The sequence below is a fragment of the Zea mays genome, chromosome 9 (genome assembly GCF_902167145.1).
Source record: "Zea mays cultivar B73 chromosome 9, Zm-B73-REFERENCE-NAM-5.0, whole genome shotgun sequence".
Taxonomy (NCBI): domain Eukaryota; kingdom Viridiplantae; phylum Streptophyta; class Magnoliopsida; order Poales; family Poaceae; genus Zea; species Zea mays.
Window position 1 is genome coordinate 19,111,503 of NC_050104.1, and position 60,948 is coordinate 19,172,450.

The 60,948-nt window shown below is 45.3% G+C and overlaps 3 protein-coding genes across 4 annotated transcripts in view; all 3 read right to left on the minus strand.

Annotated features, from left to right (window-relative positions):
- LOC100278185 (uncharacterized) overlaps nucleotides 1-6,265 on the minus strand; it is a 17,843-nt gene extending 11,578 nt beyond the window's left edge. Inside the window, exons 1-2 of one of the 2 annotated variants that reach the window (XM_008660225.1) lie at nucleotides 5,677-6,189; nucleotides 1-109 (exon numbers count right to left, since the gene is read on the minus strand). The exon at nucleotides 1-109 is cut by the window's left edge and continues 159 nt beyond it. In XM_008660225.1, the coding sequence (XP_008658447.1) occupies nucleotides 1-109; nucleotides 5,677-6,189 (622 nt within the window). 2 annotated transcript variants of the gene reach the window in all.
- A 24,008-nt stretch (nucleotides 6,266-30,273) lies between these two features.
- Nucleotides 30,274-35,738, minus strand: LOC103638040 (uncharacterized). Its single transcript, XM_008661043.3, has 3 exons — nucleotides 35,122-35,738; nucleotides 34,609-34,876; nucleotides 30,274-30,544 (listed from the first exon to the last, which is right to left on the minus strand). Exons 1-3 carry the CDS (start codon nucleotides 35,647-35,649, stop codon nucleotides 30,504-30,506), a joined length of 837 nt encoding a protein of 278 aa, XP_008659265.1. The 5' UTR covers nucleotides 35,650-35,738; the 3' UTR covers nucleotides 30,274-30,503.
- Nucleotides 35,739-40,125: 4,387 nt separating this feature from the next.
- Nucleotides 40,126-42,727, minus strand: LOC100278603 (uncharacterized). The gene is given in 3 exon segments (NM_001151827.1): nucleotides 40,126-40,420; nucleotides 41,185-41,464; nucleotides 41,988-42,727. Coding segments are annotated over 3 exon segments (846 nt in total). The 5' UTR covers nucleotides 42,513-42,727; the 3' UTR covers nucleotides 40,126-40,379.
- Nucleotides 42,728-60,948: the final 18,221 nt, after the last annotated feature.

Genomic DNA, 60,948 nt, shown 5'->3' on the forward strand with positions numbered 1-60,948 from the left:
GCAACAATGAATAGCCGAAGAATTTGCATCTGCTCCTGGAGAGCGGGTTGACGTTCCCGTAATCATCTGCTCGTCTGTAGAAGATCATACGAGCAGAAGTGGCACTCTGCTGCAAATGGAACACTAGTTGTTAAAAACCAAAACAAGCAGAAAAACGTGTCGCAACGAGAACAAAATGTTCAGACCTAGATAACCAATCCCAATTGAGTAATTGCTATATTGCAGGGATCTGTAAAAAAAAAGAACTGCACAGTTCGCTCAACTAAGATTCTAAGAAGGATTGCAAGTTTTGGATGTCAGGTACAATATGAGAACCTAGTCAAGAACTACTACTCCCTAAAGCGAACCAAATGAGGAGCAAGAGGTCGACAAAAAAACAGTCCGGCCAACAGAACTTGGACTTCTGAACCGAAGTAGTACTGATCTTGGCACGAAATGCACAAAGAGTTGCATCATCATCAGACAGAACTCAGTAATAACTGACAGCTTCAGTAGCAACGGATGAAAATCTGGCGAAATGTAAAAAGAATTTCGCCAAGGGGAGGAGTCTGGGGAATATGGTCAGCAAGTTTCAGTAGTAACGGTGTAAAGATTTGCGGAATCGACAGATTCCAAGAACTCTACTCAAATCGACGCAAATAATTGCAAAAAGAGGAGATTAGGGGACGGCGAGCTTGACAGAGTCCCGTACGATGAAGACAGACACACGAGATGTATTTTGGTGAAGCAGAGCGACTTGCTTGCTTCTGTTGTTTTGCTATTGCTATTTAAAGAGAACATACGCAGCTATACATGGTTACCCAATCCCGGCATAATCGTGCTCGATGATTGCCATCCCAATCACCTGGGGTATGCCGTAATCTGGGCACACCTTCTTCTAATGGCGCTAAGGGCCTCTGCCTTCTATAGTTAGCAGCTAGGATTTATTCAAACAATCTCCTCCTAAGTCCTAGCCTAATTTCTTCATGCCGATCAGACCACGGAGCTCCTGAAACCGAGTGCGCCCAAGTGCTTTTGTCAGTATGTCACCTAGTTGCAGCTCAGTGCCCACGAACTCGACGTTGATCAGCTTCCTGTCACAGCACTCCCGGATGAAGTGAAACCTTACGTCAATGTGCTTACTCCGGTCGTGGTGCACAGGGTTCTTCATCAAAGCAATGGCGGACTTATTGTCCACCTTGAGATTGGGAGCGAGTACCGCTCCTCCGATGAGCTCAGCCAGCAGCCGTGCCAACCAGACTGCCTCGCACGCGGCCGCAGCGGCTGCGATATACTCCGCCTCACAGGAAGACAGAGCAACAACCTTTTGTTTCGCCGATTGCCAAGCAACCGGCCCTCCAGCGAGGAAGAAGATAAGTCCGCTCGTGCTCTTCCGATCATTGATGTCACCCGCTAAGTCGCTGTCGGAATATCCCACCAGTCTAGGCGGCGTTCCCCTCCTTCCAGCAGGATGATAATGCAGACCCCAGTGCACTGTGCCCGCAACATAGCGGAGCACTCGCTTCACAGCAGCAAGGTGCTCCTGTCTCGGTGCCTCCATGAACCTGCTGAGGTACCCGACTGAATAGGCAAGATCCGGTCTGGAGTTGCACAAGTACCTCAAGCTTCCGATGAGGCTACGGTACTCCGTGGCATCGACGGCCGACGTTGTGCCTTCCTTGTGGAGCTTCAGCTTCATCTCCATGGGTGTGGCGCTGGCATTGCAGTCGGCCAGCCCAGCCTTCTCAAGGATCTTGGTGGCGTAGGCACTTTGCCGCAGTGTGATGCCATGGCCACCTTGAGTGACCTCGAGCCCCAGATAGTAAGACAGGAGGCCGAGATCGCTCATGCGAAATGTGCGCAGCATCTGCGCCTTGAACTTCTTGATGGCGTCGGCATCACCACCTGTGATGATGAGGTCATCGACATACACGCCTACAATTAGGCGCTCAGCTCCGCTTCCCCGGGTGTACATCCCGTGCTCATTCACGCAGCGCGTGAACCCGAGGCCTAATAACTCGGCGTCGAGCTTTTGGTTCCACGCCCTCGGCGCTTGGCGGAGTCCGTAGAGTGCCTTGTGGAGGCGCATCACCCTGTTCTTGTGCTTGTCGTTGATGAAGCCGGGGGGTTGGTGGACGTAGACTTCTTCCTGGAGTTCGCCGTTCAGAAAAGCCGACTTGACGTCCATATGGTGGACGCCCCAGCCGTAGTGTGCTGCAATGGCGAGAAGCAGCCGCACCGACTCCTGTCGTGCGACCGGCGCGAAGACCTCTTCAAAGTCGATGCCCGGCTGCTGCACATAGCCCTTGGCGACGAGGCGGGCCTTGTACTTGACGATGTTGCCGTTCTCATCGCGCTTGACCTTGTACACCCACTTGAGGCCAATGGCGCGGTGACCACGCGGGAGGTCGACCAGCGACCATGTTTCGTTGTCGCGGATTGAGGAAAGCTCCTCCTCCATCGCAGCGACCCAACTTGGATCACTGTTGGCCTCCTTCAGCGTTCTCGGCTCCTCCACGCTCACCGCGTGCAGCTCAGCTTCCACTTGGTCGTAGTGCACCAGTCCGGGCGCTGCACCCACGTTGTGAATATTGTCCATCGTCCGGTACCGAAGCTCCCCCACATCATCGGCGTCGAAGTTGGGGTCGGTGGTGAGCGGCGTCACGAACTCAACATGCGTCCCAGCAGCAGGTGTTGCTGGCGCCGGAGTGTTGATCGGTGGAGACGTAGCAGGTACAGGCGATGTAGCAGGCATAGGCGACGTCGGGCCAGTGGATGGCGTTGAAGGCGCAGGTTATGTCACCGTCGACGGTGGTACAGCCGTAGTACGATGCTGGAGTTCGTACTCCTGTTCGATGGTGAACGGGTCCAGGCTGACATCCGTGGAGGCACCCTCCCAGTCCCAGCGTGCGTGCTCGTCAAACACAGCATCACGGGAGACGATCACACGGGTACGGATGGGATCATAGAAGCGGTATGCCTTGCTTCCTGCTTCATAGCCGATGAAGACCGCCTTGACTCCACGATCATCCAGCTTGCCTTGGTGCGGGCGGAGGTGCTTGACGTAGGCAATGCATCCGAACACCCTGAGGAAATGCACGGGAGGTTTCTTGCCATACCAAGCCTGGAACGGAGTCATGCCGTCAAGTGCATTTGTAGGCGATCGGTTGAGGAGAAACACAGCAGTGTGCACTGCCTCTCCCCAGAAATAGCCTGGCATGCCCCGCGCGCGCAGGATGCTCCTTGCCGTGTTCACGACCATCTGGTTCCGGCGTTCTACAACGCCGTTTTGCTGCGGCGAGTATGGCGCCGAATGATGGCGCTGGATGCCTTCACCTGCACAATATTCTCCAAACTGTACAGAGGTGAATTCTCCTCCATTGTCAGTACGGAGGACCTTCAGTTTCTTGCCGGTTTCGCGTTCGACGCGCGCCTGGAATGTCATAATCGCCGCCGCTGCATCCGCCTTTGAGCGCAGCAGCGTGAGCCACATATATCGACTCATGTCATCGACAAGAAGCAGGAAGTAGAGGTTCCCCGCAGGTGTTGGTGGCGAGATCGGGCCGCACAGATCGCCATGGACCAGTTCGAGCTCCTCCTGAGCCCGGTACTTGGCAGCCTGCGGGAACGGTGTCCGTTTCTGTTTTGCCAGGACGCAGTCCTCACAGACTTGGTCCACATGGTCGATCGGCGGGAGTCCTCGCACCATGTCTGCGCGCCCGAGCTTGCGCAGCGACCGGAAATTGAGGTGGCCATAGCGCTCATGCCAGCGCCACGCCACGTCGCTGACCCGCGCGGTGAAGCACACCGGAGCAGCTATGTTCATGTCGAGGAGGTAGAGTCGGCTAGGTGTTCGGTGCACCTTTGCCAGTAGTTGTCGCTGCAGATCGTACAAGCGTAGGACGCCTGCTTCGATGTCGATCTTGAATCCGTCCTCGTCCATTTGGCCGAGGCTGACAATGCTGGTGGTGAGCCGCGGGATGTAGTAGACGCCGTCGAGCCGACGGTGTTCGCCGGATTTGCAGGCAAACAACACCGTGCCCTTGCCCTGGATATCCACCAGGGACCCATCTCCGAACTTAACGGTGCCCGTTACGCCGGAGTCCAGCTCGGCGAAGACGTTGCGCGAGCCCGTCATGTGGTTCGTCGCCCCGGTGTCAAGTACCCAGCGGTGAAGCATCACAGCCTCCTCCTCCTGCTCCTGGCTGAGGTGAAGGAGTACCTTGGGTTCGATGATGTGGACCTGCTCCTGCGTCTCAGCTGCAAACGCCGGTGAAACAGAGTGGCAGCATGACACGGGTGGCCTGATTACCTCCGTGTCTGCAGCGATGTACATCAGTGCGCGCTCGTCATCTTCTTCGGCCTGCGCAACGTGTGCCGCACCCTTCTTCTTCTTCCCGCGGCAGTCTCGGGCCCAGTGCCCTTCCTTGCCGCAGTTGTGGCAGGCCGTGCCAGGTGGCGGCTTTCCACCGCCCGCGTTCCTGGCACCAGCGTTCTGGCCATCGTGGGCATGCATCGTGGATCTTGCGTCGCCGCGACCACGTCCTCGGCTTTGGCGCTTCCCGCGGCTGCTGGAGCCGCCGCTGCCACCAGAGCTCTTCTGCTCACGTCGGGCCTTGCAGCGTGCCTCCCAGTCTTCCTCACAGAGCATCAGGCGCCCCAAGGCGTCCGTGACCTCCTTCGGCTTGCCACGTTCCTCGAAGACGCGTAGCCTCCCGATGACCTCCTCGATCGACACCTTGTTCAGGTCGAGGAACATTTCGAGGGAGACGGCGGCTTGCGAGAGCCGATCCGGGACAACCTGCAGAAGTTTTTTCACTACCTCGGCGTCCGTGATGTTGTCGCCGAGGGTGCGGAGGTTGGCGGCGAGCGTCGAGATGCGGATGCCGAACTCGGAGACGGTCTCCCCTTCCTTGAAGGCGATTGCGCCGAACTCGCGGCGCAGTTGCTGCGCGCTGTCATCGCGCGCGCGATCGTCACCGATCCGGAGCACCTTGACTGCGTCCCATGCCTCCTTGACGGTCTCCTTGCGGCCGAGTGTTGCCCACATCTCAGATGGTACCGAGCGCAGGAGGCCGGCCATGGCCTGACGGTCCTGCTGGTACTCGTCTTCATCGTCGTTGTCGTCAATGCCGTGCTCGACGACGTCCCAGACACGGAGTGTCTGATAGTTGACTTGCATTACGAGCGCCCACTCGGAGTAATTCGTCCGCGTGAGCATCGGCCACGCGACGTTCGCGGACGGGCGCTCGATGACGCGCTCGACGACGCGTGAGCCGGAGCGGCGGCGGCTGTGTGAGCGGCCACGGCGTCGCGACGGCGATCGCGAGTGCTTGACCTTCTGCTCCCCGTCGAGGTCGTCCGTTGGCTTCACCTTGGATGGTGGTCGGGACGACATGGCGACGGCGGAGAATAGGCTCTGGTACCAAATGACAGAGTCCCGTACGATGAAGACAGACACACGAGATGTATTTTGGTGAAGCAGAGCGACTTGCTTGCTTCTGTTGTTTTGCTATTGCTATTTAAAGAGAACATACGCAGCTATACATGGTTACCCAATCCCGGCATAATCGTGCTCGATGATTGCCATCCCAATCACCTGGGGTATGCCGTAATCTGGGCACACCTTCTTCTAATGGCGCTAAGGGCCTCTGCCTTCTATAGTTAGCAGCTAGGATTTATTCAAACAGAGCTCACGTCAGTTGGGACTGGGATGGGAAAGGCGGATGGACATGGTAGTGGTCTCGCGGGAATGGCCTCGACCGTCCAATGCATCATGGTGCCGTAATAATGGCCGGGGTGATCGACGAAGACGTATCTGAAGAAGGTGGTGTTCTGGGTGCTGGCGCGGAGAAGACGGTGAGAGGCTTGGAGCATGACGACGTGGACGTTGTCCACATAGGCAGCCTCCCAGAGGACGTCGTCCTGCTCCGGGGTCTCGTAGACGCCCTGGACCGTGAGGTTCGCATGGTGACGGGTGTCGACCCACGTCGTGACGCGCGAGACGGCGAGGTACCGGCCGTAGGCGGCGCTGTGGAGGAGGATGTAGATGCGGTCGTGGCGCCATACCCGGTGCACCTGCCACGCCGTTTGCAGGGAGCCGCGCTGCGGCTTCAGGATGACGCCCGCGCCGTCGTCGTCGGCGTAGAGGTACGTGCCGTACGCGCGGTTCCGCAGCCGCACGAACGCCCGGTCGGGGAAGAAGTCCATGGCCCGCGGTGGTGGTGCTTCTCCTGCGGCGGCGGATGCCGACGACGGCGACGGGGGTGGGTTTCTCGCGCGCTGTGGCGAGAGGCGAAGGGAGTTCGAACTTTTGAGTTTTGAAGTTCGAAGCGATGCCAGCTGTCCACTCGTTGGCGTAGGCGTAGTTAGGTCGGTTCTGAATAGCAGCTGTCCACTGGCAGGTGGGGTCAGTCAGCCCCTGCAGCCACTGGCATGTTAGTCCACAAAATCTTGAGATGATTTTCGATGCTTCCTAATCCTATTTCTACACGATGCAGCTCCCGTGAGCACCAGCGTGTTCGCCTCGGTGTCCAGCATAGATTTAGATGGTCCCACTTTCCATCCTCTAGAGCTCCAGCCGGCCGCCTCGTATCTGGGCCTGCTACAGGCTTCATCTTTTTTTTTTGGCAAGCTGTACTGACGTTTATGTGGTATCACATTATCTTCTTTTTATCTGGTTCAGTCATTAGTTCAGTGGTGAGCCCTTCCCAAACCTTTCCCTGGCTACGTAGCTTTCCATACCGGACTCTTGCTCGCTTTCCAGTGAAAAGTGGTGGCATGGATGCTGCAGTTCACGAACACGAAGCGATCGTACGACCACAAGCCCTGCACATTCTGTTCGGAAGAAACATGGCTAACTGTGCATGCGAGTTGCACTACCGGAATCAGCCACTCCGTAAAGATTAAAAAACACTTGATGGAATCAGCCACTCCGCAAAAATTGAAAAATACTTGGCGAAGTCTTTGCTGAGTGACACTCGACAAAAAAAAAACTCGGCAAACTGTACATCGACAATAACTTCTTTGCCGAATACTTTTTATCGGGCACTCGACAAAGACTTTGCCGAGTGTCAGCCGGTACTCGGCAAAGAAAAGTCGTCGCCACGGCGCCAGGTAACGGCGACCAGAAAAAACGTTTGTGTTCTCATAGAGTAATTAAATCCTTGTTGAACCCTCCTTTTCGACGATGAACATAGGGTGTTAGGTGGTGCATTATGATTCTATTTCTCAAATTTGGTGAAATGACCATGTTCTTCATATTAGTACTAACTAACTAATTATGATGAATGAGGTGTTGATAGCTCAACTCATTCCATTCCACAAACCAAACAAAAAAATAAGGAGTGAGAAAATGATGGAGTAGCTTATTCCTCAAACCAAACACCCTATTAATGTTTCGCTCACCTCCTGATATTGTGTCAAATGTCTTCTGGACCTTGTTTTAGCATATGTTCCGCTCACATCCTGATATTGTATCAAATGTCGATTGACATGTGAAAAAAACTAAAACTACTGTTGAGCACCATTTGTGCCACTAGGCATGGTCAGACGGTCCGTCATTGTGGCCTGGACGATCCGTCATTGTGGCCTGGACGGCCATATGCGCGGATGATCAGCGATAGGATTAGATCAGGCGATTAAACTCCTATCTCCTCGCGTATTTACCTCTCTAATCTCGCGGGAGCTGTTGGAGGACGTCTAGGAATGGGTCTAGACCTTTCCCTTATATATTTGAAGGGGTGCGGTCGATTGAGAAACCAACAATCGATTAGACAATCAATTTATCTTCTGTTATTTACTTTTTGTCCTATGAGTAGACAATAACATATATTTCTTCCTCTAATCTTCACCTCTCTCTGGCTCTACGTCGTTTAGAGGCGTTTTGGGTGGCCTGCCGATCCCAAGTCAAACCCTAAGACCTCTCCTCCCCGACGGGGTCCCTCCTGGGAGCGAGATCCAGGTGCTATTGGTGAACTTTGTCGCCTCTGCGCACGTGCAGACCGTCCGGTCACCACGCGCAGACCGTCTGACTTGTCAAGCAGAAACCCTAGCCTCTGCACAGGTCGCGGACCAATCGCGCTTCCACAGAGAGCACCACCTCTGGTACTCATCGCAGTGATTGGCGCCCAGATCGGCACCAACATACTTTTTGGTGACTCCTCTAGGGACAAGGCGTAAAGATCTATCAGATCGGCCCTGATGGCCGGTTCAAAGGATAGTTCCGATGTCTCTACTAGCAACATTATCGAGCCGACTATGGGGATTCTGTCGACTAAGGATTAGTGATAGTTCGAGGAGCACAAGGAGCAACTGATTGTCACACCCGGATTTTAGGGGTCCAAAACCCGGGCGCAAACATAATCACCAGGTGTGCTGGGACCAAGTCTCACACATATGATGAATCATGGCACAAGATCGAATGTCACATCTTTACTATTTAACAGGAGTTCTATACAAAATAAATAAGTAATTACATTATAAGGAGACAACGGTCCAGCAACCCAAAGTTGACTGGAGGACGACGACCTAGACCTCTCACGAACTCATCGCAGCATCCTCCATGCGCCTCATCCTGCGGTACCTGTTCTTGACCTGTGGGGGGTGTGAGACAGCAAGAGTGAGCTCACATACGTTCATCGCTCAACAAGTTGTGGGGAATAATGTGTATAAACTCGCCAAAGGTGGGAGCTCACGTGAAGTGTAAGGCTTACCAAAGAGGATGGTTAGAGCTGAGCATTGCTTTTAAAGTTGGTCAAAATTTTATTAGCAATTACTAAGTATAAGTAAATACCAGCCCAATTAAGTAGTAGAACAAAAGTAACAACCTCACCTGCGATGCAATGCATATGACAAATTGAGTTTAAGTTCCATAATTTAATCATGTGAGTGTCCGAGCCGCTCATGACCGTGAGCACGGCTAGTATACCAGTTTTACACTCTGCAGAGGTTGCGCATCTTTACCCACAAGTCGTGTTACCCATTTGCCACAGAGTTGATCAGACTCCATACACCTCTACCAAGGAAGCGAGGCAGGGTACCACTACGAGGCCTTTACAAAGTTCCACTAGCTTCAGAAAACCCGCTACAGTTTATAGGAAGCTCCAGTGCAGGGTTCTTGCCTGACCGCCATCGCAGCAAAATCAACCAAGGACCTCCCTACACTGACCACTCCCCTACTGCCCTTGCCCTTTTCGGGTAAGGTAGTCCTCCACTAGCTTTCCTAATTAATCAGCCAAGGGCGTCCATAAACCCTTGTGGTAGCACTGTTTTCCCAGCTGGTTCTCCATGTTCCCATTAACATAATGATCTTATCATGAACAGTAAATAACAACTGATAATAAAAGTATAATCATGAATAAAATGTATCTCCATACCCATAACCACATAAAGCAATAGCAGGTACTACCCAAAAAGTGCAGGGGTAATCAAGGTATAAAGATAGTCAAACTGGGGTAACCTATTGGGTCCCATCAAAATTAACCTATGCAGATCATTATGATTAATCAGAACATGACTGAGTAAAAAGAAGTGATCAAGGGCACAACTTGCCTGGCACTTGAGAATCCAGGTACCAACTTGCTTTTCAGATGACACGTGTCCTCGCTCTAGTCGTAGCAATACAAACAAACATTGTATAGGCAAAATTAACATTACACCAAGCATGTAAATAAAATACACAGTAATAATCTAGACATTAAAATAAGATCACAGGAACTGGAATCATTAAATTTGGGGTTATAGATTTTAAGTTATGGATTTTCTAATGTTTTATGTGCTTAATACAAGATTAAGTGCTAGATAAATTTTAAATCATCTTTCATTTTAAAACAGAGGCACTAATGGTTAGGCAATAATATTACAAAAATTTAGGAACTGGAATGGACCAATTTGGAGTTCATATGAATTTTCTACAAATTAAACAAGTTCTATGATTTATTTTCACACTAAAAATCCTTTTTCTAATAATTTTTCTCTGATTTTATAATTCTCTGGCCTGGGCCTCAATTACAGGAAACTGCAGGGACCCACTGGTAAATTATCCTAGACTCGGTGAATAATGCCCCCTGGACGGCGGGTTGGTTTCTGAGCTTCCCGAGGGCTCTTTAGCAAAGTGTACATCACGAAGGGGTATCGAAGGATCTCAACCGCACGATCACGCACTCGCGGTTGAGATTAGATCTTGAACCCGCTCTCCACCACGCCCCTCCGATCTACATCAACGGTCAAGATTTTATTTGGCCGAGATCAGCATGCATCCGTCCGATCTCGCGTCAACGGTTGGGATACAATACGTAAAGGGGTATTTCTACCTCTAATCGTGGTCGTTCGCTACACGATCGACGGCCGAGGACTACTCCGGCGACGGCCACCGAGCTCGATACTACACCATAATGCAATTATGCGGTACTACACGCACACACTGCAAAGGCGATTAGGTTGGAAGCTCATTTACCAGGAATTAGGTGACGGTTGTGGCTGCCCACGCTACGCGCGACCACCCGGCTGGAACCGAACGACGGCGAGGAATTGCCGCCGAACTGATGATCCCCGGAACCACCGGTTGCCACCACGACGAGCGCGAATCCGCGACGAACACCCAGAGCGCGACACCGACGCCCAAGCCTTGCCCAAACCCAGGATGACAGAGAGGGCCCCCTTTCTCTATCGTAAGCGCTGGCGGAGACGAACTTTGGTTTAGCGGCCAGGGCGATTTATATACCCCGGAGCGAGTCTAAAGGGTGAAGAGAGAAGCGCCAAGGATCCCGAGAAGCTAGCATGGAGATTCCGTTCGATCTGCCCCAGATGCGGCGTTGGTTGACGCGAATCCCGCGGATATGGCGCTGGCACCGTTGAGCAACCGAGTCCGAGTCCGTAGCGAGATACGCACGGTAGAAGAGCCCCTGGATGCCAGGACCCACCATCCGTGGCTTGGTGCATCGGCACCAGCAAAACAATCGGAGATCATGCGGCAACAGATTGGGATTTTTGTGCTGCGTGGATCACAGCTGGGGAAGAGATATCCGACGAACTGGACCCACCGTCAGCGACCCAGCACATCGGACCCACGTGGCAGTGACGCGCGATCAAAGGGGCTGCCAGATAGGGCCTGCACGCAGGGCTAAGCGCACATGTGAGGTTGGCTTTGTGGGCTGTGCGGGGAAGCAGGAAATGAGCAGGTGGGCCGAAAATGAGGTCTAGAGCCCAGTTGAGCTTTCCTTCCCTTTTTCTTTTGTTTTTATTTTCTGTTTTTCTTTTATTCATAATTCTGTTGAATTCCAAATTTTGAATTCCAATTCACTGTGGATTTATTATTTCACATAATCTGAGTATACAAGTATCACTTTTATAATATTTATTTTATATATTTTCTCTTTAGTACCTCTCTTCTCCCTTTCCACTTTTCTTTAGAGATTTGTTTTCCAATTAGGGGTTAAATTCCATGGATCCATTAGCACATTGTTAATGAAACATTTATTTTATTATTTGCAAATGCGCAATCAAATAAAACTCGGCATGATGCATGATTTATCTAGGTGTCTTTGGTTATTTAATCCCTTTTTGGATGATGTTTATTCACATGTGATAGCAGGTATAGTCAATACACACAAGGTCATTACCTCTTCTTATGATTTAAAATTCTGGGTATTACAAATCCTACCCCCCTTAAAAATAATCTCGTCCTCGAGATTTGTAAGAAAAGGGATATAATAGGTTTGGTCTAGAATTTTAGTTTCTCATTTGGTTTTGGGAATCAAAGTTTTGTTCAAGTTTTTTGTTTAACAGTTAGTAGATGATATGAATATTGTATGTCTAGATATACATTTGGTCAGGTACAGTTATGGCAAGTAGAGGTTGTGGCAAGGGTATAATAAGGAAAGACTTCATCCTAAACTATGGATCTTGATTCCGCTGGCGATTCAACTTGATCTTTGAAGTCTTGAGTTGATGCTTATCCTTCTTTGACATGGTTGGTCTTCTTTGGCCTTTATTTCTTGGAGTTGTCATCCGAGTTAAGGACATATGGCTAGGACATATGTGAGTAGGATGGATTGTATGGTGTAGGTAGGTTAGAATCTCTTGCTAGGTTAAAATTGTGGGGTTATGCAACTATTGGATGGTTAAGGTAGTTGCATATGGCCAAGTCGATCTGTCATTCTTAATTTAGTGCAGGGTGAACTAAGTTAAGACCCGTTCTATAGGAGTAGAGTCTAATCTATTTCATCAGTATTATCTAACATGTTTGATAAGTCACTTTAGATTAGATCAGATCTAGGTTAGATTGGTGTGACTAGTTTGACTAGATAAGATCTTATTTATTTTAGGCTAGATCATGGTTGTTACACTAGCGTGGGAGAAATATGCTTATGGGGGTAAGGTGAATCCATAAGGATAAGGTAGAATCTTTTGAGGTCAGATAGATCTATTAGGATAAGATAAATCTTTTTAAGATAAGATGAGAATCTATTTTTTTAGGATAAGATGGATCTATGAGTGTAGGATAGACTTTTTCAAGATAAGATGGATTTTGCTAGGCTAGATTCTTTGATGAGGGATAACCTAGTTCATTTAGATATTTTTATAACCGTTTTTTTTCTATATGTATATGCAGATGTGATTGTGGACATTACTCCACAACTAATCACACTCGATCAAAGATCCAAATCAAACAAGTATCATAAGAACAAACATTCAAGCATACAAATACCTATAAAAATAGTTTTGTTTTTGTTCTTAAGAGTAGGTCTCCTATTCCTAAAGTCACTTTAGGCATAGGATTTCAAAGTGTGAAATCCACATTTGTCTTTAGAATGAAAAGGTAAGAATAATCAGAGTAAAGCGGAATTAGATGAGAAAGATTAAGGAAAGTTTAGAAAAAGAATCAGAGTAGCAAAGGTAAGTAGACAATGGTTGTCCAGTTCTATCTAGGTTTCGTCCTACAGTCAACATTCCTCTGATACCACTTCTGTCACACCCGGATTTTAGGGGTCCAAAACCCGGGCGCAAACATAATCACCAGGTGTGCTGGGACCAAGTCTCACACATATGATGAATCATGGCACAAGATCGAATGTCACATCTTTACTATTTAACAGGAGTTCTATACAAAATAATTAAGTAATTACATTATAAGGAGACAACGGTCCAGCAACCCAAAGTTGACTGGGGGACGACGACCTAGACCTCTCACGAACTCATCGCAGCATCCTCCATGCGCCTCATCCTGCGGTACCTGTTCTTGACCTGTGGGGGGGTGTGAGACAGCAAGAGTGAGCTCACATACGTTCATCGCTCAACAAGTTGTGGGGAATAATGTGTATGAACTCGCCAAAGGTGGGAGCTCACGTGAAGTGTAAGGCTTACCAAAGAGGATGGTTAGAGCTGAGCATTGCTTTTAAAGTTGGTCAAAATTTTATTAGCAATTACTAAGTATAAGTAAATACCAGCCCAATTAAGTAGTAGAACAAAAGTAACAACCTCACCTGCGATGCAATGCATATGACAAATTGAGTTTAAGTTCCATAATTTAATCATGTGAGCGTCCGAGCTGCTCATGACCGTGAGCACGGCCAGTATACCAGTTTTACACTCTGCAGAGGTTGCGCATCTTTACCCACAAGTCGTGTTACCCATTTGCCACAGAGTTGATCAGACTCCATACACCTCTACCAAGGAAGCGAGGCAGGGTACTACTACGAGGCCTTTACAAAGTTCCACTAGCTTCAGAAAACCCGCTACAGTTTATAGGAAGCTCCAGTGCAGGGTTCTTGCCTGACCGCCATCGCAGCAAAATCAACCAAGGACCTCCCTACACTGACCACTCCCCTACTGCCCTTTGCCCCTTTCGGGTAAGGTAGTCCTCCACTAGCTTTCCTAATTAATCAGCCAAGGGCGTCCATAAACCCTTGTGGTAGCACTGTTTTCCCGGGTGGTTCTCCATGTTCCCATTAACATAATGATCTTATCATGAACAGTAAATAACAACTGATAATAAAAGTATAATCATGAATAAAATGTATCTCCATACCCATAACCACATAAAGCAATAGCAGGTACTACCCAAAAAGTGCAGGGGTAATCAAGGTTTAAAGATAGTCAAACTGGGGTAACCTATTGGGTCCCATCAAAATTAACCTATGCAGATCATTATGATTAATCAGAACATGACTGGGTAAAAAGAAGTGATCAAGGGCACAACTTGCCTGGCACTTGAGAATCCAGGTACCAACTTGCTTTTCAGATGACACGTGTCCTCGCTCTAGTCGTAGCAATACAAACAAACATTGTATAGGCAAAATTAACATTACACCAAGCATGTAAATAAAATACACAGTAATAATCTAGACATTAAAATAAGATCACAGGAACTGGAATCATTAAATTTGGGGTTATAGATTTTAAGTTATGGATTTTCTAATGTTTTATGTGCTTAATACAAGATTAAGTGCTAGATAAATTTTAAATCATCTTTCATTTTAAAACAGAGGCACTAATGGTTAGGCAATAATATTACAAAAATTTAGGAACTAGAATGGACCAATTTGGAGTTCATATGAATTTTCTACAAATTAAACAAGTTCTATGATTTATTTTCACACTAAAAATCCTTTTTCTAATAATTTTTCTCTGATTTTATAATTCTCTGGTCTGGGCCTCAATTACAGGAAACTGCAGGGACCCACTGGTAAATTATCCTAGACTCAGTGAATAATGCCCCCAGGACGGCGGGTTGGTTTCTGAGCTTCCCGAGGGCTCTTTAGCAAAGTGTACATCACGAAGGGGTATCGAAGGATCTCAACCGCACGATCACGCACTCGCGGTTGAGATTAGATCTTGAACCCGCTCTCCACCACGCCCCTCCGATCTACATCAACGGTCAAGATTTTATTTGGCCGAGATCAGCATGCATCCGTCCGATCTCGCGTCAACGGTTGGGATACAATACGTAAAGGGGTATTTCTACCTCTAATCGTGGTCGTTCGCTACACGATCGACGGCCGAGGGCCGTCCTTCTTCCTTGCTCTGTTCCCCTCTCCCCGACGGCGCATCCCGCTGCCAGAGGACTACTCCGGCGACGGCCACCGAGCTCGATACTACACCATAATGCAATTATGCGGTACTACACGCACACACTGCAAAGGCGATTAGGTTGGAAGCTCATTTACCAGGAATTAGGTGACGGTTGTGGCTGCCCACGCTACGCGCGACCACCCGGCTGGAACCGAACGACGGCGAGGAATTGCCGCCGAACTGATGATCCCCGGAACCACCGGTTGCCACCACGACGAGCGCGAATCCGCGACGAACACCCAGAGCGTGACACCGACGCCCAAGCCTTGCCCAAACCCAGGATGACAGAGAGGGCCCCCTTTCTCTATCGTAAGCGCTGGCGGAGACGAACTTTGGTTTAGCGGCCAGGGCGATTTATATACCCCGGAGCGAGTCTAAAGGGTGAAGAGAGAAGCGCCAAGGATCCCGAGAAGCTAGCATGGAGATTCCGTTCGATCTGCCCCAGATGCGGCGTTGGTTGACGCGAATCCCGCGGATATGGCGCTGGCACCGTTGAGCAACCGAGTCCGAGTCCGTAGCGAGATACGCACGATAGAAGAGCCCCTGGATGCCAGGACCCACCATCCGTGGCTTGGTGCATCGGCACCAGCAAAACAATCGGAGATCATGCGGCAACAGATTGGGATTTTTGTGCTGCGTGGATCACAGCTGGGGAAGAGATATCCGACGAACTGGACCCACCGTCAGCGACCCAGCACATCGGACCCACGTGGCAGTGACGCGCGATCAAAGGGGCTGCCAGATAGGGCCCGCACGCAGGGCTAAGCGCACATGTGAGGTTGGCTTCGTGGGCTGTGCGGGGAAGCAGGAAATGAGCAGGTGGGCCGAAAATGAGGTCTAGAGCCCAGTTGAGCTTTCCTTCCCTTTTTCTTTTGTTTTTATTTTCTGTTTTTCTTTTATTCATAATTCTGTTGAATTCCAAATTTTGAATTCCAATTCACTGTGGATTTATTATTTCACATAATCTGAGTATACAAGTATCACTTTTATAATATTTATTTTATATATTTTCTCTTTAGTACCTCTCTTCTCCCTTTCCACTTTTCTTTAGAGATTTGTTTTCCAATTAGGGGTTAAATTCCATGGATCCATTAGCACATTGTTAATGAAACATTTATTTTATTATTTGCAAATGCGCAATCAAATAAAACTCGGCATGATGCATGATTTATCTAGGTGTCTTTGGTTATTTAATCCCTTTTTGGATGATGTTTATTCACATGTGATAGCAGGTATAGTCAATACACACAAGGTCATTACCTCTTCTTATGATTTAAAATTCTGGGTATTACAAATCCTACCCCCCTTAAAAATAATCTCGTCCTCGAGATTTGTAAGAAAAGGGATATAATAGGTTTGGTCTAGAATTTTAGTTTCTCATTTGGTTTTGGGAATCAAAGTTTTGTTCAAGTTTTTTGTTTAACAGTTAGTAGATGATATGAATATTGTATGTCTAGATATACATTTGGTCAGGTACAGTTATGGCAAGTAGAGGTTGTGGCAAGGGTATAATAAGGAAAGACTTCATCCTAAACTATGGATCTTGATTCCGCTGGCGATTCAACTTGATCTTTGAAGTCTTGAGTTGATGCTTATCCTTCTTTGACATGGTTGGTCTTCTTTGGCCTTTATTTCTTGGAGTTGTCATCCGAGTTAAGGACATATGGCTAGGACATATGTGAGTAGGATGGATTGTATGGTGTAGGTAGGTTAGAATCTCTTGCTAGGTTAAAATTGTGGGGTTATGCAACTATTGGATGGTTAAGGTAGTTGCATATGGCCAAGTCGATCTGTCATTCTTAATTTAGTGCAGGGTGAACTAAGTTAAGACCCGTTCTATAGGAGTAGAGTCTAATCTATTTCATCAGTATTATCTAACATGTTTGATAAGTCACTTTAGATTAGATCAGATCTAGGTTAGATTGGTGTGACTAGTTTGACTAGATAAGATCTTATTTATTTTAGGCTAGATCATGGTTGTTACACTAGCGTGGGAGAAATATGCTTATGGGGGTAAGGTGAATCCATAAGGATAAGGTAGAATCTTTTGAGGTCAGATAGATCTATTAGGATAAGATAAATCTTTTTAAGATAAGATGAGAATCTATTTTTTTAGGATAAGATGGATCTATGAGTGTAGGATAGACTTTTTCAAGATAAGATGGATTTTGCTAGGCTAGATTCTTTGATGAGGGATAACCTAGTTCATTTAGATATTTTTATAACCGTTTTTTTTCTATATGTATATGCAGATGTGATTGTGGACATTACTCCACAACTAATCACACTCGATCAAAGATCCAAATCAAACAAGTATCATAAGAACAAACATTCAAGCATACAAATACCTATAAAAATAGTTTTGTTTTTGTTCTTAAGAGTAGGTCTCCTATTCCTAAAGTCACTTTAGGCATAGGATTTCAAAGTGTGAAATCCACATTTGTCTTTAGAATGAAAAGGTAAGAATAATCAGAGTAAAGCGGAATTAGATGAGAAAGATTAAGGAAAGTTTAGAAAAAGAATCAGAGTAGCAAAGGTAAGTAGACAATGGTTGTCCAGTTCTATCTAGGTTTCGTCCTACAGTCAACATTCCTCTGATACCACTTCTGTCACACCCGGATTTTAGGGGTCCAAAACCCGGGCGCAAACATAATCACCAGGTGTGCTGGGACCAAGTCTCACACATATGATGAATCATGGCACAAGATCGAATGTCACATCTTTACTATTTAACAGGAGTTCTATACAAAATAATTAAGTAATTACATTATAAGGAGACAACGGTCCAGCAACCCAAAGTTGACTGGGGGACGACGACCTAGACCTCTCACGAACTCATCGCAGCATCCTCCATGCGCCTCATCCTGCGGTACCTGTTCTTGACCTGTGGGGGGGTGTGAGACAGCAAGAGTGAGCTCACATACGTTCATCGCTCAACAAGTTGTGGGGAATAATGTGTATGAACTCGCCAAAGGTGGGAGCTCACGTGAAGTGTAAGGCTTACCAAAGAGGATGGTTAGAGCTGAGCATTGCTTTTAAAGTTGGTCAAAATTTTATTAGCAATTACTAAGTATAAGTAAATACCAGCCCAATTAAGTAGTAGAACAAAAGTAACAACCTCACCTGCGATGCAATGCATATGACAAATTGAGTTTAAGTTCCATAATTTAATCATGTGAGCGTCCGAGCTGCTCATGACCGTGAGCACGGCCAGTATACCAGTTTTACACTCTGCAGAGGTTGCGCATCTTTACCCACAAGTCGTGTTACCCATTTGCCACAGAGTTGATCAGACTCCATACACCTCTACCAAGGAAGCGAGGCAGGGTACTACTACGAGGCCTTTACAAAGTTCCACTAGCTTCAGAAAACCCGCTACAGTTTATAGGAAGCTCCAGTGCAGGGTTCTTGCCTGACCGCCATCGCAGCAAAATCAACCAAGGACCTCCCTACACTGACCACTCCCCTACTGCCCTTTGCCCCTTTCGGGTAAGGTAGTCCTCCACTAGCTTTCCTAATTAATCAGCCAAGGGCGTCCATAAACCCTTGTGGTAGCACTGTTTTCCCGGGTGGTTCTCCATGTTCCCATTAACATAATGATCTTATCATGAACAGTAAATAACAACTGATAATAAAAGTATAATCATGAATAAAATGTATCTCCATACCCATAACCACATAAAGCAATAGCAGGTACTACCCAAAAAGTGCAGGGGTAATCAAGGTTTAAAGATAGTCAAACTGGGGTAACCTATTGGGTCCCATCAAAATTAACCTATGCAGATCATTATGATTAATCAGAACATGACTGGGTAAAAAGAAGTGATCAAGGGCACAACTTGCCTGGCACTTGAGAATCCAGGTACCAACTTGCTTTTCAGATGACACGTGTCCTCGCTCTAGTCGTAGCAATACAAACAAACATTGTATAGGCAAAATTAACATTACACCAAGCATGTAAATAAAATACACAGTAATAATCTAGACATTAAAATAAGATCACAGGAACTGGAATCATTAAATTTGGGGTTATAGATTTTAAGTTATGGATTTTCTAATGTTTTATGTGCTTAATACAAGATTAAGTGCTAGATAAATTTTAAATCATCTTTCATTTTAAAACAGAGGCACTAATGGTTAGGCAATAATATTACAAAAATTTAGGAACTAGAATGGACCAATTTGGAGTTCATATGAATTTTCTACAAATTAAACAAGTTCTATGATTTATTTTCACACTAAAAATCCTTTTTCTAATAATTTTTCTCTGATTTTATAATTCTCTGGTCTGGGCCTCAATTACAGGAAACTGCAGGGACCCACTGGTAAATTATCCTAGACTCAGTGAATAATGCCCCCAGGACGGCGGGTTGGTTTCTGAGCTTCCCGAGGGCTCTTTAGCAAAGTGTACATCACGAAGGGGTATCGAAGGATCTCAACCGCACGATCACGCACTCGCGGTTGAGATTAGATCTTGAACCCGCTCTCCACCACGCCCCTCCGATCTACATCAACGGTCAAGATTTTATTTGGCCGAGATCAGCATGCATCCGTCCGATCTCGCGTCAACGGTTGGGATACAATACGTAAAGGGGTATTTCTACCTCTAATCGTGGTCGTTCGCTACACGATCGACGGCCGAGGGCCGTCCTTCTTCCTTGCTCTGTTCCCCTCTCCCCGACGGCGCATCCCGCTGCCAGAGGACTACTCCGGCGACGGCCACCGAGCTCGATACTACACCATAATGCAATTATGCGGTACTACACGCACACACTGCAAAGGCGATTAGGTTGGAAGCTCATTTACCAGGAATTAGGTGACGGTTGTGGCTGCCCACGCTACGCGCGACCACCCGGCTGGAACCGAACGACGGCGAGGAATTGCCGCCGAACTGATGATCCCCGGAACCACCGGTTGCCACCACGACGAGCGCGAATCCGCGACGAACACCCAGAGCGCGACACCGACGCCCAAGCCTTGCCCAAACCCAGGATGACAGAGAGGGCCCCCTTTCTCTATCGTAAGCGCTGGCGGAGACGAACTTTGGTTTAGCGGCCAGGGCGATTTATATACCCCGGAGCGAGTCTAAAGGGTGAAGAGAGAAGCGCCAAGGATCCCGAGAAGCTAGCATGGAGATTCCGTTCGATCTGCCCCAGATGCGGCGTTGGTTGACGCGAATCCCGCGGATATGGCGCTGGCACCGTTGAGCAACCGAGTCCGAGTCCGTAGCGAGATACGCACGATAGAAGAGCCCCTGGATGCCAGGACCCACCATCCGTGGCTTGGTGCATCGGCACCAGCAAAACAATCGGAGATCATGCGGCAACAGATTGGGATTTTTGTGCTGCGTGGATCACAGCTGGGGAAGAGATATCCGACGAACTGGACCCACCGTCAGCGACCCAGCACATCGGACCCACGTGGCAGTGACGCGCGATCAAAGGGGCTGCCAGATAGGGCCCGCACGCAGGGCTAAGCGCACATGTGAGGTTGGCTTCGTGGGCTGTGCGGGGAAGCAGGAAATGAGCAGGTGGGCCGAAAATGAGGTCTAGAGCCCAGTTGAGCTTTCCTTCCCTTTTTCTTTTGTTTTTATTTTCTGTTTTTCTTTTATTCATAATTCTGTTGAATTCCAAATTTTGAATTCCAATTCACTGTGGATTTATTATTTCACATAATCTGAGTATACAAGTATCACTTTTATAATATTTATTTTATATATTTTCTCTTTAGTACCTCTCTTCTCCCTTTCCACTTTTCTTTAGAGATTTGTTTTCCAATTAGGGGTTAAATTCCATGGATCCATTAGCACATTGTTAATGAAACATTTATTTTATTATTTGCAAATGCGCAATCAAATAAAACTCGGCATGATGCATGATTTATCTAGGTGTCTTTGGTTATTTAATCCCTTTTTGGATGATGTTTATTCACATGTGATAGCAGGTATAGTCAATACACACAAGGTCATTACCTCTTCTTATGATTTAAAATTCTGGGTATTACAAATCCTACCCCCCTTAAAAATAATCTCGTCCTCGAGATTTGTAAGAAAAGGGATATAATAGGTTTGGTCTAGAATTTTAGTTTCTCATTTGGTTTTGGGAATCAAAGTTTTGTTCAAGTTTTTTGTTTAACAGTTAGTAGATGATATGAATATTGTATGTCTAGATATACATTTGGTCAGGTACAGTTATGGCAAGTAGAGGTTGTGGCAAGGGTATAATAAGGAAAGACTTCATCCTAAACTATGGATCTTGATTCCGCTGGCGATTCAACTTGATCTTTGAAGTCTTGAGTTGATGCTTATCCTTCTTTGACATGGTTGGTCTTCTTTGGCCTTTATTTCTTGGAGTTGTCATCCGAGTTAAGGACATATGGCTAGGACATATGTGAGTAGGATGGATTGTATGGTGTAGGTAGGTTAGAATCTCTTGCTAGGTTAAAATTGTGGGGTTATGCAACTATTGGATGGTTAAGGTAGTTGCATATGGCCAAGTCGATCTGTCATTCTTAATTTAGTGCAGGGTGAACTAAGTTAAGACTCGTTCTATAGGAGTAGAGTCTAATCTATTTCATCAGTATTATCTAACATGTTTGATAAGTCACTTTAGATTAGATCAGATCTAGGTTAGATTGGTGTGACTAGTTTGACTAGATAAGATCTTATTTATTTTAGGCTAGATCATGGTTGTTACACTAGCGTGGGAGAAATATGCTTATGGGGGTAAGGTGAATCCATAAGGATAAGGTAGAATCTTTTGAGGTCAGATAGATCTATTAGGATAAGATAAATCTTTTTAAGATAAGATGAGAATCTATTTTTTTAGGATAAGATGGATCTATGAGTGTAGGATAGACTTTTTCAAGATAAGATGGATTTTGCTAGGCTAGATTCTTTGATGAGGGATAACCTAGTTCATTTAGATATTTTTATAACCGTTTTTTTTTCTATATGTATATGCAGATGTGATTGTGGACATTACTCCACAACTAATCACACTCGATCAAAGATCCAAATCAAACAAGTATCATAAGAACAAACATTCAAGCATACAAATACCTATAAAAATAGTTTTGTTTTTGTTCTTAAGAGTAGGTCTCCTATTCCTAAAGTCACTTTAGGCATAGGATTTCAAAGTGTGAAATCCACATTTGTCTTTAGAATGAAAAGGTAAGAATAATCAGAGTAAAGCGGAATTAGATGAGAAAGATTAAGGAAAGTTTAGAAAAAGAATCAGAGTAGCAAAGGTAAGTAGACAATGGTTGTCCAGTTCTATCTAGGTTTCGTCCTACAGTCAACATTCCTCTGATACCACTTCTGTCACACCCGGATTTTAGGGGTCCAAAACCCGGGCGCAAACATAATCACCAGGTGTGCTGGGACCAAGTCTCACACATATGATGAATCATGGCACAAGATCGAATGTCACATCTTTACTATTTAACAGGAGTTCTATACAAAATAATTAAGTAATTACATTATAAGGAGACAACGGTCCAGCAACCCAAAGTTGACTGGGGGACGACGACCTAGACCTCTCACGAACTCATCGCAGCATCCTCCATGCGCCTCATCCTGCGGTACCTGTTCTTGACCTGTGGGGGGGTGTGAGACAGCAAGAGTGAGCTCACATACGTTCATCGCTCAACAAGTTGTGGGGAATAATGTGTATGAACTCGCCAAAGGTGGGAGCTCACGTGAAGTGTAAGGCTTACCAAAGAGGATGGTTAGAGCTGAGCATTGCTTTTAAAGTTGGTCAAAATTTTATTAGCAATTACTAAGTATAAGTAAATACCAGCCCAATTAAGTAGTAGAACAAAAGTAACAACCTCACTTGCGATGCAATGCATATGACAAATTGAGTTTAAGTTCCATAATTTAATCATGTGAGCGTCCGAGCTGCTCATGACCGTGAGCACGGCCAGTATACCAGTTTTACACTCTGCAGAGGTTGCGCATCTTTACCCACAAGTCGTGTTACCCATTTGCCACAGAGTTGATCAGACTCCATACACCTCTACCAAGGAAGCGAGGCAGGGTACTACTACGAGGCCTTTACAAAGTTCCACTAGCTTCAGAAAACCCGCTACAGTTTATAGGAAGCTCCAGTGCAGGGTTCTTGCCCGACCGCCATCGCAGCAAAATCAACCAAGGACCTCCCTACACTGACCACTCCCCTACTGCCCTTTGCCCCTTTCGGGTAAGGTAGTCCTCCACTAGCTTTCCTAATTAATCAGCCAAGGGCGTCCATAAACCCTTGTGGTAGCACTGTTTTCCCGGGTGGTTCTCCATGTTCCCATTAACATAATGATCTTATCATGAACAGTAAATAACAACTGATAATAAAAGTATAATCATGAATAAAATGTATCTCCATACCCATAACCACATAAAGCAATAGCAGGTACTACCCAAAAAGTGCAGGGGTAATCAAGGTTTAAAGATAGTCAAACTGGGGTAACCTATTGGGTCCCATCAAAATTAACCTATGCAGATCATTATGATTAATCAGAACATGACTGGGTAAAAAGAAGTGATCAAGGGCACAACTTGCCTGGCACTTGAGAATCCAGGTACCAACTTGCTTTTCAGATGACACGTGTCCTCGCTCTAGTCGTAGCAATACAAACAAACATTGTATAGGCAAAATTAACATTACACCAAGCATGTAAATAAAATACACAGTAATAATCTAGACATTAAAATAAGATCACAGGAACTGGAATCATTAAATTTGGGGTTATAGATTTTAAGTTATGGATTTTCTAATGTTTTATGTGCTTAATACAAGATTAAGTGCTAGATAAATTTTAAATCATCTTTCATGTTAAAAAAGAGGCACTAATGGTTAGGCAATAATATTACAAAAATTTAGGAACTGGAATGGACCAATTTGGAGTTCATATGAATTTTCTACAAATTAAACAAGTTCTATGATTTATTTTCACACTAAAAATCCTTTTTCTAATAAGTTTTCTCTGATTTTATAATTCTCTGGCCTGGGCCTCAATTACAGGAAACTGCAGGGACCCACTGGTAAATTATCCTAGACTCAGTGAATAATGCCCCCAGGACGGCGGGTTGGTTTCTGAGCTTCCCGAGGGCTCTTTAGCAAAGTGTACATCACGAAGGGGTATCGAAGGATCTCAACCGCACGATCACGCACTCGCGGTTGAGATTAGATCTTGAACCCGCTCTCCACCACGCCCCTCCGATCTACATCAACGGTCAAGATTTTATTTGGCCGAGATCAGCACGCATCCGTCCGATCTCGCGTCAACGGTTGGGATACAATACGTAAAGGGGTATTTCTACCTCTAATCGTGGTCGTTCGCTACACGATCGACGGCCGAGGGCCGTCCTTCTTCCTTGCTCTGTTCCCCTCTCCCCGACGGCGCATCCCGCTGCCAGAGGACTACTCCGGCGACGGCCACCGAGCTCGATACTACACCATAATGCAATTACGCGGTACTACACGCACACACTGCAAAGGCGATTAGGTTGGAAGCTCATTTACCAGGAATTAGGTGACGGTTGTGGCTGCCCACGCTACGCGCGACCACCCGGCTGGAACCGAACGACGGCGAGGAATTGCCGCCGAACTGATGATCCCCGGAACCACCGATTGCCACCACGACGAGCGCGAATCCGCGACGAACACCCAGAGCGCGACACCGACGCCCAAGCCTTGCCCAAACCCAGGATAGCAGAGAGGGCCCCCTTTCTCTATCGTAAGCGCTGGCGGCGACGAACTTTGGTTTAGCGGCCAGGGCGATTTATATACCCCGTAGCGAGTCTAAAGGGTGAAGAGAGAAGCGCCAAGGATCCCGAGAAGCTAGCATGGAGATTCCGTTCGATCTGCCCCAGATGCGGCGTTGGTTGACGCGAATCCCGCGGATATGGCGCTGGCACCGTTGAGCAACCGAGTCCGAGTCCGTAGCGAGATACGCACGGTAGAAGAGCCCCTGGATGCCAGGACCCACCATCCGTGGCTTGGTGCATCGGCACCAGCAAAACAATCGGAGATCATGTGGCAACAGATTGGGATTTTTGTGCTGCGTGGATCACAGCTGGGGAAGAGATATCCGACGAACTGGACCCACCGTCAGCGACCCAGCACATCGGACCCACGTGGCAGTGACGCGCGATCAAAGGGGCTGCCAGATAGGGCCCGCACGCAGGGCTAAGCGCACATGTGAGGTTGGCTTCGTGGGCTGTGCGGGGAAGCAGGAAATGAGCAGGTGGGTCGAAAATGAGGTCTAGAGCCCAGTTGAGCTTTCCTTCCCTTTTTCTTTTGTTTTTATTTTCTGTTTTTCTTTTATTCATAATTCTGTTGAATTCCAAATTTTGAATTCCAATTCACTGTGGATTTATTATTTCACATAATCTGAGTATACAAGTATCACTTTTATAATATTTATTTTATATATTTTCTCTTTTGTACCTCTCTTCTCCCTTTCCACTTTTCTTTAGAGATTTGTTTTCCAATTAGGGGTTAAATTCCATGGATCCATTAATACATTGTTAATGAAACATTTATTTTATTATTTGCAAATGCGCAATCAAATAAAACTCGGCATGATGCATGATTTATCTAGGTGTCTTTGGTTATTTAATCCCTTTTTGGATGATGTTTATTCACATGTGATAGCAGGTATAGTCAATACACACAAGGTCATTACCTCTTCTTATGATTTAAAATTCTGGGTATTACACTGATCAAGGAGGGCCAGGCGAAGTTACATACACCTACTAAATCCTTAGATCTTATATCACCATTGTTTCTCACTATGTGTAGTTGTGCATTTTGGGACCCCAATCACTATGCCATAACTGGGTAGTCATAAAAGGAGTCTTCGGGTGTACCATGAAGCATGGAATGGGATATTTGCGGATCAAAATGGGATTTGCCCCTCTTAGTTAACAGGAGAGATATCTCTAGGCCCCTCAAGATAGTTGGATTGGAAAGTGCATGGCTATGCCAATATGATTAATGAGTTAATCACAATGATTAAATGTTAGTCATGAATTGAATCCACTATTTGACCGAGTGAACGGTTAAGCTATAACAAGGATGTCACGTACCTTGCCTTGAGCTTGACTGATATCATGCGGCAAAGGGATTAGTACGTGAATGTATCAAGGTTCAGTCGATATGATTTTAATGTACATTCAGGAGTTAGTATGTCCTGCTTGGTACTGGTACTGACTTGTGGCACATGAACCTAACGGGTCACAGACCTAAGTGGTTGGAACATTGGAACTTGCCTATATGATTGTCTCTAGTGCAAGTGGGAGATTGTTAGTGATATGCCCAAGAGGCAATCATACACAATTCAGATTAGGGCCCAATTGGGGTTAGAGGTTTAACGGGTTGCAACCTATTAACACACTCTATAAATATACGGGAAGGGGCTAGGGTTAGAGCTCTCCACCACATGTGCAAACCCTAGCCATCGCCTTCCTCATACCTAGTTGCGAGACCCTCGCTGCGCACAAGGTGCTAGCACACCAGCACACGGTGTTCCTTCCCCATACGTGTGGACTACGTGGAGGCGCAGCTGCAACTGCTGCGCTGGCAGACTGCGAAGGAGGAGGAGACAAACGTGATCGGCTACTTCCTCTCCATCGACGCGCGCCTACGTTGGATCGCCGCTCCAACTCATCTTCTGTTGCGCTGCACGTCTAGTGGTAACGATCCATGATCTCTTACTTGCAAGTTTCTTGTGTGACGTGGTAGATGTGTCTAGCACGTTTCCTAATCGGCTGAGTTTGGTTCTCGTATGGCTGATCTACACAAAGCCTTTGATAAAATGCATCGGTACGGCCTAAAAATGAACCCGCGTAGATGTGCTTTTGGGGTGTTGGCTGGTAAGTTCTTAGGATTTATTATTCATGAACATGGTATAGACATAGATCCCGATGGCATTAAGTCCATTCAGAATGTGGGAGTTCCAACCTGTAAGCTTGAGATGCAGAAGTTCCTCAGCAAGGTAAATTATTTACGAATGTTTATTTCTAACCTAGCCAGAAAGATTGATGCCTTCACTCATATCCTTCGGCTTAAAAATAATTCCTAATTCACCTAGGGGCAAAACAACATGAAGCATTTGATCTTATTAGAAAGTATCTGTCTTTGGCTCCTATATTAAAGCACCACAAGCAGGAGTGTCAATCAAGTTATACATTATAGCCAAAGATAAAGTTATTGGAGCTATTATGATGCAAGAGACTGAAGGAAAGGAGCACGTGGTAACCTACCTAAGTCGGAGGCTAGTAGATGCTGAAACAAGGTACACTTTCATTGAGAAGTTATGCTTATACCTGTTTTATGCATGCACCAAGTGTAGGTGTTATTTATTATCTAGTCATTGCACCGTTTCTGGTCAAACCGATATGATCAAATACATGTTGCCAAACCCAATCATGAGTGGTAGAATTGGTAAATGGGCTTGTGCACTCATAGAATATGACTTGGCCTATGAACTGTTAAAATCTATGAGGGACCAGGTCGTAGCAGATTTTATTGTAGAACATCGGATTGATGATACTCATAGACTAGGTATGTCATGTCTCACTGTTACTCCCTGGACTCTGTATTTTGATGGATTGGTTTGCAACGAAGGACAAGGAATTGACATCGTGCTTGTGTCGCCAAGTAATGCTTCCTTCGACTTCTCTAGCCGATTAAAAACTTATTGCACTAACAATCGAGCCGAATATGAGGTTCTTTTGTTCGGTTTGGAACTTCTAAACTGTATGGGAGTAAAGCATGTGAGGGCGTTTGGTGATTCTCAGCTGGTTGTCCAGTAGATATTGGAAGAGTATCAATGTTTAGATGGTACTCTAAATAGTTAACTTGAAAAATGTTGGGGCATAATCCATTCTCTTGAAGAATTCAACATTAGGCACATATCCAGGGTTAAGAATTGTGGAGCTAACAATTTAGCACAAGGCACATCAGTTTATCGGATAAAGCGGGGGAAATTTTTACAATACCAAAAATCTGATAACTGGTGTCGCGCCAGATCCTCAGGTCGCGGACCGTTCGGGCTAACAAGCCGGACCATCCGCAGCAGGTTTGGGCCATCCGGGTATGGGGTTTGGACCATCCAACGTTGTCGGGAAGGTTCTCCTGATTGATTTGGCTGATAATGCAGCCGATGCAATTGATTGGAGGACTCCTATAATTAACTACCTACGAAATCCTAGTGTTGGGGCAGACATGAACGTTCATCGTATAAATTTTAAGTATGTTTTAATGGATGATAAACTCTACCGTCGAACTGTCAACAATGTCCTGCTTAAATGACTGGGCCCAGATGATGCTATATTAGCCATGATCGAAGTAGATGAGGAGATTTGTGGTACTCATCAATCGGCTCCGAAGATGAAATGGTTAGTAAGAAGATCTGGCTTCTATTGGCCTAACATGATAGCTGATTGTTTTAAATACTACAAAGGATGTCAAGTGTGTCAGAAATTTGGCAACTTACAATTGGTCCCTACAGCCGAATTACATCCTATCATCAAACCTTGGCCTTTTAGGGGATGGGGATTTGATGGGTATTGGACTTTATAGGAGAGATACACCCTTCATCATTAAAAGGGCATCGGTTCGTGTTAGTCGCCACAAACTACTTTACCAAATGGACTGAAGTCGTTGCTCTGAAGAACATGACACACAGAGAGGTAATTGAGTTTATAACTAAACATATTATTCATAGATTTGGCATTCCTCAAACTTTGACCACAAACCAAGGGACTTCTTTTATTTCAAAGGAGGTGTGTGAGTTTGTTGAATCATATAGAATTAAGTTGCTCAATTCTTCTCCAAATTATGCTCAGGCCGAGTCTAGCAATAGGACATTGATTAGCCTGTAAAAAAGAAGATATTTGATCATCCTAAGCATTGGCATAAAGTCTTGTCTGAAGCTTTGTGAGCTTGTAGAATATCTAAACATCGTGCTACTAAAGTATCTCCATTTAAGCTTGTTTATGGGAAGAAAGCAGTGTTGCCTGTAGAGGTAAGATTAAATGTTGTTAGGTTCGCTAGACAAAATAATCTAACCATAGATGATTATTATAATTCAATAATAGACAATATTGATGAAGTGACCGACAAATGAGTGATAGCTCTAGGAGAAATAGAGAAGGACAAGATCATGGTCGCCAAAGCTTACAACAATAAGGTCAAGGCTAAGTCATTCCAAGTAGGAGACCTGGTATGGAAGACCATCTTGCCACTAAGGAGCAGAGAAGGAAGTTTGGAAAGTGGTCGCCAAGTTGGGAAGGCCCTTACAAAATCACATAGGTAATATATGGTAACGCCTAATTGTGGCAAACATTACAAGGCAAAAGACTTGCCCAAGGCACTAAACGGGTGTTTCCTCAAGCAGTAGCATCATAGTATGTGGCAAGATGCCTAAGAGAACCGATGTGATCACATCGAGTTAGTTCTAACCTGTGTCAGTGCTTTTGGGTCGCTTATCTTCTTCAAAAGGCAGGGGCATGCGTTGAGCACCATTTGTGGCACTGAGCACATCCGGATGGTCTGGCCCTAAGGCTCAGACGGTCCGGCCCTGAGGCTCGGACGGTCCGGCGTGTGGATGGTCTGCCCATTGGCACGGACAGTCCGCGAGTAGATCGAATCAGGCGGTTAAAACTCCTATCTCCTCGCGCGTTTAGCCCTCTAATCCCGCGAGAGCTATTGGAGAACGCCTAGGAACGGGTCGAGACCTCCCCCTTATATATTTGAAGGGATACGATCGATTGAACAACCAACAATCGATCAATCAATCAAATTACCTTCTGTTCTTTACCTTTTGCCATAGGAGTAGACACTAACTTAGATTCTTCTCTCTAATCTTCACCTCTCTCCGGCTCTACGTCGTTTAGAGGCGTCTTAAGTGGTCTGCTGATCCCAAGACACACCCTAGGATCTCTCCTTCCCGACGGGGTCCCTCCCGAGAGCGAGATCCAGACGCCATCAGCGAACTCCGCTGCCCCTACGCACGCGTGGACTATTTGGACCCAGACGCGGACCGTCCGGCTCGTTAGACAGAAACCCTAGCCTCTACGCCAGGTCGCGGACCGTCCAGCCCCTGGCCACGGACCGTTCGCGCTTCCGCAGAGAGCACCGCCGCCGGTTGTCATCGTAGTGATTGGCGCCCGTATCGGCGTCAACTATGGGCAATTACAAACAATGAAACCTTGGAAAATAGTTCAACGCACATAGTGCTTCACTCATTTGTATTTTGTAGTACTTGAACCAAAAGGCTAATTCAAACCACAAGTGGAGTTCATTAGTTTTCTAAAAATATGTCTACGAGAACAAAAGAAACTCAGCCAATTCTCATCCGATCATCCCATAGTATCCGCAACAGCAATAAGTGGATTATGAAGAGATGAACCGTGGTGCTGTTACAAGTCCTGCTTTGGTATTCCTCTACTATGCATCAAAGTCTGGGTGAGCCAATATTATCGACATCGCTGCATTCACATACATGGGAAAATGTAAAAACGGTGTAATTCTGAATAAGGTATCCAGTGACAAGATAAACAGATTAGTTGACAGGTGAAGAACTGAAATTTCTGAACAGTGAATCAAAGTATCGACACAAATGAATTTCTGAATAGTGCTTGGAGAGGATCACGAGCATGAGCTGAGCCTACTTTTGCGAGCCGCGAGCCAGAATACTGATATGGTGTTATTTGTTACACTATTATATTATTATGTTATTGATTTATTTTCTTTTTTTATGGACTCAATGTTAAATATAATTTAAAATATATTACTAGATTTTTAAACATATTTTTTATTTCATATATAATGAAAATATATAATTTATACTTTAAATGGAACTTAGTGTGGCATCTTGCAAGCCTCTAAACGAGCCCGAATCCAACCAAATCTCCCAGCTTATCGCAATGCGGCCAAGCTGAGCCGAACCTCGGCTTGTTCCAGCCCTAATCCCAAGAGAACCTGTAAATACCGACAAAATCTGAAATTGTCTCTATCAATATTGCTCCAGTTATCTATTGCTTGTTTCAGATTAGCTGTAAATCCCAAGAGAACCTGTAAATACCGACAAGGGTCTATTGCTTGTAAATGCCGACAAACAATATAATTTTTTCGAATAGATGTCTTTGCACCCACAAACAATATCATTTTTCCAATAATTTCTATATTCAGAGAAAATACTGAAATCCCAAGAGAAGCTATAAAAGTGTAAATTCAAAAGACCCTAAAATTATTTGCATCAATTAATTTGTTCCCCGTCGTTTCTATAGTGCTTCAAATTAGTCCCAATCGAACAAAGTATACTTTCTTTCTCAAGCACATGTCAACACACAGCACCCACAAGTCTCGAAAGAGAAGCCTAGAACCCAAGAAGACGGTACTATAATTCAGCAGCTAGCTATACATTAAAACTACATAAAGTTTTTGAACATCTCCTTAGCAGACAACAGGCAGGCGGTTACTGTTCTATTGTCATCAGATGTACTGATCGAACAAGTGAGTTAGCAACAAGTTTATTGATCTCTCACAACTAATTCAAAACTACAGAACAGGAACATGCAGGAGTGAGCATATGAGCAATGGTATACGCTATAAGAATTAAGGGACATTTACATTTCACCCACTAGTCTGGACGTCTTGCTCACATCTACCCCCACCCAAATTCTCTACTCAGTTTTGCCCTCCCACCTTCTCAACCCACTCAAAAATCCCCTCACGGCGCTATTCCTTCCGTCAAAAGCCTCTTACAGGTGGACCTGACAGCTTACAAGTGGGACCCGCATAGCTTCATAGTGAGAAAAAAGAGGGCAAAAAATGCCGCATGGGCCAAGATTCGAACCCATTACCCTGACCCACACAGAGCCTTACGACGGAACGCAGTAACCAATGGGACAAATACATAATTCGTGTAACTAATGCAAAAACGACTTTATAACGTGTACGTACTAGTATAAACCATACCAAAAATGTCTTTTCAAGCCGAAAATAAATAAATAAATACCAAATGTTGTCAGAAAATAGTGAAACTTGGCATGGAGTCATAATTTGGTCCTAGCTGCTTGAGATAAATAGAGCATGAGATTATGCAAAAGTGTCAATATAGGTGCTTAACAAATGGAAACATCTCTCACTATGTTACATAACATTCAACTATAACATGAGTGCTTGAGCTATATTTCTTACGTTTGCAATTGTCTTTGCTTCAAAAGTGCACCATTAGATTATCTAATAGTTACAAACTTACTTCATGTAAAGATGCCACTTTTTATTATCTACTAGTTTATATGCTTTAAATGCCTTTTCAAGCTGAAAATAAATAAATAAATACCAAATGTTGTCAAAAAATAGTGAAACTTGGCATGGAGTCATAATTTGGTCCTAGGTACTTGAGATAAATAGATCATGAGGTTATGCAAAAGTGTCAATATAGGTGCTTCACAAATGGACACATCTATCTCTAAGTTTCATGACATTCAACTATAACATGAGTGCTTGAGCTATATTTCTTACGTTTGTCATTGTTTTTGCTTCAAAAGTGCACCATTAGTTCATCTAACTGTTACAAACTTACTTCATGTAAAGATACCACTTTTTTTATTGTTTACTAATTTATATGCTTTAAATGTCTTTTCAAGCCGAAAATAAATAAATAAATATCAAATGTTGTCAGAAAATAGTGAAACTTGGCATGGAGTCATAATTTGGTCCTAGATGCTTGAGATAAATAGAGCATGAGGTTATGCAAAAGTGTCAATATAGGTGCTTCACAAATGGACACATCTATCTCTAAGTTTCATGACATTCAACTATAACATCAGTGTTTGAGCTATATTTCTCACGTTTGTCGTTATTTTTGCTTCAAAAGTGCACCATTAGTTCATCTAACAGTTACAAACTTACTTCATGTAAAGATGCCACTTTTTTATTGTTTACTATTTTATATGCTTTAAATGCCTTTTCAAGCCGAAAATAAATAAATAAATACCAAATGTTGTCAGAAAATAGTGAAACTTGGCATGGAGTCATAATTTGGTCCTAGATGCTTGAGATAAATAGAGCATGAGGTTATGCAAAAGTGTCAATATAGGTGCTTCACAAATGGACACATCTATCTCTAAGTTTCATGACATTCAACTATAACATCAGTGTTTGAGCTATATTTCTCACGTTTGTCGTTATTTTTGCTTCAAAAGTGCACCATTAGTTCATCTAACAGTTACAAACTTACTTCATGTAAATATGCCACTTTTTTATTATCTACTAATTTATATGCTTTAAATGTCTTTTCATGCCAAAAATAAATAACTGGTCGGGTAGATGAACATTTGAAAATTTTGTCAAGGTCGGCCAGAATCCACCAACATCAGCTATCAACTGGCCGGGTAGTCGGTTCTACAAGTCCTGTTCCAAATGTAAAAAAAAATGAAAAGGCCCTGTAGGTCCTTGAGGGGGTGTCTTTGTATGCATTTGTGTTGCCATCGTTGATGGAAAAGCTGGATAAGCCCTTGCACGTTGGCCCAATGTTTGACCAGAGTATGGGCTCAGCAACACTGACAAGCGCACATGGCTGCAAGCACGCATGCGATGCATTTCACAAGAGAGGCTCCACTCCGATACACTTGTAAGGGTGTGGATTGGATAAGATTGAGGCCTTGTTATTACAATTCCAAGCTGAGCAGAGCACGCGCCGGAGACAGGGACGAGTAGGAAGAGGATCCGCCCGCGCCCGTCGGCCGTCGGAGCCCGTGCACGCCGAAGACAGGGAGGAGAAGAAGATACACGCTGGAGCAGGGATGGGGGAGCAGGCCGCCGCCAGAGGAGAGGGGTAGGGAGTGCGCCGCGCCGGAGAACAAGCAGGCCGCGCTGCCGGAGATCCGCCTGCGCCGCGCACACCTAGGACCCGCGCGCGCCACGCGCGCTGAGGTCCGCACGTTGAGATCCATGCACGTCCTGCTCGCCGGGGTCCTGCCCGCGCACGCCTAGGATCTGTCGCACAACGCACACCGGAGACCCGCCCGCGCTGTCTAGGACCCGCGCCGTGCCATGCCGCCTGGACACCCTTGCCGTGCCGCGCGCCGGAGAAGGGCCCGTCCCCGCCGCATGCCGGTGAAGGCCGCTGGGGCTGCCGCACGCCGGAGAAGGGAGTGGTGGAGAGCGATGGACCAGCCGCTGCCAGCGAACCTGCGTGCTCGCGTGCGATTCAATTTGGGAAGAGAAGCAGGGAAGGGGGAGTGGGTCCCACTTGTAAGGTGTCAGGTCCACCTGTAAGAGCCTTTGACGGGAGAATATACCGCCGTGAGGTGATTTCTGAGCAAAGTGTGGAGGTGGGAGGGGAAAACTGATTAGAGAATTTGGGCGGGGGTAGATTTGAGCAGCGCGTCCAGACTAGTGGGCGAAATGTAAATGTCCCAAGAATTAAAGCTAGTGTGTTTATTGTCATCATCTGATTAACTGAACAACAATCATGAGATGTGAATCACAAAACAAACAAGTTCTACACAGAGTGCTGAAATTTTTTTTGCAAAGCTCTCACCTGGTGTCATGGCGGTCATGACAAAGATCTCCATGTCGGCAGGGTGGGAAGGCAGATCGATGACCAAAGGGGTCCACCGCGCAAATGGGCCAGCCCGCACGTACATTGTGATATTCGATACGTTGAGCAGCATCTCTAGGTCTTGTTTCAGTTGCAACAAGGAGTTGCCAACGAATAACCAGCTTAGCCAGGCACCCGGGTTGAACAACCCGTTAGCATCTGCCCGCACGTATTTGATTCTCCGCAACACAATCAGAGGAGTGACACCCTATTAATTGCAAAAGGAACACTAGTTGTTAAGAATCAAAACAAGCAGACAACACGAGTCACAATGACAACAAAATGTTCAGACATAGATAACTAATCCTAATTGAGTAATTGCCAACAGAACACTAGTTGGGGAATACGATTATCAAGTTTCAATAGCAACGGTGTAAAAGATTTGCGGAATCAACAGATTCCAAGAATTATATTGCAAGGAGAGGAGACTCAGGCCGGGGACGGCGAGCTCACTTCAGTTAGGGGTGGGACTGGGAGGGGAATGACGGTTGGTGCTGGTCTCACGGGAATGGTCTCGACCGTCCAATCTGCCATGGTGCCGTAATTAGTGCTGCGTTGAAAGGCGTCGACGAAGACGTATCTGAAGAAGGGAGTGTTCGGGGCGCAGGCGCGGAGGATACGTTGACAATCTAGGCCTTGGAGCATGACGACGTGGACGTTGTCCAGACGATGAACAGGCGCCCAGAGGATGTCGACCTGCTCCGGGTTATTGTAGTTTCCCTGGACCGTGTGGTAAGCCTCGTGACTTTGGTCGACCCACGACGTCCCGGTCGCGCAGATGAGGTGCCGGCCGTAGGCGGCGCTGCGGAGGACGATGTAGCCGCGGCCGCGGCGCACGACCCGGTCCACCTGCCACACCGCTTGCAGGGAGGCGCGGTGCGGCTTCAGCATGACGCCCGCGCCGTCGTCGTCGGCGAAGAGGTACGTGCCGTACGCGCGGTTCCGCAGCCGCACGAACCCCCTGTCGGGGAAGCGATTCATAGCGCGCCCGAGGTGGTGGTGCTTCTCCTGCGGCGGCGGGAACGGCGACGGGGGTGGGTTTCTCGCGCGCTGTGGAGACGACAGCGCAGGTGTTCGTTGCTTTTCTGCACCGAGCGAGGGCCCGAGGCTGCAGGGCGGGGTATTCCAACTTTTGAAGTTCGAAGAGATGCCAGCTGTCCACTCGTTGGCCTAGGCGCTGCGTAGTAGGTCGGTTTCTGAAGGGCAGCTGTCCACTGGCAGGTGGGGTCAGTCAGCCCCCGAAGCCACTGACATATCTATTTCAAATTAACCTGTTGCATGTCTATCCCCTCCGCGCAGCCCTATACTGGCCCTGACTCCCGTGGGCCACAACTCCGCCCCGTTAGCCCGTCGGGTCATTTGGTTAAATCAGCCTAAAATGTTAAAAAGCGGTGCAGGAGGTGGGGTGAACCCACGCCCATTTAGTTACATCATGCTCAAGTGTTTTTAATATTGAATATAAATTGTATATATGTATATACGATTTTTTATAAAATAAAAATATATAATCGTGCCGGGCCGGGCCAGCTCTACGGGTCGAGGCTATGTCCCAAACACGAGACTTCGCTCGTGCCGGACTGGCCCAGACACTATTAAATGGCCCGTGCCTCGGGCCTGTCCGCCAGACACCGTCCATTTGGTCATCTATATCTCCGCGCGATCATGCTCAGGTGTTTTTAATATTGAATATAAATTGTATATATATATATATATATATATATATATATTAAAATAAAAATATATAATCGTGCTGAGCCGGGCCAGTACTACGGGCCGAGGCTACAGAGCCAATCCCCAAACATATCAATTGAGTTTTTGGCAAGGGATAAAGATGTTAAGGCCAATTGGATCACTCTCCACGTGAAGGTGGCTACCTGGCAATCATGAAATATGTGTTTAGTTGTTTCCAGGCAACTATACCAATCACAATTCACATTCCCTTGTCAATATCTTTTTTTCAAGTTTTCTTTGGATAAAATCTTGTCCTTTAAAATCAGCCACAGAAATGCGCTGATTCTTTGGGGAATTTTAGCTTTCCATATAAACTAATATGAGATCTTGGTCAAACTAATTTTGTAGCTCTTGTACATAGACTTCACTGAAAATCCTTTCTTATCTAATAACCAAGAGGGTTTATCTTTTTTTATCTAAAAGACAGTGAGAATCACAACTTTTTTTTCATATCCTCCAATTGTTTAGCCCCATCTCTATATAGCCTTCTTCTAAAGGCTAATGAGTTACAGTCATAATTCAGAGCTAAATTCACACTTATCTCTTTGTTAGGAGATAATCCAAAAAGTTTGTTATATTTAGTTGAGAAGGGGATATCTCCACACTAAGTATCACACCAGAAACTAGTAGAGCATCCATCACCAACACTCATCTTTCTGTTGATGCAATATACATCCTTAGGGTCAAGGATGCCCCTCCAAAACTGAGTCTCCTTGCTTCTTTTTAAAAATACATAAAGGTTTCCCCTTCATATTTTTTAACAATTGTTTGCCAAAGGCAATATCATTTTCAAGCTTCCACAGCCGCTTAGTTAGAATGTTGATATTCATACATCTGAGATTTAAGATGCCAGGTCCCCCACGATCCTTAGGAGTGCAGGCAATGTTCCAATTTACAAGATGACATTTTCTAGTATTACTACCTCCATACCATAATAACCTATTTCTATAACAATCCATTCTTCAGATCAGAGGAGCCTAAGTAAAGAGATAGCATATAAAGGGGAATGTTGGACAAGATACTGTTGATGAGAGTCAATCTTCTTCCTAGGCTCAGGTATCTTCCTTGCCAGACACCCAATTTCTTCTCAAAATTTTCTTCAGTTTTAGCCTAATGAGCTATACTCATTATTCTATGATCAATGGGCACTCCAAGATAGCTCATGGGAAGATCTTTAATGGGGCATGTAAAGATCTCAGCATAAGTATCTTTATTATTAGTGGCATTACCAAAGCAATAGACTTAGCTTTTTTGAAAATTAATTTAATAGACTTCGCTTTTCTAAAAATTAATTTTAAGCCCAGACATTTTTTCAAAGAGAATCAAGATAAATTTTAGGTTCCTTGCAAATTCCAAGTTATCCTGGAGGAGAAGAATGGTATCATCTGCATATTGTAAATATGCACAGCCATTATCCAAGATATGAGGGATTAAGCCTCCAATGAGATTCATCTCTTGAGCTTTGTCAATCAAACACGCTACTCCATTAGCCGCAATGTTAAACAACAGAGGAGAGAAAGGATCTCCTTGTCTAACACCTTTATGTGTTGGGAAGAAAGGACCAATAGTGTCATTAGTTTTAATGGCAACGTTTCCTCCTTTCATCGTTTTCATCACCCAGTCTCCCCATTTATCTCCAAAGCTTTTATTTTGGATCATTCTATATAAAAATTGTCAATTAACCTTGTCATATGCCTTCTCAAAGTCTATTTTGAGAATAATCCCATTTTGTTTTTTTCTTTTAACTTCATGGACTATCTCATGTAAAGCAACAACACAATCCAAGATATATTTACCCTTAACAAAGCCAAATTGATGCTCACTAATGATTTTGGTAATGCAAGAAGATAATCTATTATTCAGGGATTTGGTAATGATTTTGTAACACACATTCAAAAGGTAAATTGGTCTAAATTTTTTTATTTTCATGGCATTATCTACCTTAGGAATCAAGGTGATCAGACCATAATTAAGTCTTTCAACATCCAACTTTCCTTTGGTAAAATCATCACACATGTCCCAAATTTCTTTCTTATTAGTGTCCCAAAATTCCTAGAAAATTCAGCTGGGAGGCCATCAGGGCCTAGGGCACTATTATGCTTAAGATTGATCGCAACCTTATGAATCTCTTCTAAAGTAAATGGAACAGTAAGAGAATCTTTGTCTTCATCGCTAAGCCTCTTCATATTCATATTATACATATGAATGGTCGAAATATTAGAGGGTCCAAAAAGATTTATGTAATAGTCAGTGGCTAATTTATTAATATCCTCCTCATCCTCAACGAGTCTCCCATTATCCATCAGGGCATGAATTTTCAAGCGCCTTCTGTTGCCATTTGCCCTTAGATGAAAATATTTAGTATTTTCATCTCCAGAGTTGATGTTTCTTTCTCTAGCAATTTACTTCATTTTTGTTTCTTCTTCAAGAAGAAGATTTTTAAGTTGAAGCTCATATTCCAATTTCTCCTCTTTTTCAACTTCTAAGAGAGTTCCAGTTTCACTTTGGATATCCAACTTATTTATTTTTTTGTTCAAGCATGTTTATTCTTCTCCTATTCTTTCCTTCTTCATTGATATTCCATCCTTTTAGAACTCTCTTAAGCCTTTTCACATTTTCCTTCCATATGTCAATGCTTTTTTTTACTCAATCATTTATAACAACGTCTCTAAAGCCAGGTCTTAATTTCCAGCTGAGTTCATATCTAAACTCATGGGACCGATTACTTTTTTCCTCAGTGTGAAGGAGAAGGGGCATCTGGTCTGAAAGAGATCTATCAAGACCTCTTACCATGGCCTTATGATAGAGCAAATCCCATTCCGGGTTTACCAGAAACCTATCCAATTTTTCAAAAGCGGGGTTGCTTCTATTATTAGACCAAGTGTACAATCTGTCAGTAAGGTCTAGCTCCATTAAACCATACATTTCAATGATCGAGTTGAAGAGAAGACTCCATTTATTCAAAGACCTAGGTTTGTTTTTCTCTTTAGATTTTCTAATGAGATTAAAATCACCACAAAAAATAGCAGGACCCTTGCATTTGGAGCAGGTTGCAGAGAATTCACATAGAAAATTTTCTTTATTTTCAATTTGAGCTGCGCCATACATTGATGAAATTCCAGGAAATATTTTTGTATTTGTGGAGAATCAAACAGTTAATCATAAACTCACTAACATCATGACTAATAATCTCAAAAACGTCAGAATTAAGGACCTGTTTGGTTCGTGGCTAACTGTGCCACACTTTGCCTAAGATTAGCCGTCCAAATCGAAGAACTAGCCTCAGGCAGAAAAGTTAGGCAAATTGTGACAAGTTAGGTAGTAAACCAAACAGGCTTTAAAACCGACCAATAGCTCACCAGATCTACCTCTGTGGGGAGAAGAAATCCAAGTGAATTTTTATTAGGACTTAAAGCATCAATCCAGTTTTGATCAGAGTTTTTCTTTTTGTCTCTTGAAGACCAATGAAATCAACTTTAAACCTGTTAATGAGTTGCTGCAGAAACTCAAACTTTCCTGTTTTCACTAAACCCTGACAATTTCATATGACTTCACTAAACGCCTGGTCTCGTTTGCGCTCGTTCTCACATGAGCTTAGTCGAGTTCTTTATTGCCGTCTCAAAAATGATGCAACCATGTTTTTTAGCTCATTTCATGGCTGAAAACTAAGTTCTGAAACATCAACTGTAATATTTGGCACAATAGGATTCAGAAGTAAAAAAGTCATTCAGATTTGGGATTTTATTTCATCACGTAAATGAAAGAATCCATTCCTCCACATCCAGGGAACAAGATACAGAGTAAACTACCAACATTTACTTCGTTTCTTTCAGAAGGGAACGTGTTCTTGTTATCATCTACATATATGAAGTTGGCAATTACAAACAATGAAACTGTGCAGAATCGTTCACCCCACATAGTGCTTCACTCATTTGTAGTACTCGAACCGTGGTGTTGAGAAATCCTGCTTTTGTATTCTTCTACCATGCATCAACATCTGGGTGACGCAATGCCAAAACCGCTGCATTCACATGGGAAAATGTAAAAGTGGTGACATGTAATTCTGAATAAGGTATTCAGTGACAAGATCAACAGATTAGTTGACAGGTGAAGAAACTGAAATGTCTGAACAGTGAATCAAAGTATTGACACAAATGAATTTCTTGAAGTTACGAGGTGGCTAGTGAATGGAAATGTGGCAACTGTTTTTTTTTTTTGAAATGGACAGTTAAGATTCAGTAAGAACACAAGATGGATCAGTGTAAGAGAATCCAATAATTTCTATATTCAGAGAAAATACTGAAATCACAACTATAAAAGAGTAAATTGAAAAGACCCTGAAATTATTTCCATCAATCTGTTCTCTGTTTTTATAGTGCTCCAAATTAGTCTCAATCGAACAAAGCATACTTTCTTTCTCAAAAATTTGATCCACCCACATGTCTCGAATGAGAACCCTAAAACCCAAGAAGACTGTGCTATAATTCAGCAGCTATATATTAAAACATCTCAATAGCAGACAATAGGCAAGTTACTGTTCCATTGTCATCGGATCTACTGAACAAGTGAGTTGCAGCAACAAGTTTACTGATCTCTCACAACTAATTTTCAAAACTACAGAACAGGAGCAGGAGTGAGCATATGAGCAATGGATACGCTATAAGAATTAAAGCTAGTGTGTTTATTGTCATCGTCTAATCAACTGAACAACATTCATGAGATATCAATCACATAACAAGCAAGTTCTACACAAAGTGTTGAAAAAAAAAACTACAAAGCTCTCACCCGGTGACATGGTGGTGAGGACAATGATCTCCATGTCACTATCGTTGGAAGGCAGATCGATGACCAAAGGGGTCAGCCGCCCTTGGGAGCCGGCCCGCACGCATAGCGTGATGCAGTCGGCCGGTTCCTTGAGCAGCTTCGCTAGGTCGGCTCTCAGTTGCAACAAGCAGTTGCCGTAGAATAACCAGCATCCCCTGGAGCGTGGGTTGACGTTCCCGTGATCATCTGCCCGCATGTATATGATCCCCCGCGCCAGATATCCAGAAGTGACAAATGGACACTAGTCGTTAAGAACCAAAACAAGCAGTTGCAATGAGAACAAAATGTTCAGACCTAGATAACCAATCCTAAAAAAAGAAGAAAGAAACTGATAAAAAAGAAGAAGAAAGAAACTGCACAATGCGCTCAACTAAGATTCTAAGAAGTAAGAAGGGCCCCATGATTTTATAAGACCACCTACATTATTAAGGACATTCCTCAAGAAGGATTGCAAGTTTTGGATGTCAGGTACAATATGAGAACCTAGTCACCCCCTAAAGCGAACCAAATGAGGAGCAAGAGGTCTACAAAAACCAGTCCGGCCAACAGAACATAGACTTCTGAACCGAAGTAGTAGTGATCCTGGCACGAGATGCACAAAGAATTGCATCATCATCAGTAGCAACGGAGGAAAATCTGGCGAAATGTAACAAGAATCGCGCCAAGGGCTGTAAAAGATTTGCGAAACCGACAGATTCCATGAACTCTACTCAAATCAACGCGAAGAATTGCAAGGAGAGTAGAGTAGGGGACGGCGAGCTCACGTCAGTTGGGAGGTGAATGACTGGTGGTTCTGGTCTCACGGGAATTTCCTCAACCGTCCAATGTATAGTGGTGCCGTAATTGACCGGGTGATAGATGTCGCCGACGACGAAGGCGTGACCGAAGAGGAGCATGTTCGAGGGGCTGGAGCGGAGGACACGGTAAGTGGCGTGGAATATGACGGCGTGGAGGTTGTCCGCAGAGGCAATCACCCAGAGGACGTCGTCCTGCATCGGGGTCTCGTAGACGCCCTGGAACGTGTGGTTCACTTGGTGACTATGACCGGGGTAGATCGGCGACGTCTCGCGCGAGAGGGTGAGGTACCGGCCGTAGGCGGCGCTGCGGAAGAGGATGTAGTTGAGGTTGCGGTCGGCGCGCAGGATCCGGTGCAACTGCCACACCGTTTGCAGGCAGGCGCGGTGCGGCTTCAGGACGACGGCCGCGCCGTCCTCGTGGGCGTAGAGGTACATGCCGTACGTGCGGTTCCGCAGCCGCACGAACGCCTGATCGGGTAACAAGCAACCCATCGCCCGCGGCGGCTGGAGGCCGACGACGGCGACGGGGGCGGGTTTCTCGCGCGCAGGTGTTCGTTGCTTTTCTGCACCGAACGAGGAGGGCCCGGGGTATTCCAACTTTTGAAGTTCGAAGAGATGGCAGATTGCTAGGCGTAGTAAGTCAGATTACTCTATATATATTTTCTTATGAATCCTAACACACCTGGTTTTTCAGACATTGTCTTTCTGATCCTAGTTTTCAGTCATGACCTGAATAAAATCATGCCTGTATCGTCATTTGTTTCCTGAAGATCCCTATTACTTTTTCATCAAACCGATGGAACTTTATGTTCAGAAAGGTCATGTGTATTCTTTTGATATGAAGTTGACGGTTAACGTTGGACAACCCAGTTGTGAACTGTTGGACGATGCTCCCAATCTACTGAACTTACTGTTCAGCCATACATGAAAACAGAGCACCATTTTACTGAGCTTCTATGATTACTATTGAACTATAAAAATGTTCCCAAATACTTGCAGTAGTAATCTACTTATGTGCATATCATAGTATCAAAATCCATGCATTGCAGATTGTGACTTGCAGGCGCAATGGGAGTGTCATCTGGAAGTTCTTTTTCTCATATTTGGGTCTAATAAAATCATCTGAATATTGTCAGAAAATACTTAGACTATATTTTTTTTTGCAGTGATTCTTCCCTCAAACTGGCTAATTCTATTGGTTCTGCTATTTGCTATAAGCACCGGCTTAACAACAACTGGTTCCATTGATCGTATGAATTCGTGAAAACATCCGTTATAATCCTGGAAGAAATTCTTGAAGCCTATTTTTGGACAGCGAATGAATGAAGTTGATGACTCAATGTTCTACTTAATTAATTGCTTGCCCGGTGGTTATTATTTCTTCCGGTATGTCTCATTCTAGTGTGTAAGGTGAGATGCAGCACGACAGCTCCTCCCACCTCTGTGCAAGTGTAAACATAAGATGACATCTGCACTTTTAGCTTGGAACTAGACGATAAGTTGAATTGTAGATAAGTTGAATTGTACGTACAATCTTGTTCTTCATGTGCCTATTTCTTATTCTCAAAATTACTTTACATTACCTTATTTACATATTTCTTGTATTTACGTGTTTTAATTTTTCAGTAGGTTCTACTTCTGCACTTGGAACCATCAACAAAGAGTTAAAGAGTAAAGATGTTATTCCACGATGACGTGTTTCATACATTATTTATCTTTACGTTATATTTTGTTGTAGATTTTTAATTGTTATTTTCTATTTTAGTATTGCATTGTATGGTTGTTTCCTTGAAACCACATTCACACTCATCTCTATAGCAATGAACGGACACTTTGTTATATCTTTTAAGTATGTAAACATCCAATATGAGTGATGCTAGCAAGAATATAGAATAACAATTAGTATTTTTACATATCTATGGATTTTATCATATTGATTCCGTAGTAACGCACGGGCATATACCTAGTATTTTCTTATTAATCCTAACACACCTGATTTTTCAGCTAGTGTCTTTCTGATCCTAGTATTCAGTCATGACCTGAATAAAATCATGGTTGTATCGTCATTTGTTTCCTGAAGGTCCCTATTACTTTTTCATCAAACTGATGGAACTTTATGTTCAGAAAGGTCATGTGTACAGTGCATTTTATCTATTCTTTGATTATTTGATATGAAGTTGACGGTTAACGTTGGACAACCCAGTTGTGAACTGTTGGACGATGCTCCCAATCTACTGAACTTACTGTTCAGCCATACATGAAAACAGAGCCCCATTTTACTGAGCTTCTATGACTACTATTGAACTATAAAATGTTCCCAAATATGTGGTTACATACATTACTACTTTTTTATTATCTGCTGCTTCCATCGAGTACAAGTTCGACCGGAATTGCATGTTGTTTTTTTCTCACCCAAGGGCAACGTCTCCGAGGCAACTCCATGACCTTTTGTTTAGTTCTGATATATGCTTTGTTCTCAGAGAGTGAATCCTTGCTAACCCTCCCTCTCGACGATGGACATCATCCCTGCCGTTCGGTGCGTGGAGTTCAGTTGATGCCATGAGACACACGCCTCAGAATGAGTTCTGTTTCCCGGTCGATCTCCAAAGAGCAGTGCTTGTAAAAATGTGTACATTTTGTCTTTGTTAATTGTTATTAGCCTGTAAAACTAGCAAATCCTTTTTGGTGCCAAGGACTGTGATACCTTCCTATACCAATGAGGAAAAATATCGTGTAACAATATTTAGTGCACTATCTTAACCGTCATCGATAAATGCTAAGCCAGGAATATCAACCCCACTGGGCGATCAGACGATTAGTTGTGATTAGGCGACGACCAGGACGATTAGTCGCCCCTGATCGAGCCTAATCGTCCCCTTAGTCATCCTATGTATTTGTAGGACATATATCTCTACTACTTATTAAGGCTGCAATAGTAGTCTATCATTCCATCATTCCATGTTCTGCCCATTCCTGTTCTGCAATTCTCATTTCTGGTTCTGCCTTTCCGATTCCCTCCTCACCGTGCACAGTCCATTCTCATGTTCTACCACCATTCTATATGTATAATTCTGATTCCCCCTCCCCGCAAAGCTCATTCACATTCCCATTCCCCCGTACAGCCGACGCCTAGCTAAAAAAATACACATGGCCCCCAAGGGTATTCAAACCCACAACCTCTCAACAGTAGCTACTGCTACACCACATGTGTTTTTATGTCTACAACTATAACAGAAACCACATCTACTACATCTCTCCCCAAGCCCACAAGCTACAATGCGTAGTAGTAGATAAGTATCACCGAGATTCTTGAATTATATTTTTGGATGGAGGAAGTAGTATTTAAAGAAGAGTCTTTCATGCAATTTCTTTTGTTTAAATAATGTTTTCAACTTAAATTCCTTTTTTTTGCATGTGTGACATTTATTCTTCATAATATTTTTTCTATGGATCTGACTTGTGAGTCATTTTTATAAACCAACGCCAAACATGAATCCATATTTCTTACTTGAAAACCCCGAACAAACACCATTAGCAGGAGACACTCGGGTTGGGGTCACTCATCGACGACAAGAAGAAACTTGGTGACTGCCAGTTCGACCTCTAGAAACAGTCCTATATGGCCGCATGTACCGCTATGTACGACAAGCTCCGGCGCAGCCGCCGCTTGGACGCGGTGTAGAGCGGCTGCTTCGCGCTGTCCATCGTCAAGCAGGGGACCTCATGGTCGTCGCCAACGTCAGCGACTCTCGGGTTGTTCTGGGCACCGCATTCTACGACGATGCCATCACGTCGTCCAGCTCATCGTCCACCTGAAGCCCAACCTGCCACGTAAGTCGCTACTGACCGGCCATGAATTCTTGTGCGCTGGGACGATGACGGTTGCTGACGTTGTGTGATTGTCCTCGAACACGATGTATGTAGAGGAGTAGCGCATCCAGTGGTGCAACAGATAGGGGTACTACCTTGCTGATGAGCCCGAGGTGCACTTCATTTTACAACCCAGTCAAGAGTCATCAGTACTCGGTATGTTGCGCACGTTCAACGACTACTATATCGAGGACTATGGCGTCATCTTGGCGCCAGAGGTGACGCAGAGGAGGACCGACAACAATGACCAGTTTGTCATCCTCGCCACCGTTGGGGTAGCTTTTGTGTCGGCTTGCCTTTAATTCTCTTCGCAAACACACACTTGCCTTTTTTGTTTAAGCAAAAGCGTATGGTGGTACGTGTCTGATGACTAACGATGTACAAGGGAATTTCTTCCGGCATGTGTGGAACATGCTCTCCAATGATGAGACTATGCAAATCATGACATATATCGAAGTCTGCATGATACTGATGGTTGCAATATAGTGGTGAAACAGATAAATTATAAATAACAAAATTTATGCATGGCCAGAATCATAAATTGATTATGAAACATTTTCTCATAACGGTATAACACACATTTTGTATATAAGTTATCGTAGTATACTAGTATTATATATTTCTGTTGCAACACACGGGCATTCGGCTAGTATGTATATATAGACATATAGTCATATATATAACACTATATATATTATATAGATATATAGTCTAAACTGAAGTCTGAACTAAACTGAACTGAAGTTTGAACTAAACTAAACTGAACTCAAAACAGGAGCTTCAGAGCTTTAGAGCTTCAGAAGTCTTAACTAAACGGAAGTATGAACCAAACAAAAAAATAAGAAAAGTTCAGACATCAGAGTTTAATCTTAACTAGAGACTTCAGAGTTCAATCTAAAATGAGAAAAGTTCAGTCTTAACTAAAGACTTCAGAGTTCAATCTAAAATGGGAAAAGTTCAGTCTTAACTGCAGACTTCAGAGTTCAGACATATACCTTCAGATGAGGAGCTCATATCGAGTCCTTGTGTTTTCTCCCATCTGGTGTAGAGAGAAGGGTGTTGGAGCCTTGGAGGGAGAGATAACGGTGAAGGGAGAGGGAATGGAGCTGGGAACAGAACTGAGAAGGGTGTTTTCTCCCAGCCGGTAGGGAAGATGAAGAGACAAGATCTGGGGCGGCTACCTCTATTAATAATGGGCCAGTCTAGCCAAACAGACTGTTGGACTACCCGAGCCTGATTAATCGCGACTAATCGGTTCCCAGTCAATTAGTCGTTCCATATTGTCGCCTAACTGGACGATATAGATGATCAGCCACCCTAATCGAATCGAACACCCTTATCGAGCACAGAGTACCGATCAGCCCGACTAATCGCGACGATCTGAAAATAATGGTTTGTAGTGTATGCATTTTTATTTGATACATGCAAAATAGGGTCATTCTGGTTTCTGGGCTCATTTGGCATCAATGAATTTCAGATAATTCTATGGTTGCTTTTGTGGTCGAAACCAGTTCGAGTTATGTTCATTTTGCCAAATATGTTTTTTTGAAAATCTAGATATTTATTAATATAAAGAAGAAAGCGGACAAAGCGCATGAGCAGTCACACTCGAGACATAAACCAGAAGTAAACCAACTAGAGCACAGTGAAAAGAACTATCTGCTATCCATAGGAATTTAAAGCGAGGAGAAAAGAGTTGATTTCTCTTCAGAAAAGCGGTTAGCTTGCAGAAGGGCTTTGCCGCAGAATTCTTATTTCCAGCCAAGGAAAGATGGCTGCCCCTGTCAAAGATAAAATTGTTTCTTTGCTTCCAGATTTGCCAAGCTGCTATGATAAAGACCTCCATAAAGAATGGTGAACCGTGCAAGCCCTTGGCTTGTTAAAAGGTTGCAAAGAAGTCAATCTAGTAGTTCCACTGAATATTCAGATGTCTCGAACAGTCCTGGCTGAAAGAGCAATTGAAGAACAAATGGAAGGCAATTTCTTCTCTTTGAAGTTGACAAAGAACACATCTATAGTTGTCGCCTTGAACCTTGAAGTTCTTTCTCTTTAGGATGTTTCTGGTGTTCAGCCTGTCCATCAACAGCATCCAGGTGAAGACTTTAAGCTTGTTTGAACATCTGGACTCCTAGATCCAGAGAAAGGGTTTTGGAGGATTCACATTTTTGAAAGTGTAGTGGTAAAGTTTAGCTGACGAGTAGGTGCTATTCCCCCAAATATAACTCCAAGAGTCTTTCTCTTTTGGTTCAATCACTGATTCTCGAATTTGCTGCACTTCATCCAGGAGCCATTGCAGCTCGGTGTTTGCTTGCTCAGTAAGGGGTAAGTGGAAACTGTCTGTCAAGTTCTCCTGAGTCAAAAAGGAAGCAACTGAAATGCTTTGATTTTTGGCGAAGGTGAAAAGCCTTGGATACTTGTTTCTGCGGATGTTGTCTGTTGATCACTTGTTCTCAAATGTTGTACATCAAGAATAAGGCAACACAATTGTCAGTTATTACAGACCTTCGTCTTCCGAAGCATTATTTCCACATGGGCATAATGCTCATCAGACGAAGGTCAGGTAGGACATACCTTCATCATTTAACATGTGAGCAGGAATACAGAAGGATGAAGATAGTAACTGCATCTAACTAATTTATTCATATTTGTATTTCATAAAATACGTATGAACATTAACAGGATTAATATTACATGGATACCTTCGACTTGCTCGAAGGTATGGATGCGAGAGAGTGATTACAATCTAGCGTGAACAGTATGGTGTTACTGTTCATCTATTTATATGCATGGGATGCAGCCCGGGTAAAATTACATCCATGCCCTTGAGAATTTGTTTATAAGCAACTTAAACTAATAAGAGCTATCTAGTCTTTTCCTTCTTTGCTTGATCTTCGTCTTTGAGAACCTTCGGTAAAAGTGGGGCACACCTCTTGTGGTGTTTTGCCGAAGGTGTTTATGTCTTGAGAACCTTCGACGGAGAAGAAGACCCCAAAATTGTCATTCCATAAATCATGCCAAAATAGAACTGTTTTACCATCTCCAACCTCACAGCTGGATATTCCTCTGAAGATATCACAAAGTTTAAGGACATCTCTCCACCAAAACGAGCCCATGAACTTGGATGCATGAGGGGTCTTGCCGGAAGAGTAGTAGGTATTCCAAACCAGGTTAACCCAAGGGATTTGTTTCCTGTTGTAGAGCTTGTCAAGAAATTTCATTCGGAGATACGAGTTCTGGCTTCTTAGGTTGATGACCCCTAGACCACCTTTTTTCTTCGGTCGTGTGCATTTATTCCAAGTCACCAGAGGCTTAGATTTTGCATTGCTATCAGAATTACGCCACAAACAGTGGCGTCTGGCTGTGTCAATGTACTCCAAGACCGCTGCTAGAACTTGTAAGGTGCACATGACGTATGTTAGCAGAGACAAGAGGACAGAGTTGACAAGCTGAAGTCTCCCTGCATGTGACAACATAGAAGAGATGGAGGTCAACTTCCTTTCAGTCTTGCTCAAAATGGGTCCATAGTGCTCAACCCTTGGCTTTGTCGTCCCCATCGGTAGCCCTAAATATGTAAAGGGAAGTGTGGGGACAGATATCCCTCGGGTACACTAGAAGGCTAGAAGGCCTCGCGAAAGGCCTTGGGCCTATTGTTTCGCAAGGTCATCCCTTCGTGGGCCAGGGGAGAACCGCCGGTAGAACTGGCTGACACAGGGAATGAGCAAACGCGAGCCAAGGTGGCTCATGGGGTTGTGAGTGTTATCCACAGCTCTGATCCGATTCTCCCACGCGACTACCTTGGACATCGAAACTAAGTGAGAATAAGTCAGCAAAATTGTAGGAGGATAAGTTCGGTCGGTTCACTATTACTTAGGCATACATCATTATCGTACACGCATGTAAGTGCCCCACGGTCGGATATATAAGGCCTAGGGGGCACCCTATCAAAAAAAGGGCATTCATCAACCATCTACTTAGTTCTCTAGCACTATCAATGCTAGAGAACTCCCTTGTAACCCACCACATAAATATCCACACCAGGAAGTAGGGTATTACGCCCCTCAAAGCGGCCCGAACCTGCAAAAAACCGCCTACTGTCTCTCGTGCGTCACGCACGAACCATTGAGCTACAATCAGCAACACCGTCCTACCCAAAAGCACCTTGAGGGGTAACCCCGGGTGCGCGATCGAGCTCAAAACACCGACAGATGGCGTGCCATGTAGGGGGTGTGTCGTTGATCCAAGCTAGCTCAATGGCCGTCACTTTCCAGTGCAAGATCGCTCTCTGCCCTGAATCCATGTTCTGCTTCGGGACCATCTCGTCTGTAGCAGACGAAGAAGGAATTCTGCACCGTATAGCGGATCTATCGGAGAAGAAGCTTTCCCCGAAAATCTCCGAGAAAGCCGGAATGAGGACAGAGCAATCTCCATTGCCCCGGGCGAAGACTACCTTCTGCAAGTCAGGAGCCGGGAATTCATTTACCCGAAGAACCCCGTTGTCCACCTCATCCACAGAAGAGTGGACATGGATTACGAGGAAAAAGGAAACAAACGGGACAGAGGCCCGCCAAGCTACTCTTCCGGCACCTTCACCCTCAAAGATGGACAGAAAGAAATTCGTCACCGTAGCAACTCCTTTCTACCCCGACGTCCTCTTCATCGGGGGAGAGTGGAATCGTCTCCCATCTCCGACGACGAGCCAACCATGCCTGGGGAACAACCTCCTCAGCGAGAAGCTCGCCGATGGAGGAACCATCGCCGGAATATTCGGCGACATCACGAAGCCGGAGAATGGGATCCGGCACAGCCTGTATCCCGAGATGAAATCTCAGAAGTAGGAGAAACTCCTGACGAGCGAGTCTTCAGAGAAAGGAGGAACTCTCGCCGACGTGACCGCCAGCAAGCTCAAGAGCAAGCTGAACAAGACGTGAGGCTATGCCGAGATAATCCTCTCTTCACGCGAAACCTGAACCCTGACTTCGCTCGTGCAATGAACACACCGAGTGAAGTCGGAGGAGTGCTGGCTCGGATAGCTGATGGACTACCCCGGACTCCCGATGCCGAAGGCTATCAGCGGCTGCTCACTCGGGCAGCTAATCATCTTCTACCCCTCGCTCATCCTCCAGGCGATCTGTGGCACGCCATCAACAGTCGGCGGGACGCACGGAGTTCCATCAACGCTTCGCGCGAACAACGACACGAGAATGAGATACGGCGTCGAGAGGAGTACGATCGGGACCATGGCGTTCCGGTGCGAAGTCAGGCCACTAGAGTTGAGTCGGCAGCGGATTCAACTGGAGGCACTACCCGGGGACGGTCGAGACAGCACATCAACAACTCCCCTCCCAGGACCGGCACCACAATCGCCAACAGGAGGACATGTGTGGAGTATCCGCGCTTACTCCGCGTCTCAGGGCCATCAAGTGGCCCCTAAACTTCAAGGTCTCCAACATCGAAAAATACGAGCCTAAGCAAGACCTAGGAAGCTGGTTGGCCATCTATACCACCGCCGTCCAGGCCACTGGGGCAACTGAAGATGTAATGACTGCATACTTGCCCATCGTCCTCGGGCAAGATGCATTGCAATGGCTACGACACCTACCACGGCACTGCATCAACGATTGGAGCGACTTCAGTCGGTGTTTTATCGCCAACTTCCAATCCCTCTCCGACAAGCCGGCGCAGCCGTGGGACCTCAAATCCATCAGGCATCGGGGAGATGAAACACTTCGGTCGTACCTCAAGAGGTTTCAGACCATGAGGAATCACATCCCCGAGGTCGCTGAGGCAGCAGTGATTGAGGACTTCTATCGGGGATCCAATGACTCAGCCTTCATCCGAGCTATACTGCAAAAGGCGCCGACCACCTCCGAGCAGCTGTTCCAGGAAGCGGACCTCTACATCACCACCGACGAACGAGCTCAGGACCTCATCTGATGGCACCACAACGTGACGTGAACCAACAAACCGACAAGCTTACTTGAATTAAGTTCATGGGTTTGACGAAGAACGTGGGTACCGACGTTCTTACTTGAATTAAAAGTTCGTGGGGCAAACTAAGAACGTGGGTACCGACGTTCTTACTTGAATTAAGTTCATGGGTTTGACGAAGAACGTGGGTACCCACGTTTTTAATTTAAGTTCGTGCGGCCTGACTGAAACCGTCGAACTTAAGGTATTAGAAACGTGGGTACCCACGTTTTTAATTTAAGTTCGTGGGCCAGCAGGAAACCGTCGAACTTAACTAAAAAACCCAAACCCTAACCCGCGCGGGACTCATGTATCTCACCCTCTCTCACACGCTGAAATCCCCTCCACGCCGCCCCTCTCTCACATGCTCGCAAGCCGCGCCGCCCCTCTCTCGCAAGCCGCGCCGCCGGAACGACCTGCGCCGCCGGAACGACCTGCGCCGCCGGAACGCCGGACCACAGGACCCGCGCCGCCCCTCCTCCACCGCGCGCACTCCTCCACCGCGCTCGCCGCGCCTCCGCCAGCCATTGCGCTCGCCGCGCCTCCGCCACCGCAACTCCATGATTTAGATCGCGGCCGCGGCGACTCCCCGAGCAGAAGAACCCGATCGAACGCGGCCACGGCGACTCCCCGAGCAGAAGAACCCGATCGAACGTGGACGCGGCGGCGACTCCCCAATCTCAGATCCCTGCTGTGAGCGAAGGTAAGATCTTTCCAAGATCTCCGTGCTCGATAGCTCACATCGATTCCCGCCAGCGGGTTCCCTCAAAATTTTCGGTCTCTCTTCTCCCCATGGGACCAGCAGTGTTCGATTCGAGCAGAGATGGCGGCGGCATGGGCGGGGCTGGCCGGCTTTGTTGCTCGTCGCGGCGCAGTTGGCGTCAGCGGCGCAAGTCACGGCGCCAGCGTTCCTGTGGGCGCCCAAAAACTACGGGTGAGTAACATGTTCTAGCTACGCAACTTTTTTTTACTGTGATTTCCTAATGACACAGATAGTATATATATAATAGCTAGGCACATATGCATGCTACAAAGTACAATTAATCTTCAAAGCCTTATAAAAAAACATCACCGTCCTGGAGCTGGAGCTGGAGCTGGGTTAAAAGCTTAAAAAAAGATGCATGCCTTGCCTGAACCTTACTTTTGTGTCATACATATATACACTGTCATGTCTCATGTGTGTGGTTCTCCATCTCCACATAGGCAGAATTGTAATCCTGCTGCCGCCTACGCTATGGCTCTAGCTACTAGCTAGGTAGCTAGGCTCCCTAGTTCACCAACTGCTAGATGCATGCTAATATTAGTAGGAGTTGGTGCAGGCTGAGAAGTGCAGCTTGCTTTTGTCATTCAGGTGCACACAGACAGGATGAGCGTTTATTTTATATTCAGTCGCTGATTGTGCGGCCACAAGCTTTTCGCCGAACTCCGCACCAAGAAAATGGTGCCTGTAGTAGACGATTACGCTAAAAAAGGGGGGCAAGCTCAACACTCTCTCAGAACAAGATAGGTCTCTCTCTCTCTCTCATTCAGATACACACATACATAAAGTTGTCTGATGATGTATGGATGGACGAAGTGGGCTAAATGATGAGCATTTTTCTCTGGTGTGGCAAGGTATGGTTATAAAAATATGTAAGTGACAATTTGCTTCGCTATCAGCATGATGGAAGCTTCATACTTGCATTCGAAAAAAATAATTAGGCAACATTATCTGATAGGTACAGCCATTGCCGCCATACTACATGATCTTTTGTCATCTCTATATATGAGAGCAAGATAAACAGTCTAGCATACATGCATATAACTCTGGAGATACTACTGCATATATAGCTTGATGTGTTGCATGTTTAGACTTCAGAGACATCTATATATAGATCAATTTTTTAGGTTAATTATTTGCCTTTTGACACGCAAGAACATTATTTTGATCTGTACGCTGTGGTCAAGAGTACGTGAAACCAATTAAAACTCCAAAATTTTGACAAAAAAGAATAGTGTTTGGTGGCGGCAAGCAGCCCTGGCCCCTGGCCGGGGTGTGGGCGCTCACAGCGACATTATTTGTTAGCACCTACTTAGCAAACATAGTGATCATGCATGTTGCCATGAATGAACGCAGCAAAGGGTCCATATTTATTTGTCTTTGCCAATTGCCGTGCGATCGGGTACAAACAAGTGTCATATATCTTGCTAATCGATATCCGTAGTGATCTCAGGCAGGAGGAAGTGATGATGATAATGTTGAACCATATGATTATTACATAGTGATCATGCACTTTTTTCTTCCAAGTAATCAATTTATGAATACAAGCAAACTGCCTGAAAATGGAGTTATGCTAGAATATCATTTCTTGTTAAAAAGCATCCTCCATTTATTCTATGATTGTTATCTACAAACCTACATATGTGGTAGTTGAAATGGCAGCCATGTGCAATGGGTTTAGTTGTTAGCTGAGGTCTTGAATTTAATACATGATGCAAGGTTTAATAATCAGCATTGATCAATTGTCTCAAGTGCACTGGTGGTTAGTGTGCAGTTTAGCAGGCCTACTTTGTTTAATAATCAGCATTGATCAATTTGTAGAGACTATATCTAATGGAGGAGAAAGTACTATCAATTTATGACTTGTTGTCCATTAGGAAGCAACTACCATATTCTTTTGCTTAATTTTAGTTGGTACAAATAAGTGGCATCATTACTTAAGTTTTTATGTTAATAGACCATCGCTGGGAATTCAAATGCACAGACCAGTAGTTTTTGGTCTTCAAGGTATTGTACTTAGCAGGGCTGTCCAAACAGGACCTTGTCCAAACCTTGTTGCTATTTTATTTGGAGAGAAGGCATCCATGCACTCCAATGATGCCATGAAATTCAGTTCACTCAATAAGAACTTGGATGATTCATCGGTTACTATTTAAAATGCTTCCTTTGTTGGTTCATTCAATAAGTTTTGTTTATCTATATTTTGGTCCACACACGGTATGAGGTAATGAAAATCCATAAGCTGAAGCATTGGTGATTTCAGTGCTTCCTTTAACTTTCACCGAGGTCGCCGCCGCGCTGCGCGCCATGGGCAGCGCCGTCGCCTTCGTGAAGCTCGACGGGGAGCGCTACCCCAAGGCGGCTGCCGCCGTCGGGGTCAAGGGCTTCCCCACCGTACTCCTGTTCGTCAATGGCACCGAGCACGCCTACCATGGCCTCCACACCAAGTGAGGACGCTGCTTTGCTTTCTCTTGTCTCTTTTCGTTATGTTATTACCAATCTATTGTCTGCTGGAGTGCCCTTTCATGTGTCTGACCAATAGACTGGGAATTATATGCATCTCATGTTGATAGGGACGCCATAATTATATTCAAGAATTTTGAGGTACTGATGCGTTATGAAATGCTGGATGCGGAAAAAATGTATCGTTTTCAAGTTTTAGTTTGCTCGAAATGTAAAAACTTGTGGAATAAACTTTGGCATCTGTTCAATTTGTGCTCACTCATATCCAGTCCTCACTCATATCCATATTTTTGGCAGTGAGCAGACCATGAAGAATTTGTGAAGGCAGCAACCACAGACAACGAGGTACAGTTTGTAGAAACCAGTGATACAAGTGTTGCCAAAGTTCTATTTCCAGGTATTGCGTCCGAGGAGAAATTTGTGGGCCTCGAGCCAGAGAAGTTTGAAAAGTTCTGTAAGTATTTTGTAAAGTTTACTGGAGAAAAGACACATATTACTGAAGCAAATATGCTTGGTACATGCCTGCTATTCTCCTAATTGACCCCGTCACTGGGCAAAAAGTACTGCTTGGAATGGAATGGTTCACCCAGACCGTTTACTCGAGGTATTTTGATATTATTCTTAGCCTGTATGGGTGCACACAAACCTGAATTATAAGATGTACTGTAGCGTAGATGTTCCTTGTTAATTCTTTCTGATTGTGTCCTTTACCTAGGATTTACTACCTTACCTGGATAAAGGTCCGAAGGGGCACCGTGCAGCTCAACCTCAAAAGCGCCCAAGGAAAGTTGATCAGGAAGCTTCTACGGGCAAGCAAGGTAGGAGTTGAATTGTTCTTTTTAATTCGCAGTGGTATTACTTTTGCTTGTTATTTGGAAACCGACTAACCATTTTGCATAACCATATGATGTAACCATGTTGTTTTGTTGTACGGTTGTATCATGTCATTTTCTTAATATTATTTGTACATGATTTTCTGGCAGTTTACCCTAGCTGCTATCGTTTGGCTACCTGCAAGGCACTTCCTAGTTCCTATCATAGTTGGTTACCAAAAGAGCTATAATCACAATGCCTTTTGATTCTTCCGTTTTAGGTAAAATTGCTGTAGAGGATGAGGATGAAGAACTAGCAAGGGCAATAGCAGCTTCGCTAGAGGTAGTCATTGAAGCATCAGACGCCAGTGATGATGATATGGCTGAAGCTGAACCTGAGGACTAACACAATATGATCTAGATTTTTGAAGACCTGTCCCCACATATGTCGGTAATGGGTCGACTCTACCTGTCACCTCAGACATCACCTAGAGCTAGGGTGTTCATTCTTGACATGTTTCTCTTAGTGATAGGTGGATACTGTCTAGCTAGGAACAGAGTCTTGAGTGATTGATGGACACATGCATCTTCAATTCCTGTGTGTTGTATTACTACTTGTACAATCTCCAATTCTTGTGAACTTATATATTTGGACTTGTGTGAATTTGTGATATGAACATATATCAATGTGTTTGAAATCTGTATTGTATGTGATATATTGTGTTGCATGTGATATTATGTGTGTCTAATTTTTGCATTTTTGTATTTTTTATTTTTTTTTTCTGGAAAAGGGTTAAGAACGTGGGTACCCACGTTCTTAAGGTTAAAAACGTGGGTACCGTCGAACTTATTGTCCAGTCTGAGCAGACGTCCGCGGGACACATAAGTTCGACGGCCACGTGGCCCCGTCGAACTTACTATTAAGAACGTGGGTGCCGTCGAACTTATGAGAATAAATTCGACGGCCCCCGTCGAACTTAAAAACGCACGTTCTTAACATTAAGTTCGACGGTACCCACGTTCTTAATAGTAAGTTCGACGGTACCCACGTTCTTAACCTTAAGTTCGACGGCCCCGTCGAACTTACTTCTTTAAGTTCGTCCAAAAATCGCCGTCGGCTATATTCGTCGGTAAACCCACGTTCTTACGGTAAGTTCGACGGCTTATTACATTAAGTTCGACGGTTTTTCACCCACGTTCTTTAACCAGTTTCTTGTAGTGAAGCGCTGGGAGAAGAGGCCTCGTGAAGAGGTCCACGCCGCTGGGCCGCCCATCTCTCGTGCCCGAGGTGCACTTCACGGAGGCGAGCGGACACTGGACGACATCCTCGATGCCCAATGCCCGTATCACAAGGATATGCGCCACACCTTGCAGAACTGCAGAGATTTCAAGCACTCCGTCGGGAATGGCCGACCCTTCAAACCTATATCACCTCCCCCACCGCGAGGAGGGCCTGGTGAACCTTGACGACCTTAGCAACAGGAAGGGGGAGGAGGTGGAGCATTCCCGCGCGTCGACAGAGAGGTCAACGTCATCTTCGGAGGACACGGGTCGCAAGAGAACAAAAGGCAATAGAAGCTCAACGACTGGCAGATACTGGTGGCAACCACCAGTACCCCCACCCCCTATCGGTGGTTGGAACACCCGATCACCTTTACCCGGGCGGATCAATGGCTCAACTTTGATCATCCGGGCAAGTACCCGCTCCTCGTCGATCCGGTGATCCGAGAGAGCAGGGTAAAGAAAGTATTAGTGGACGGGGAAGCAGCATCAACGTCACCTTCCCCCGGACACTCTTGGGCTTGGGAGTTGCACTCAAAGAGCTCCATGAGTCGGACACTCCTTTCTTCGGCATTGTGCCGACCGAAGGAGAATACCCGCTCAGACACATCTACATGCCTGTTACCTTTAGAACTCCAGAAAACTATAGAACCGAGTTCGTGAGGTTTGAGGTGGCCAGCTTCGACTGCGGATACAATACCATCATCGACAGGCCAAGATTGGCGAAGTTCATGGTCATTCTGCACTATTCATACATGATATTGAAGATGCCGGGGCCTCAAGGAATCATCACCGTGCGCGCTAATAACTTCCAAGGCATCGCAGAGTGCTTTCGTGGGGCTATCCAAGCGGCCCTCACCACTAAACCGTCGATGGTTTCCTCCGCACAGGCGAACACAAGGCCTGAAGAAGACCTTGTGATACCCGCAAATGAAGCTACAGCTGTGACCTCTATGCGGCCGACCGAGGAGACGAAAAGGATCAACCTTGGGTTCGCTGATGAGCGCAAGACTACCATCATCAACTCCAGCCTGGACGACAAATAGGAAAGTGCGCTCATCCAGTTCCTGCAAGATAACCGAGACGTATTTGCATGGCAGCCTGTGGATATGCCGGGAGTCCCGAGAGAACTGGCTGAGCACAAACTAAAGGTCTATCCTCAAGCAAAGCCGATTCGATAGAAACTACTTCGTTTCACGCCTGACAAGAGGGAAGCTATTCGCGTCGAGTTAGCTCGCTTAGTGGCGGCAAGGTTCATCAGAGAGGTGCTGCATCCTGAGTGGCTAGCAAATCCTGTTCTTGTACTTAAAAAGAATAAAGTGGATTGGGGCATGTGCGTCGACTATACCGATCTCAACAAATATTGTCCGAAGGATCCCTTCGGGCTCCCTAGAATAGATCAGGTGGTTGATTCGACCGCTGGATGTTCTATGTTATCCTTCCTAGACTGCTATTCTGGATACCATCAGATCAGTTTGGCAAGAGAGGATGAAGAAAAGACTGCATTCATCACCCTGTTTGTAGCTTTCTGCTATACCTCCATGTCGTTCGGCCTCAAGAACGCGGGAGCGACCTACCAGAGAGCTATTCAAACTTGCTTAGCCAATCACTAGGGCAAGCGAGTGGAAGCCTATGTTGATGATGTGGTGGTAAAAATAGAAAACTCAGAAAACTTCATCGAGGATTTACAACTGGTCTTCAACAGATTGAGGCGATACCGGTGGAAGCTCAATCCGGAGAAGTGCATCTTTGGAGTACTGGCAGGGAAATTACTCGGATTCATTGTCAGCCACCGAGGAATTGAGGCTATCATGAGAATGGAGGTGCCACGATCACAGAAAAAGGTGCAGAGTCTTACCGGATGCATGGCAGCCCTGAGCAGATTTATATCGAGGCTAGGCGAGAGAGGCATACCATTCTACAAATTACTCAAGAAGGTGGACAAATTCCAGTGGACCACAGAGGCACAAGAGGCTCTAGAGGCACTGAAGAAGTTCCTAACTACGCCACCATTGCTCAAGCCACCACGGCGAGTCAACCGGAAGAAGATCTGTTGCTATATATATCCTGCACGACTCACGTGGTAAGCACCACGTTAGTAGTCGAGCGGGTGGAAGAAGGACACACATACCCGGTGCAGCATCCAGTCTACTTCATCAGTGAAGTTCTCGGGCCCTCAAAAATAAAGTATCCCCAAGTCCAGAAACTGTTGTACGCGGTGCTTCTAATCGCTCGCAAGCTCTGTCACTACTTTGATGACCACAAAGTCATAGTAGTTACCGGGTTTCCAATTGGGGATATCCTTCACAACAAAGAAGCCATCGGAAGAATAGCCAAGTGGGCCTGCGAGCTGGGAGCTCATGACATAGAGTTTCGGCCTCGCACAGCAGTAAAGACTCAAACGCTAGTGGACTTCGTATCAGAGTGGACTGAGCAACAAGTTCCTGACAACCCGGAGGCTACTGAAGTATGGCGAATGTATTTCGATGGCTCGCTAAAGCTGCAGGGGGCAGGCGCAGGGATCCTCTTCATTGCCCCTGGAGGTGAACAACTCAAGTATGTGTTTCAGCTATTATTCCCAGCATCAAATAATGCAGCAGAATACGAGGCGCTGATCCAGGGGTTGAACATCACCATATCACTAGGCGTTAAGAGGTTGATGGTATACAGAGATTCACTAGTGGTTATAATCCAGATAAACAAGGACTGGGATTGCTCGACTGATTCTATGGGCAAGTACTATACAACCGTCCAAAAATTAGAAGACAAATTTGAAGGGTTCGAATTCCATCACATGGAAAGAGACCGCAATGTAGCAGCAGTCGCATTGTCGAAGCTGGGATCCAGTCGGGCCCAGGTCCCACCCGGAATCTTCGTCTAGGAAGTATCGCGCCCAAGTATTCCCTCAGATCAGGCGGAAGAATGCAATGCCTTGAGCCAACCAGAATCAGACCCTAATGACTGGAGAGAGCCTATCATCAGGTACATAAAAAATGAAGAAGAACCGGATGATAAGGCTGCAGCTGAACGCATCGCGAGACAGTGGGCCCACTACACCTTCATAGGGGGTGCACTCTACAGAAGGGGTGCGACATGAGTCCTCATAAAGTGCATTTCCTCAACTACTGGGAATCAGCTGTTGGATGAAATCCACGCTGGACAATGTGGAATACATGCAGTATCCAGAACTCTAGTAGGGAAGGTTTTTAGGTCTGGTTTCTATTGGCCAACAGCAAAGAGCGATGCTGCCGAGTTAGTCCAGAGATGTGAAGCTTGCCAGTTCTTGTCAAAGCAACAACATTTACCGACACAGCAGATGCAGACCATACCTATAACATGGTCATTTGCATGTTGGGGGTTAGACATGATTGGACCTTTCAAGAAAGCTCAGGGAGGCTATACTCACGTGCTGGTTACCATTGACAAGTTTACTAAATGGATAGAGTATAAACTAATTGCTTCTTTAACCTCAACCAAGGCAGTGGACTTCATACAAGACATAATATTTAGGTTTGGGATACCGAACAGCATCATAACCGACCTGGGATCCAACTTCACTAGCTCTGAATTCTCTGATTTCTGCGAACAACGGAGTATCCAGATCAAGTATGCATCAGTAGCGCACCCAAGAGCCAATGGTCAGGTGGAAAGGGCCAATGGAATGATACTGGAAGCACTCAGGAAGAAAGTGTTCGACAAAAATGAAAAGTTTGCAGAAAAGTGGATCAGAGAGCTGTCGTATGTGGTCTGGAGCTTGAGAACTCAACCTAGTCGA

Coding starts and splice junctions, on each gene's coding strand:
- LOC103638040 (XM_008661043.3), bottom strand. CDS start 35,649: ATGAATCGCTTCCCCGACAGGGGGTTCGTGCGGCTGCGGAACCGCGCG. Junction 34,877..35,121: donor CAGTCCCACCCCTAACTGAA/GTGAGCTCGCCG, acceptor TGCAATTAATAG/GGTGTCACTCCTCTGATTGT. Junction 30,545..34,608: donor CATGACCGCCATGACACCAG/GTGAGAGCTTTG, acceptor ATGTGAATGCAG/CGATGTCGATAATATTGGCT.